Source organism: Hordeum vulgare, chromosome 7H (assembly GCF_904849725.1).
Source record: "Hordeum vulgare subsp. vulgare chromosome 7H, MorexV3_pseudomolecules_assembly, whole genome shotgun sequence".
Classification (NCBI taxonomy): domain Eukaryota; kingdom Viridiplantae; phylum Streptophyta; class Magnoliopsida; order Poales; family Poaceae; genus Hordeum; species Hordeum vulgare.
In genome coordinates, this window is record NC_058524.1 from 527,061,694 (window position 1) to 527,133,782 (window position 72,089).

Genomic DNA, 72,089 nt, shown 5'->3' on the forward strand with positions numbered 1-72,089 from the left:
TTGTCGCATCCAGGACAGGGGCAATAGTTTCTTTCCTGGCCATTTGCGAATGCGGCTTTCACAAATTCCTTTGTTTTTACAAACCATTCTTTCGTCGTCTCTTTCTGACTAGGGTGACCGGTATACATCCACGCATGACTAGGGTGACCGGTATACATCCACGCACGATCACTCATCTTGCGTAGCTACTAAAGATAGAAGAAATATATTTATATATAATTTAGCATTTATATTCATCGGTTAATCAGGTTCGCCATTTTTATTACGTCCAGGCAACGTACACGCTAATAGGTAAATATAGGTCCTAATCCCACCCGAATTTGTGTAGATTGGGTTCGTTTTCCCATGCTCTACTCCGGATCCAACGCAAAATTTCGGCAGCACCTCCCCGCTGTTCTCTTGATACACGTCTCCGCAATAAACAGAGAGGATGTGCATCCGGAGAACAACAAGAAGGAACTGATGAAATTCCGCATCGGATCCAGAGCACATCATACGGGAAACGAACCCAATCTACACATACTCAGGCTGTCCATGGATAATGTTGGACAATTCGAAAGGATGGCGGTTACAAATATGCAAAGACATGCATATTTATAGATGTTGCCCTTTCGAACGGGAAACGCATACTGGTCACGCATACTGATAAATTAATTTAATTACCTAAATGTAGAAAGTTTCATCCGGAAACCGAGCCACAGTAAATGAAGGGGCGGGGAGGAGATGAAATTTGTACTGACCCATGAATGCAGGGGCGGAGCTCGTACAACGCATGGGGAGGTCTTCGTACAACAGACCTCAAAGCGACGAGACAACTATCACATGTAAATCCACCCGATCAACACAAATATTCTAATTATGTCATTTTAGAGGAAAACAAGTTAAGAATACAATATTCATGAGCTAACCAAGGTTTTTATGCCATTTTTTAGCTAAATGGGCTAATTGTCTCATTGTTGGGGAAAATAAGGTAAGGAGAATAAGATAGAGGAGAAGAAAGAGGAGGAGGATAAGAAGGAGAAGAAATCAAGAAGAAGGAGAAGGAGGAGGAAGAGAATAAGGAGGAGGAGAAGGTATTCTTCTTCTCTTCTTATCTTCTTATCTTCTTCTTCTCTTCTTCTTTTCTTCTTCTTTTCTTCTCCTCCTTCTTATTTTTGTCTTCTCATCCTCTTCTTCTTATTATTATTATTATTATTATTATCCTCCTCCACTTCTCCTCTTCTCCTCCTCCTCTTCTTCTTCTTCTTCCTATTCTTTATATTAAGCTAACTAACTAACTAACCTAACTAACCAAGCTAACTAAACCTATCGCTAAACCTAGATAGCACTAAACAGCAAAAAAAACAGAATCTACCACTAAGTAACTAAAAAAGAATCTAGCTACCACTAAATACCAAACAATAAAAAATCAACTTCTTCTTCTTTTTTCTCTTCTTCTCCTTATTTGTTTTCTTATTCTCTTCTTATCTTCTTCTTTACTTCTTCTCCTTCTTATTTTTTCTTCTCTTCTTCTTCTTCTTCTTCTTCTTCTCCTTCTTAACTTTTTCTTCTCCTCTTCTTCTTCTTCTTCTTCTTCTTCTTCTTCTCCTCCTCCTCCTACTCCTACTCCTCTTCTTCTTCTCCTCTTCTCGTCCTCCTCCTCCTCCTCTTCTCCTCTTCTCCTCCTCCACCTAACTAACCAAGCTAACTAACTACCCTAACTGAAACTACTAACCTAACTAAATCTACCACTAAAACTACTAACAATAATCTAGCTACCACTAATTAACAAAACTAAACTAAATCTGTAAATTAGCAAAAAAAGAAAAAAAAAGGACTCACCGGAGGGGGCGGCCAGGGAGGTGGAGGGTGCGGCGGTGGAGGAGACGGCGGTGGAGGAGGCGGCGCAGGGTGGCCGGGGAGGAGGAGGGCGCAGGGCGGCGCAGGGAGGCCGGAGGAGGGCGCGGCGGCGGTGGTGGTGTCGGGGGTGAGAGAGAGGGGTTTTGGGGTGGAGGAGGGGGCGCGGGGCGACGGTGGAGGAGGGTGCAGGGCGGCTGGGGAGGAGGAGGGGGCGCAGGGCGGCGGTGGAGGAGGGTGCGGGGCGGTCGGGGTGGAGGAGGGGGCGCAGGGCGGCGGTGGAGGAGGGTGCAGGCCGGCCGGGGAGGAGGAGGGCGCAGGGCGGCCGGGGAGGAGGAGGGCGCAGGGAGGCCGGAGGAGGGCGCGGCGGCGACGGCGGTGTCGGGGGTGAGAGAGAGGGGTGTCGGGGTGGCCGTTAGGGGGAGAGAGGCGCGTGGGGGTGGGGCTAACGGCCATTAAGGGGCCACCCTCTTTGCCGTCCGCCTCCCAACGGCACAGAGTAGAAAAGCGGATGGCAAAGAATGTGGCCGTTAGGGGGGAGAGAGGGGCTGCGGGGTGGGCCGCCCCTGCTCTTTGCCGTCTGCCTGCATGCTCTTTGCCATGAGCTGGCAGACTGCAAAGAGCTGGCTGATGGCAAATAGTACCTTTGGCATCAGCCTGCTCTTTGTCATCTGGTTTCTGGTAGCTGATGGCAAAGAGGGTCTTTGCCATCAGCCAGCAGACGGCAAAGAAGCAGCAGATGGCAAATAACTGTTTTTGAGTAGTGGGTGGGCCGCCCATGCTCTTTGTCGTGAGCTGGCAGACGGCAAAGAGTTGGCTCATGGCAAATAGTACCTTTGGCATCAGCCTGCTCTTTGCCGTCTGGTTTCTGGTAGCTGATGGCAAAGAGGGTCTTTGCCATCAGCCAGCAGACGGCAAAGAATTAGCAGATGGCAAATAACTCTTTTCCAGTAGTGGGGCAGGCCTCGTGCGCTCTCCGGACTGCTTTTTATTTTTCTAATTTTCCATAAATTCCAAAACGGAGAAAATTTCCTATTGGAAAAGTTTCGGAGTCCAATTACTTACCGAAACACATACCTCTTCGTTTTCACGGTCTGAAACAGGCTGATAAACATCCCTTATGTACTCCTCTCGAGTTATGATATTGATGATATTGGTCTCAACATTTATGGGAGTATCAGAGATGTAATGCTTGATTATTTTCCCATTTACCACTCTAGGAAAATTACCTTCCGTGTTATTGATTTTGATGGCACCGGAACGATATACTTCCTCGACAACGCAGGGACCTTCCCATTTAGAGAGAAGCTTGCCTGCGAAGAATCTTAAACGAGAATTGTATAGCAGGACATAATCACCTACATTGAACTCTCGTTTTTGTATTATTTTATCGTGCCATCTCTTAACCTTTTCCTTGAACAACTTGGCATTCTCATATGCCTGGGCCCTCCATTCATCTAATGAGCCGATATCAAACAACCGCTTCTCACCGGCAAGTTTGAAATCGAAGTTGAGCTCTTTGATTGCCCAATAAGCTTTGTGTTCCAACTCAAGAGGTAAATGACAGGCCTTATCGTAAACCATCTTATACGGCGACATGCCCATGGGATTCTTATAAACAGTCCTATAAGCCCGTAGTGCATCGTCAAGTTTGCTAGACCAATTGTTTCGAGATCTATTGACGGTCTTTTGTAAGATCAATTTGATCTCCCTATTACTCAACTCCACTTGACCACTAGACTGAGGATGATAAGGAGATGCAACTTTTTGGTTGACATCATACTTAGCGAGCATCTTACGGAAAACACCATGAATGAAGTGTGAACCGCCATCGGTCATCAGATATCTAGGGACTCCAAATCTTGGGAAAATGACTTCTTTAAGCATCTTAATAGAGGTGTGTTGATCAACATTTCTAGTGGGGATAGCTTCTACCCACTTAGTGACATAATCCACAACAACTAAGATGTGAGTATACCCATTGGAACTCGGGAAAGGTCCCATATAATCGAAGCCCCAGACATCAAATGGTTTAATGACAAGTGAATAGTTCATAGGCATTTCCTGACGCTTACTGATATTCCCTATTCTTTGGCATTCGTCACAAGACAAGACAAACTTACGGGCATCCTTGAAGAGAGTGGGCCAATAGAAACCTGATTGCAATACCTTATGAGCAGTTTTGTCTCCAGCATGGTGTCCTCCGTAGGCTTCGGAGTGACACTTCTGCAGGATCTGTCCCTGTTAATGTTCAGGCACACAACGTCTAATAACACCATCTACTCCTTCCTTATAAAGGTGAGGATCATCCCAAAAGTAGTGTCTCAAATCAAAGAAGAATTTCTTCTTTTGCTGGTAGGTGAAACTGGGTGGTATATATTTGGCTACGATATAGTTTGCGTAATCAGCATACCAAGGTGCACTATGTGAAGTACGGATGACATTCAATTGCTCATCAGGAAAGCTGTCATCAATAGGTCGTGGGTCATCAAGGACATTCTCTAGCCTAGACAAGTTATCTGCTACAGGGTTATCAGCACCCTTTCGGTCAACAATGTGCAAATCAAATTCCTGTAGCAGGAGAACCCATCTGATTAGCCTAGGCTTAGCGTCCTTCTTCTCCATAAGGTACTTAATAGCAGCATGATCAAAGTGAATAGTGACTTTGGAGTCAACTATATAAGATCTGAACATTTCACATGCAAACACGACTGCTAAAAACTCCTTCTCCATAGTGGCGTAGTTTCTTTGGGCACTGTCTAGAGTTTTACTAGCGTAGTGAATGACATTCAACTTCTTGTCAACTCTTTGTCCTAGAACAGCATCAACAGCATAATCACTAGCATCGCACATGATTTCAAAGGGCAAGTTCCAATGAGGTGGTTGAACAATAGGTGCGGTTATCAAGGCCTTCTTAAGTATATTGAAAGCTTCCTCACAATCCTCATCAAAAACAAAAGGAACATCCTTCTGCAAGAGGTTGGTAAGATTCCTAGAAATCTTAGAGAAGTACTTAATGAACCTTATATAGAAACCAGCATGACCTAGGAAACTTCGTATACCTCTGATATCTGTGGGGCAAGGCATTTTCTCAATTGCATCAACCTTAGCCTTATCAACTTCAATGCCTTTCTCAGAGATTTTGTGTCCTAAGACGACGCCTTCATTAACCATGAAGTGGCACTTCTCCCAGTTCAAGACGAGGTTGGTATCTTTGCATCTCTGTAAGACTCGATCAAGGTTGCTGAGGCAATCGTCAAAGGAAGAACCGTAAATGGAGAAATCATCCATGAAAACCTCAACAATCTTTTCACAAAAGTCAAAGAATATAGCCATCATACATCTTTGAAAGGTGGCAGGTGCATTGCACAAGCCAAAAGGCATACATCTATAAGCAAAGGTACCGAAGGGGCAGGTGAAAGTGGTTTTCTCCTGATCAGATTGTGCAACAGGTATTTGCGAGAAACCTGAATAATCGTCTAGAAAGCAGAAGTGTGTATGTTTAGATAGCCTTTCTAGCATTTGGTCGATAAACGGCAAAGGATAATGGTCTTTCCTGGTTGCCTTGTTCAGTTTCCGGAAGTCTATCACCATCCTATAGCCAGTAATAATCCTCTGTGGGATTAGTTCATTCTTATCATTAGGAACAACGATGATACCTCCCTTCTTAGGTATGCAATGTACTGGACTTACCCAATCACTATGAGCAACAGGATAAATGATTCCTTCTTCCAGAAGCTTTAATATTTCTTTTCTAACGACCTCTTTGATCTTAGCCAGCAGTTTCTCAAGCATACCCGAAGGAATTTCATAAAAGATATTTTCAGTAGGTACCTCAGGTTGAGGAACAACTCCTCGTGCTTCCATTCGTGGTGAAGATACCCCGAACAAACTCCTCAAAGGAACAGTTTGCATAGTGACAAATGATAATAAATTTCAGCACAGTATATAATTGTTTCCTTACCAAATTCCACTTACCAAAGGCGCTTTCCTCCCCGACAACAGCGCCAGAAAAGAGTCTTGATGACCCACAAGTATAGGGGGTCAATCGTAGTCCTTTCGATAAGTAAGAGTGTCGAACCCAACGAGGAGGAGAAGGCTCTGATAAACAGTTTTCAGCAAGGTAATAACTGCAAGCACTAAAAGTAGCGGTAACAAGTGATGGTGTCGTGAGGTGAAACGTAGCAAGCAAAAAGTAACAAGTGACAAGTAGTAGCAACGGTGCAGCGAAGTGGCCCAATCCCTTTTGTCGCAAGGGACAAGCCTGATCAAAGTCTTATAAGAGGAAAAGCGCTCCCGAGGACACACGGGAATTTCTGTCATGCTAGTTTCATCATGTTCATATGATTCGCGTTTGTTACTTTGATAGTTTGATATGTGGGTGGACCGGCGCTTGGGTACTGCCCTTACTTGGACAAGCATCCCACTTATGATTAACCCCTCTCGCAAGCATCCGCAACTACGAAATAAGAATTAAGACAATGTCTAACCATAGCATTAAATTAGTGGATCCAAATCAGCCCCTTACGAAGCAACGCATAGACTCCGGTTTAAGCTTCTGTCACTCTAGCAACCCATCATCAACTTACTACTCCCCAATGCCTTCCTCTAGGCCCAAATACGGTGAAGTGTTATGTAGTCGACGTTCACATAACACCACTAGAGGAAAAACAACATACATCATATCAAAATACCGAACGAATACCAGATTCACATGACTTTTATTAGCATGACTTATCCCATGTCCTCGGGAACAAAAGTAACTACTCACAATGCAGAATCATAATCATGATCAGAGGTGTAATGAATAGCAGCAAGGATCTGAACATAAACTCTTCCACCAAGTAATCCAACTAGCATCAACTACAAAGAGTAATCAACACTACTAGCAACCTTACAAGTACCAATCGGAGTCGTGAGATGGAGATTGGTTATAAGAGATGAACTAGGGTTTGGAGAGGAGATGGTGCTGATGAAGATGTTGATGGAGATGACTCCCATCCGACGAGAGGAGTGTTGGTGATGACGAAGGCAACGATTTCCCCCTCCGGGAGGGAAGTTCCCCCAGCAGGATCGTCCTGCCAGAGCCCTAGATTGGTTCTGTTCAAGTTCTGCCTCGTGGCGGCGGCGAATGCAGGAAAAAGCTCCACCCTAATTTTTTTTCGGACGAAACCCTTCAGATAGAAAAAGAGGGGGGCAGTGGGCCACCAGGGTGCCCACAAGCCTTGTTGCCGCAACCAGGGGTAGGCCGCGACAACCAGGCTTGTGGGCCCCTGGCTGCTCCCCTCTGACACTTCTTTCGCCCAGTATTTTTTATATATTCCCAAAAAATCCACGTTGATTTTTAGGGCATTTGGAGTTGCGCAGAATAGAGGACTCATACTTTCTCCTTTTCCAGTCTAGAATTCCAGCTGCCAGTATTCTCCCTCTTCAAATAAACCTTGGAAAATAAGAGAGAAAAGGCATAAGTATGGTTCCACAAAGTATAATAACAGTCCATAAAGCAAAAAATATCAACATGAAAGCATGATGCAAAATGGACGTATCATTGAACATCATGCTAGTGTTGGAAACTTTTGTAGGCAATATCTTCGAGTTCCATACATGAAGTATATGTTAGGTGTAAGAAGTGACTTCCTCTAATTCATGTGCATTTGATGCAAGTTGCCGCCGTGAATTCGAGAAAAGTTATTTTGCTTCCTCTCGAATCATCCCAAGTCAGCCACACACGTGCGAAGTATTCTATCGTTTGATAGATTGATCTTCTTCACTCAATATGTAATTCCTAGCACACCAAGCCACTGATTGATTTGTTCAAGGAAAAGAAGTTAAGTATTATTCCTGAAGGTACCAGATGGACTTCCACCCGGCTTTGCTCTCCTCCAATGATGGTTTCAATCCAGAACTTAGTAATGTTTTGTTGTAGGACTTTCCATGCAGTCATCATTGCCTTGGACAATGTGTTCACATGTGTCTTGCAATCCAGCTCATGTTTTGTAGTTGGCTTCCGCAATTCACTTTCTGAGAATCATGTAACATCATCTCATCAATTGTGTTGCAAACCTTTCGTTTTCAGACATGCTGAGTCTAAAATATCCTGACACCAACCAGATCTGAATCTTAGGCAGATATGATGGTTGGATCATTTCTCAAGAATTATAATATTGGTCTATCTGTAATCCGGTAAAGTGATGTTGTGGCTAAAGCACCTAGGCAGAAGAGTTATTATTATAATATATTGTATCAACAACCTTAGCCATCTCCCCATGACGACTTTGTATGACTTACTTTAGAAGTTGTTCCTCACGGACCCTTGGAGCCCTGAAGTCCGACCTATACTTGACGTGCTAGATATCAAGCATTACCTATAATTGGGTTGTGCTAGTACATCAAGGAGAACATTAGAAGGAGTGTGCTAAATGTCTCTCGATCGATCATCCATACTTCGTTCCTTTGGCATATCTAAGGTGAAATCTGAGAAAGTGTTGTCTTCCTTTGCATATGCATCCTCCATCATTGTTCATCATGGTAGTATGATGTGTCAGCAGGATCTTTTCATGGATGTTGGTAAAAATTTGATGAATATGGAATTTCTCAAGTTCTTGAGAGCACACTCAGACACTAGGTTATATCCTTGGTATCTATTGGAATGTGCCTTCCATTTGCCGAGTTACTCTATAGCGTTAGTCTTCTTTCCAAACCGAGTATGCCATTCTTCCGAATTCCTTCAAACGATCATTTGTGAATTGCCTTAACCTGGTATGAAGAGTTTCGATGATCTCTGGATCAAAAGTAATTCTTTTTGCCCCTTAGGGGAATAACTCTATGAGTCACCATCCTAAGGTGCCCCATTAAGGTATGAAGGGCAATTTAACTCCTCACTACTTTGAAACCTCGCCATCATCTATTTTAAGCGTGCAATTGTTGCCTACCAGATTGAACCCCCGTTGTCTGCTTCTTTCCATCGTTCTAGATGTGTGTTTTGTGTCTCAACTCAAGAGACATTCCTACGTCTCATTCGATGAGTTGATCATGAGTTGTTCGATCTTCATGAAGATCGATTTCTGTAGAGCTTTCTGTTCCATTTTGTCGTGATGCTGAGGTCAAGACCTCAAAGGCAAAGATGTCAAGATCAAAGTGATGCAATGTATCAACATCTTCAAGAAGGGCAATTGGATCGTGAAGATTGTGATAGTTAGTTCCCCCTTTTTGTCTTACCCTACGCCTCAATCTCGGGACGAGATTCTTGTTTAGTGGGGGTGAGTTGTCACAGCCCAAGTTTACCTTCCTTGTCATTGCATTTCATGCATGCTTTTTTATTTTAATTTTAATTTTGAATTGAGGAATGATCAAGCTTGAGAAAGAATTTTTGTCAAACAAGCCAGATAAAAATTGCTTCAAAGAAGTCCAAGAAAATGTTCGTGTTATTCTATGAAAATATTGGCAAGAGTAAAAACCTAAACCAATATTTTTCGAGTCACAGAAACATTTATCTTGGGCATTCAAGTTAAACAAACAATTATTTGCAATGGATTTATATCTACTATATATATTATTTGTCCATTAATCATCAAATTTATTATGTGGCACTAGTTAAGTCTATATAATCCACATATAATTTTCCAGGAGTTTTGAAAATGATTTGGTTTTGAATCAAATCAAAACAAATTTAAAAAATAGAAACAGAAAAAAAAATGAGAAAAGAGAGAGTTACCTGACTTACCTAGCCTAGAACCAGGCCCAACCCACCAACGCGTGGAGCTTATTCTACCTTTTGCCAGAAGGAGAAGCAACTCGTTCTCGAGCGAGCAGCCGTCTCCGACCACCTCCTTCTTCCCTCCCGTCGCGCTGGCGACTTGGATGGACTCGCCAGAGCCGTCTGGATCGAAGCCACCCATCCATACCCCCCTGTGCCCTTCTGCTCCTCTCTATCACCCTCCCATCGCCCTGGCCGAAGCTCCATGAGCTCGCCGCCGCTAGAACCGTAGCCACGGTCGCCCCCTTGCCCCTGCTTCCCCTCCGAACGCTCTGCCCCGTCGTCAGCTCCATCCTCGACAATAAAGAGAAGACCGGATGCCCTATAGAGCCCTGATTCTGTCGTCTTCAAGCTCCGGCACAGGACCTCCCCGCCGACGATTCACCGGACTCAACGCGTACCCGACTGTGCTATTGGCGCCCTTGAAATCACGGTGAGACCCCAGTTCCTTTCCCCTAGTTCCGTTGTCGTTCCCCTCTTTTAACATCGTCTTCCACCAAGCCCGAGTTCCGGGCGCTGCCTCCGTCATCACAGACGGCGACTACGGATGTTTCTCGAGCCCCCAGATGGCCAGGTGGATGCGGAAGGACAAGGGCTACACTCTGGTGCCAGCTACATCGTCTTCGTGGCCTCCTACACGGACTCTGCCATGGCCAAAGGTCACCAGCGTCGAGCCTCGCCGGCCTCGGCCACTCACCGGCGGGTCCTTCATGTCAGGTAATTAGGTTAAGCCTAATTACCAATTAGCTAATCCCCTGAGCCACAGACGTGTGGACCTCGTGGTCTAATAAAGCCCTAGTTAAAAATTAAACATGTTAGTTATAGCCGAGCCAGTGACGTGTGGACCCCACATGTCAGGTTTGACCTGACCTGGCGTTGTTGACCACTGACGCCACTCTCACACAGAGGTGAGGCAATATTTAATTTCTGGATTTATTTAATTCCAGAAAATGCCTAAAACTTCTAAAAATCATAGAAAATAACCTATAACTCCAATGAAAATAAATATATATGAAAAATTATAAGAAAAATGCAAGGATCCTGTTTATAGCATTTTCATGCATATTAGAACAACTTATGTCCTCTGTTTTGGACAAATAAAATATATGCCATTTAAATAATCACATATGAAGTTTGAATTTGAACCTTTGTTCATACCAACTTCATTTAATGTTGTTGCTAGATGCATTAGCTCAATCAAGAGCATATTGCCATGACATGATCATGCATCATAGTGTTGTATTTCTATGAAGCAAATGTTATTCTTTTCTGTTTGTCGGTGTTGTTTCCCCCTCGGTAGATGATGGTCCTGACGTTGTGACCGTTGGCATTAATGAAAAGAACTTCTATATTCAGAATCGTCAGGCAAGAAACCCCCCTTGAGCATACTGATATATACCCTCTCTCTCGCTCCTGCTCTCTTTTACTGCATTAGGACAACAACGATTCAATTGCTACATGTTTTGGTAGTTGAACCCATTCCTCTGCATGACCTGTTTTTGCCACAGTAAATAGTTGAAAACACTTAGCATGAGTAGCAACTTGTTGAGCCTTGTTGTGCTTACTCATGCATCTTGCGTACGGTGCTTGCTATGCCTAGAGTCGTGTCGGGTCTGATCCATCTGGACGATAAATCGGAATGGTTTTGTTCATGTCCTACTCTGTGAGAGTAAAGTGTGTGAACCCGATTTGGTAAAGGTAGCGATGAGAGGCCATGTAGCAGTACATGGTGGGTTATCTCATTGGAATCGTCCTTAAGAACTGAGTTCTATCTATGTTATCCAAGACAACATACTACCACGCATTGGGACCGAAACCAATGGACCCTCTCAGCTTATTAACCGCCTAGATCTCTGTCCAGGAGTTGCAACTAGTTTCTGGTGTTTGTAGGAAAAGTGTTGGCGGTCGTGTTTAGCTCTTCCCGATGGGGGAGGCTTCAGTGCGGTAGATACATAGTGGCACGATGTACCAAGTGGCACCCGGATGGTGGGCTTTTGGAACCCTGTGCACATTGATACGTCCATTTTGCATCATGTTTTCATGTTGATATTTATTGCCTCTTGGGCTGTTATTTCACTTCACGGTACAATTCTTATGCCTTTTCTCTCTTATTTTACAAGGTATACATGAAGAGGGAGAATACCGGCAACTAGAATTCTGGCCTGAAAGTGGAGCAAGTTTGAGATACCTATTCTGCGCAACTCCAGACGCCGTAAAAATCAACGAGGATTTTTTTTCCCGATTTATCAAAAATACTGGGCCGAAGAAGTGCGAGAGGGGCGCCAGGGGGTGGCCACAAGCCTGCACGGTGCGGCCACCCCCCCCCCCCCCAGGCTGCGCCATGGGGGCTTGTGGGCACCCTGCTGGACCACTTGCCCCCCTCTTTTGCTATATGGAGGGTTTCGTCCAGAAAAAAAATCATGGAGGAGCTTTTTCATGGATTCGCCGCCGCCACGAGTAGGAACTTGAGCAGAACCAATCTAGAGCTCCCGCAGGACGATCCTGCTGGAGAAACATCCCTCCCGGAGGGGGAAATTGTCGCGATCGTCATCACCAACACTCCTCTCATCGGAGGGGGCTCGTCACCATCAACATCTTCATCAGCACCATCTCATCTCCAAACCCTAGTTCATCACTTATAACCAATCTCCGTCTCGCGACTCCGATTGGTACTTGTAAGGTTGCTAGTAGTGTTGATTACTCTTTGTAGTTGATGCTAGTTGGGTTATTTGGTGGAAGAGTTTATGTTCAGATCCTTGATGCTACTCATTACCTCTCTGGTCATGAATATGATTATGCTTTGTGAGTAGTTACTGTAGTTCCTGAGGACATGGGATAAGTCATGCTAATAGTAGTCATGTGAATTTGTTATTCGTTCGGTAATTTGATATGTTGTATGTTGTTTTCCCTCTAGTAGTGTTATGTGAACATCGACTACATAACACTTCACCATTATTTGGGGCTAGAGGAAGGCATTGTGAAGTAGTAAGTAGATGATGGGTTGCTAGAGTGACAGAAGCTTAAACCCTAGTTTATGCGTTGCTTCGTAAGGGGCTGATTTGGATCCACTAGTTTAATGCTATGGTTAGACTTTGTCTTAATTCTTCTTTCGTAGTTGCTGATGCTTGCAATAGGGGTTAATAATAAGTGGGATGCTTGTCCAAGTAAGGGCAGTACCCAAGCGCCAGTCCACCCACATATCAAACTATCAAAGTTACGAACGTGAATCATATGAACATGATGAAACTAGCATGACAGAAATTCCCGTGTGTCCTCGGGAGCGTTTTTCGTCCTATAAGACTTTGTCCAGGCTTGTCCCTTGCTACAAAAGGGATTGGGCCACGTTTCTTCACCGTTTCTACTTTTGTTACTTGTTGCTTGCTACGAGTCATCTCACCACACAATCACTTGTTACCGACAATTTCAGTGCGTGTAGATTTTACCTTGCTGAAAACCACTTGTCAGATCCTTCTGCTCCTCGTTGGGTTCGACAGTCTTACTTATCGAAAGGACTACGATTGATCCCCTATACTTGTGGGTCATCAAAACTCTTTTCTGGCGCTGTTGCCGGGGAGTGAAGCGCCTTTGGTAAGTGGAACTTGGTAAGGAAACATTCATATAGTCTGCTAAAATTTGTTGTCACTTGTCACTATGGATACTAATCCTTTGAGGGGCTTGTTCGGGGTATCTTCACCTCGAACGGAAGCACAAATAGTTGCTCCTCAACCCCCTGCACCTACTGAAAATATTTTCTTTGAATTTCCTTCGGGTATGCTTGAGAAACTGCTGGCTAATCCTTTTACAGGAGATGGAACATCACATCCAGACTTGCATCTAATATATGTAGATGAAGTTTGTGGTTTATTTAAGCTTGCAGGTGTGCCCGAGGATGAGTTAAATAAGAAGGTCTTTCCTTTATCTTTGAAGGATAAGGCGTTGACATGGTATAGGCTATGTGATGATATTGGATCATGGGACTACAACCGGTTGAAATTGGAATTTCATCAAAAGTTTTATCCTATGCATTTAGTACATCATGGTTGGAATTATATTTATAATTTTTGGCCTCGTGACAGAGGAAGCTTCGCTCAAGCTTGGGGGAGGCTTAAATCAATGTTATATTCATGCCCCAATCATGAGCTCTCAAGAGAAATTATCATTCAGAACTTCTATGCTCGGCTTTCTCATGATGATCGCACCATGCTTGATACTTCTTGTACCGGTTCTTTTATGAAGAGAAATATTGACTTCAAATGGAATTTATTGGAGAGAATTAAACGCATCTCTGAAGATTGGGAGCTTGAAGAAGGTAAGGAGTCAGGTATGAATTTCAAGTTCGATTGCATTAAATCCTTTGTTGAGACAAATACCTTTAGTGATTTTAGCGCTAAATATGGACTTGACTCTAAGATAGTAGATTCACTATGTGAATCCTTTGCTGCTCATATTGATCTCCCCAAAGAGAAGTGGTTTAAATATCATCCTCCTTTAGAAGTCAATGTAGTTAAACCCACTCCAGTTGAAGAGAAAGTCATTGCCTATAATGATCCTCTTGTTCCCAGTGCTTACATTGAGAAACCACCTTTCCCTGTTAGGATAAAGGACCATTCTAAAGCTTCAACTGTGATACGTAGAGGCTATATTAGAACACCTACACCCCCTGAGCAAATTAGAGTTGAACCTAGCATTGCTATCATCAAAGATATTTTGTCCGACGATGTTGAGGGACATAATATTCACTTCTGTGAAGATGCTGCTAGAATTGCTAAACCTCACGCTAGAGACAAACATAGGCGTGTAGTTGGCATGCCTCTGGTTTCTGTTAAGATAGGAGATCATTGTTATCATGGCTTATGTGACATGGGTGCTAGTGTTAGTGCAATACCTCAATCCTTATATGATGAAATCAAAGATGAGATTGCACCTGTTGAGATAGAGCCCATTGATGTCACTATTCAGCTTGCCAATAGAGATACTATCTGCCCTGTGGGAATTTTTAGGGATGTTGAAGTCTTGTGTGGTAAAACAAAGTATCCTGCTGATTTCCTCGTTCTTGCTACCGCTCAAGATAGCTTTTGTCCCATCATATTTGGCAGACCCTTCCTCAATACTGTCAATGCTCATATTGATTGTGAGAAGCAAATTGTCACTGTTGGCTTTGAAGGTGTGTCACATGAGTTCAATTTCTCCAAGTTTGGTAGACAACCTCATGAAAAAGAGTCGCCTAGTAAGGATGAAACTATTGCCTTAGCTTCTATTGACGTGCCTCCTACTGATCTCTTAGAGCAATACTTGCTTGAGCATGAAAATGATATGCGCATGGATGAAAGGGATGAAATAGATAGAATTGTCTTAGAACAATATCCTATCCTTAAGAATAACTTGCATGTTGAACTGCTTGGGGACCCACCCCCACCAAAGGGTGATCCTATGTTCAAGCTTAAACAGTTGCCTGATACTCTTAAGTATGCCTATCTTGATGAAAAAGAGATATATCATGTTATTATTAGTGCTAGCCTCTCGGGGCATGAAGAAAAGAAGTTACTAAAAACTCTGAGGAAGCACCGTGCTGCTATTGGATATACTCTTGATGATCTTAAGGGCATTAGTCCCACTCTATGCCGGCACAAGATTAAAACTGATCCTGATTTCAAACCAGTTGCTGATCATCAAAGGAGATTAAATCCTAAGATGAAAGAAGTAGTAAGAAAAGAAATACTAAAGCTCCTGGAAGTTGGTATTATCTATCGTGTTGCTCATAGCGATTGGGTGAGTCCGGTGCATTGCGTCCCTAAGAAGGGAGGCATTACCGTTGTCCCTAATGATAAGGATGAATTTATCCCACAGAGGATTATTACTGGCTATAGGATGGTGATCGATTTTAGGAAATTGAATAAAGCCACTAGGAAAGATCATTACCCTTTGCCTTTTATCGACCAAATGCTAGAAAGGTTGTCTAAACACACACACTTCTGCATTCTAGATGGCTATTTTGGTTTCTCCCAAATACCAGTTGCACAATCTGATAAGGAGAAAACCACTTTCACCTGCCCTTTCGGTACCTTTGCTTATAGACGTATGCCTTTTGGCTTATGTAATGCACCTGCCACCTTTCAAAGATGTATGATGGCTATATTCTTTGACTTTTGTGAAAAGATTGTCGAGGTTTTCATGGATGACTTTTCTGTTTACACGTCTTCCTTTGATGATTGCCTCAGCAACCTTGATCGAGTCTTACAGAGATGTAAAGACACCAATCATGTCTTGAATTGGGAGAAGTGCTACTTTATGGTTAATGAAGGCATCGTCTTAGGACATAAAATTTCTGAAAGAGGTATTGAAGTCGATAAGGCTAAGGTTGATGCAATCGAGAAAATGCCATACCCCACATATATCAAAGGTATAAGAAGTTTCATTGGTCATGCTGGTTTCCATAGAAGGTTCATTAAAGACTTCTCTAAGATTTCTAGGCCTCTTACCAATCTCTTACAAAAGGATATTCCTTTTGTCTTTGACGATGATTGTGAGGAAGCCTTCGAAATACTTAAGAGGGCTTTGATAACTGCACCTATTGTTCAACCACCTGATTGGAACTTACCTTTTGAGATCATGTGTGACGCTAGTGATTATGCTGTTGGTATTGTTCCAGGTAAAAGAGTCGATAAGAAGTTGAATGTTATTCACTACGCTAGTAAAACTCCAGACGGTGCCCAAAGAAACTATGCTACTATGGAGAAGGAATTTTTAGCAGTCGTGTTTGCATGTGAAAAGTTCAGGTCTTACATAGTTGATTCCAAAGTCACTATTCACACTGATCATGCTGCTATTAAGTACCCCATGGAGAAGAAGGACGCTAAACCTAGACTTATCAGATGGGTTCTCTTGCTACAAGAATTTGATTTGCACGTTGTCGACAGAAAGGGTGTTGATAACCCAGTAGCAGATAACTTGTCTTGGTTGGAGAACGTTCTTGATGACCCACAACCTATTGATGATAGCTTTCCCGATGAGCACTTGAATGTCATCAATGCTTCACGTAGTGCACCGTGGTATGCTGATTATGCAAACTATATTGTTGCCAAATACATACCACCTAGTTTCACGTACCACCAAAAGAAGAAATTCTTCTTTGACTTGAGACACTACTTTTGGGATGATCCTCACCTTTATAAGGAAGGAGTAGATGGTGTTATTAGACGTTTGACGTCAGTTGTGCTTCCCTCGCAATGGCTCCAGAAAAGGTGTTGATCCTGCAATCTCTAGTGTTAGCTAGACGAATGCTTATGACAACTAACCTTCTCCTGCAACGGCACCAGAAGAATGCTGATAGCACTCCCCGACAATGAAACTGGAAGAATGTTGTTGATGGCCCACCAGCGCGTGGGTTCGCAGCAGTTTTCGAGGGTAGAGTATTCGACCCAATTTGTAGATCGCCGAAAGGAGGTGAGAGAATACTCTCGAGCATTAGCAGCTGAATTTGTCGGATTCAACCACACCTGAAAGATTAGTATCTGCAAGCACAATAGTAACAACAAAGTGGCGAGTGACGGCAGTGTAACGAGCAATAGCAGAGGCAAGGAACAACAGTAGTGACAACAGTAGCAAGTAGCAACAGTAGCAAGCGACAGTAGTAGCAACAGTAGTAGCAGCAGCAACAGAGAAACACAAGTAACAGCAGTAGCAACAGTAGTAGCAGCAGCAACAGAGCAAGACAAGTAACAACAGTAGTAGGACAAACTCGTAGGCAATGGGTCGGTGATTTGTTTGGATGATATTCATCATGCAATAGCTATAACACGGAGAGATATGTGGCTAGCTCTCGTTCGTCAATGTGATGTAGGCATGCATTCCGTGTGTCGTCATACGTGCTTAGGGAAAAGAACTTGCATGACAACTATTGTCCATACCACCCGTGGCAGCGGGGTCCAAAAGGAAACTACGGGATATTAAGGTTCTCCTTTTAATAAAGAACCGGACCAACGCATTAGCACTTGGTGAACACATGAACTCCTCAAACTATGATCATCACCGGGAGTGGTTCCGGTTATTGCCACTCCGGGGTTGCCGGATCATAACACATAGTAGGTAACTACAACTTGCAAGATCGGATCTCAAACACACATATATTGGTGACAACATAATAATTTCAGATCTGAAATCATGGCACTCGGGCCCTAGTGACAAGCATTAAGCATGGCAAAGTAGTAGCAACATCAAATCTCATAACATAGTGGATACTAGGGATCAATCCCCATCAAAACTAACTCGATTACGTGATAGATCTAATCCTACTCATCACCGCCCAGCGAGCCTACGAATTGATTACTCACGAACGATGAAGAGCTTCATGGAATTGGAGAGGGAAGAAGGTTGATGATGACGATGGCGATGATTTCCCCTCTCCGGAGCCCAAGACGGACTCCAGATCTGCCCTCCAGATGAAGAACAGGAGGTGGCGGCGCCTCCGTATCGAAAACGCGACGAAAACATCTCTTTTTTTTCTAGGACGAAAGACAACTTATAGAGCTGGAGCTGGGGCGGCAGGTGCCTGTGGCCCCCACAAGCCTGCCCACCGCCACGAGGGGGGTGGTGGCGGAGCAGGGGCTTGTGGCCCGCTGGCCCACCCCCTGAGGTGGAACTTGGCGCATGTATTTTTGATATTTTCCAAAACTGCTCCCCGTAAATTTTCAGGACGTTTGGAGAACTTTGATTTCTACATAAAAATAACACCAAGGCAATTCTGCTGAAAACAGCACCAGTCCAGGTTACTTCCATTCAAATCATGCAATTTATAGTCCAAAACAAGGGCAAAAGAGTTTGGAAAAGTAGATACGTTGGAGACGTATCAACTCCCCCAAGCTTAAAACCTTGCTTGTGCTCAAGCAACTTAGTTGACAAACTGAGAGAGAAAGAAAAACTTTGACAAACTCTGTTTGATCTTGTTGTTGCAACTATGTCTAACTCATAACCATAATTTCAGCAAGATCACAAGTTAACCAAATAAGCAAATGACACAAAGGTCTAACGGTAAACTAATATCAATGGCATAATCAGCTAACGAGAAAATAATAATGAGTTTCAAATACCAACACTTCAATCAAAACAAGCATGAAGCAATATGAATAGGTGGTATCTCGCTAGCTCTTTCTAAGACTGCAAAACATAAATGCAGAGCACTTTCAAAGATCAAGGGCCGACTAAACATTGTAATTCATAGCAACGAAGATCCAATCATAGTCATACTCGATATCAATCAAAAGCTAAGCATAAAAATGACAGAGGTGCTCTCTAATTAGTACTTATATAAGAGGAGGATGACTCAACAGGAAAATAAATAGACAGGCCCTTCGCAGAGGGAAGCATTGATTTGCAGAGGTGCCAGAGCTCAAGCTTTGAAAACAGAGATAATAATTTTGGGTGGCATGCTTTCATTGTCAACGCAATGACCAAGAGTTCTCAATATCTTCCATGATACTCATTCTATAGGCGGTTCCCAAACAGAAAAGTAAAGTTTTAACTCCCCACCACCAATCAATCACACTCGACGGCTAGCCGAATCCTCGGGTACAGTCCATACTAACATCAATCCGGGCGGAGTCTTGTTTTACCGTTATGTTTTTGATTTAAGCATGGAACTGGGCATCCCAAATACCGGCCCCTTTCTCGTAAAGGACTGTGAATAAACACATGTCGAGGATAACACTCCTAGCATGAAAGATACCAACAGCCCTCTGTCACCACATGAGCGGTTAGGGCATGCAAAACAGATTTATTTCTTGAAGGTTTAGAGAATGGCACATGCAAATTTACTTGGAACGACAGGTAGATACCTCAAATAGGTAGGTATGGTGGACTCTCATTGAAAAACTTTTGGGTTCATGGAAGTGGATGCACAAGCAGCATTCTTGCTTAGTACAAGTGAAGGCTAGCAAAAGACTCAGAAGCGACCAACTAGAGAGCGACAACAGTCATCAAGATGCAATGAGTTTGACTAACATTGAATGCAAGCATGAACATGATATAAATCACCATGAACACGAACATCATAGAGGCTATGTTGATTTTGTTTCAACTACATGCATGAACATGCGCCAAGTCAAGCCACTTGAAACATTCAAAGGATAATACCATCCTATCATACTACATCATAGTCATCTCAAAATCTATGTTGGCAATCAAGACAAACCATTATAAGCTCTCAGCTAAATAAGCATGGCATCAGAAACTATGATCTCTAAGTTGTCATTGCAAACATGGTTCTCTCACAACAAAGCTAAATGTGGGTCAACAAGCTAGTCATATTTACAAAAACAAAATAGATAGAGTTCATACCAGCTTTTCAGTCTCAGTCACTTCATCATATACCGTCATTGTTGCCTTTCATTTGCACGATCGAACGATGAAAACGATAATAAGCGCATTGGACTAAGCTGAATCTGCAGGAAAACACAAAGGAGAAGACAAAGTAATATGGCTCTTTGAAAGCTAAACAGGTAAGCATGTAAGAACCACTAAGCATTGTAACCAATATCTTCTACCTTGACACAAAGAAAAAGAAAACTATTTTCACGGGAAAGCTCCCAACAAGCAGAAGAAGAAAGAAAAATCTTTTTGGGTTTTCTCAAAAGGACACAAAACAAGAAAACAAGAAATGGAAAAGAAACTAGCATGGATAATACAGTGGCAAAGTGTAAACACCGGCTAACAAAGTGAAAGCATAAGCATGAATGTAAAGTCGGTGAGAACACGTACTCCCCCAATCTTAGGCTTTTGGCCTACTCCCAAGGTGGGAAATAACCAGCTGCAGGATACTCCGGAGCAGACTGTGGATGCCACTGCTGTGTTAGCTCCTCCGGCTCCCACTGATAAACTGGCGTCTGGTACTCGACTGGCGGCTCGGGCACGGGCGCATGTGGTTGGGCCAAGCCCCAATATGCGTAGATGTCTGCGGGCATAATAGTGTACCTGCCTGCATGAAGATCAAACAAAGAAGGAGCAGGCAAAGTAATAGTCTCTCGAGTACCATGACTAAACACCAGGTTATAAGTCATCCGTCTACTAGCATCTCTATCCAGAAAATCATGGCGAACCATGTTGTCATAATCCGGATATCTCTCAGGGAGAAGCATCTCTCCTTCCTCTCCCAGTCTAATCGGTAGCTCAAAGTGTCTGGCAAGACGGGTAGCATAGATACCTCCATAGACAACACCCTTGGAACGGTTCAGGTTCAACCGTTTAGCTACTATAGCGCCCAAACTATAAGTCTTATCATTATAAAGGCCTTCGCGCAGAACCGCAAGGTCTGGAGAGCTAAGTGATCCAGCCTCCCCACGGCCAATCAAACATTTTCCCACAAATAGTGAGAAGTACCGAAGCACAGGAAAATGTATGCTGGCAATTCAAGCGCGAGACCCTCCTCTCTCCTCTCCAACAGCAATAGAACCAATGAAATCCTCCAAGTCCGTGGACGAGGGTCACGGATATCCCCAACATAAGGTAATTTGCATACATTGCAAAAGTCCTGCAGCGTCATGCACTGGGGGACATCGTATATCATGAGCTCAACCATGGGAGGATTCTTCCTCGGATAAAAGTTGAAGCTTTGAACGAAAATACTGGTGAGGAGGAGATATTGTGGGCACTTATCTTCAACGAATGCAGTAAGACCTGCGTTCTCCACCATGTAATAAAAGTCTTCATAAAGTCCGGCGTCGCGCAAAAATTCATCACTTGGCCACTCGCACGCTCGAACTTCTGTGACTCGAGGGGCTGCGTACTTGGGGTGATTCTTCTCGTCCTCCTTGGGGTTACGACTTGAAGAGCCTCTCAAAAACCTCCTCATATCTTCCTTTTTCTAGCTCTGGAAAATTCTGAAATTTTTAGAGACTTCGAAAGAAAAGTGAATAAGGATTAACCCAACCTGTAGCAACTACTCCTACTAGTGCCTAGAGACCGTATCACGCCCTAAAACTACTCGAGACCAGCTAAAATCAACTTTTATAGCTGAAGAACAGGATCACCAAGGTAGCAAGAATTCGCAAAGGATAAAGCACTAGAGCAAAAACTAATTGGACCAATGGAGGAGTCACTTACCAAGGAGTAATTTCCCCAAAACAGTTCGGAGAATGGTGCTTTGAGCAAGGAGATCGAAAATCACAGCCAAATGAGCAAGAACACAGGTTTGAGCTGCGAAACAATTTTTTCTGGAGGTGGAAGAAGAGGCTGAGAGCTGGAATGAGTGGAGGGGATGCCTGTGGGCCCCACAAGCTTGCACCCCGCCACTAGGGGGTAGGTGGCGGTGGGGGGGCTTGTGGCCCACTGGTCAGGCCCCCTGACCAGCTCTCAGGCCCAGAAATTTTCAAAAATTCCAGAAAAAATCATACTAAATTTTCAAGACCATCGGAGAACTTTTATTTTCGAGGTATTTTTCTCCGGGAAGCTAAAACAGAAAACAGGAAAAGCTAAACTAATTCTATCATTTTTCTTCTAAGCAAAAGAAAAGGAAAACTCAAAACAGAGGTATGTGACTCTTTGATTCATCTGTTTCATGGTCATCGGAAGAAATTCGTCAATGGGGTTGATCAAGTCCTTATGAAAAAACCTTCTCGAATCGCAAGAGAGAACGGAGAATTTTCGAATAGCCACTAAGTCACCTCAATGGGGATATGTATCTCCCCGACAAGCAAATCATACTTCATCTTGACAAGAGGAATAGGGCATTCAAAGCTCCCAATGAGAATCGATGAAGTCTTTTCGATAGCATTGATGCAATGTACTTGATATCGTTTCTTCGGAAAGTGCACTGTGTGCTCATTACCGTTGACATGGAAAATGACATTGCCTTTGTTGCAATCTATAGCAGCCCCTGCAGTGTTTAAAAAGGGTCTTCCGAGGATGATAGCCATGGCATCGTCCTCGGGAATATCCAAGATAACAAAGTCTGTTAAGATAGTGGTATTAGCAACCACAACAGGCACATCCTCGCAAATGCCGATAGGGAAAGCAGTTGATTTGTCGGCCATGTGCAGAGAAATTTCAGTGGGTGTCAACTTATCCAACTCAAGTCTACAATAAAGAGAGAGTGGCATAACACTAACACTGGCTCCAAGGTCACATAAGGCAGTTCTTACGTAGTTTCCTTTAATGGAGCAAGGTATAGTGGGCACTCCGGGATCACCAAGTTTCTTAGGAGTTCCACCTTTGAAAGTGTAATTGGCAAGCTTGGTAGAGATCTCAAGATCTGGTATCTTCCGTTTATTAGTCATGATATCTTTCATGTACTTGGCATACAGAGACATCTTGAGCATATCAGTTAACCGCATCTGCAGAAAGACGGGTCTTATCATCTCAACGAAGCGCTCAAAATCCTCATCATCCTTTTTCTTGGATGGCTTAGGAGGAAAGGGCATAGGTCTCTGAACCCATGGCTCTCTTTCTTTACCATGCTTCCTAGCAGTAAAGTCATTCTTGTCGTATCTCTTAGGTTGTGGATTATCAGGATTAACCGTAGGTTCAATCTCCACATCCTCATCATGGCTAGGTTGAGCATTATTATGAACATCACTGTCCACATTGTCACCAGGTTCATGTTCATCACCTGATTGTGTTTCTGCATCAGACGCAGAAATATCATTAGGTTCTTCAGGTGTGATAGTATTTGGTGAATTGGCGTGCAGGTTTCTATCATCCTTCTTCTTCTCCTTAGGATGACTAGGTGTATCAGCATTGATTCCTTGAGAATATTGATCAATTCTCTTAGAATGACCTTCAGGATACAAAGGTTCCTGAGTCATTTTGCCTCCCCTAGTAATGACTCTGACAAAGTTGTCATTTAATTCATTGAGCAAGTCATTCTGAGCTTTAAGTACTTGTTCTACCTGAGTAGTAATCATGGAGGCATGTTTACTCAGAAGCTTCAGAGCATTGACATTTCTTTCTACACAAGCACTTAAATGGCTAAGCATACGAGCACTTTGTTCCAAATGTCTGCTAACATAATCATTGAAACTCTGTTGTTTGGCAACAAAGTTGTCAAATTCATCAAAGCATAGGCTAGCAGGTTTATCAAAAGGAATATCACTCTCGTCAAACCTACGCAGAGAATTCTCTTCTACTACCTGTACCGGGTTATCGAGACCATGGATCTCTTCGATAGGTGGTGGATTTTTGACATCTTCAAATCTAATGCCTTTCTCTTGAATAGATTTCTTGGCTTCTTTCATATCTTGGGGACTGAGGAATAGAATACCTCTTTTCTTAGGAGTTGGCTTAGGAGGTGGTTCGGGAATAGTCCAAGCATTATCGTTGATCAAGAGGTTATTCAGTAGAGTCTCGGCTTGTTCTACAGTTCGTTCCCTAAAAACACAACCGGCACAACTATCTAGGTAGTCTTTAGAGGCATCGGTAAGTCCGTCATAGAGGATATCAAGTATCTCGTTCTTCTTAAGAGGGTGATCAGGCAAAGCATTCTGTAGTTGGAAGAGCCTCCCCCAAGCTTGTGGAAGACTCTTTTCTTGGAGTTGAGCAAAATTGTATATTTCCTGCAAGGCAGCTTGCTTCTTATGGGAAGGGAAATATTTCTCACAGAAGTAATATACCATCTCCTGGGGACTACGCACACATCCAGGAGCAAGAGAGGTGAACCAGGCTTTAGCATCATCCGTTAGAGAGAAAGGAAACAGCTTAAGGATATAGTAGTGGCGGATCTTCTCCTCATTAGTGAAAAGGTTGGCTATTTCGGATAGTTTGGCAAGATGGGCTATGACCGTCTCAGACTCATAACCGTGAAAAGGATCAGATTCGACTAGAGAGATTATCTCAGGGTCAACAGAGAATTCATAATCCTTTTCGGTGACAAAGATAGGCGAAGTGGCAAACTTCGGATCATTTTTCATCCTAACTTCCCGAGATTTTTCCTTCCACTTGAGAATTAATTTCTCAGCATCATAGGCATCCTTACATGCAAGAAAATCCTCAGCTATCTCTCCCTCCATAACTTAACCCTTGGGTATATCAGGCAATTCATATCTAGGAGAGCTAGATCTAGCAGGAGAAAAAGCAGGTTCTATCTCAATAGCATCGGCAATTTCAAAAGCATCACGAGCATTGGCAGTAACTCTAGCAATATGAGCATCAAGGAACACTCCTAGTGGAACATCAGGCAAAGGAGCATCTCTAGCAGTATCAAGCATAGCATCATCAGGGAAAATAGCATCTCTAGCATCATCAAGCAAAGCAGTATCAAGCATAGCATCTCTAGCATCATCAAGCATAGCATGTCTAGCAGTAGTATCAAGCATAGCATCTCTAGCAGTAGTATCACGCATAGCATCTCTAGCAGTATCAGGCATAGTATCATCAGGCATAGTATCAAGCATAGCATCTCTAGCAGTAGTATCACAAGCATCATCAAGCACATGCGACATATCAAGATTTCTAGCAGGAGGTGATGTCGCAAACTTACTCATAACTGAAGGTGAATCAAGTGCAGAGCTAGATGGCAATTCCTTACCTCCCCTCGTAGTTGAGGGCAAGACTTTGGTCTTCGGATCCTTGAGATTCTTCATAGTGATCAGCGGATATAAAACCGAAGTAACTCAGAGAATATAGCAATACCTCAACGGCAACGTCGCCAGAAAAATGCTGACGTCAGCTGTGCTTCCCTGGCAATGGCTCCAAAAAAGGTGTTGATCCAGCAATCTCTAGTGTTAGCTAGACGAATGCTTATGACAACTAACCTTCTCCTGCAACGGCACCAGAAGAATGCTGATAGCACACCCCGGCAATGAAACTGGAAGAATGTTGTTGATGGCCCACCAGCGCGTGGGTTCGCAGCAGTTTTCGAGGGTACAGTATTTGACCCAATTTGTAGATCGCCGGAAGGGAGGTGAGAGAATACTCTCGAGTATTAGCAGCTGAATTTGTCAGATTCAACCACACCTGAAAGATTAGTATCTGCAAGCACAATAGTAATAGCAAGGTGGCCAGTAACGGCAGTGTAACGAGCAATAGCAGTGGCAAGGAACAGCCGTAGTGACAGCAGTAGCAAGTAGCAACAGTAGCAAGCAACAGTAGTAGCAACAGCAGCAGAGCAAGACAAGTAACAGCAGTAGCAACAGCAGTAGCAACAGCAGCAGAGCAAGACAAGTAACAGCAGTAGTAGGACAAACTCGTAGGCAATGGGTCGATGATTTGTTTGGATGATATTCATCATGCAACAGCTATAACACGGAGAGATATGTGGCTAGCTCCCGTTCGTCAATGTGATGTAGGCATGCATTCCATGTGTCGTCATACGTGCTTAGGGAAAAGAACTTGCATGACATCTATTGTCCATCCCTCCCGTGGCAGCGGGGTCCAAAAGGAAACTACGGGATATTAAGGTTCTCCTTTTAATAAAGAACCGGACCAACGCATTAGCACTTGGTGAACACATGAACTCCTCAAACTATGATCATCACCGGGAGTGGTTCCGGTTATTGTCACTCCGGGGTTGTCGGATCATAACACATAGTAGGTAACTACAACTTGCAAGATCGGATCTAAAACACACATATATTGGTGACAACATAATAATTTCAGATCTGAAATCATGGCACTCGGCCCTAGTGACAAGCATTAAGCATGGAAAAGTAGTAGCAACATCAAATCTCAGAACATAGTGGATACTAGGGATCAATCCCCATCAAAACTAACTCGATAACATGATAGATCTCATCCTACTCATCACCCCCAGCGAGCCTACGAATAGATTACTCACGAACGACGAAGAGCTTCATGGAATTGGAGAGGGAAGAAGGTTGATGATGACGATGGGGACGATTTCCCCTCTCCGGAGCCCAAGACGGACTCCAGATCTGCCCTCCAGATGAAGAACAGGAGGTGGCGGCGCATCCGTATCGAAGACGCGATGAAAACTTCTTTTTTTTTTCTGGGACGAAAGACAACTTATAGAGCTGGAGTTGGGGGCGGCAGGTGCCTGTGGGACCCACAAGCCTGCCCACCACCACCAAGGGGGTGGCGGCGGAGCAGGGGCTTGTGGCCCACTGGCCCACCCCCTGAGGTGGAACTTGGCGCAGATATTTTTGATATTTTCCAAAACTGCTCCCCGTAAATTTTAAGGATGTTTGGAGAACTTTGATTTCTGCACAAAAATAACACCAAGGCAATTCTGCTGAAAACAGCATCAGTCCAGGTTAGTTCCATTCAAATCATGTAAATTATAGTCCAAAACAAGGGCAAAAGAGTTTGGAAAAGTAGATACGTTGGAGACGTATCAACGTTGTGTACCTGAACATGAACAGGGACAGATCCTACAGAAGTGTCACTCCGAGGCCTATAGAGGACACCATGCGGGAGATAGAACTGCACACAAGGTATTGCGATGAGGTTTCTATTGGCCCACTCTCTTCAAGGATGCCCGTAAGTTTGTCTTGTCTTGTGACGAATGGCAAAGAATAGGTAATATTAACAAACGTCAGGAAATGCCTATGAACTATTCACTTGTCATTGAACCATTTGATGTTTGGGGCTTTGATTATATGGGACCTTTTCCAAAATCCAATGGGTATACTCACATCTTAGTTGCTGTTGATTACGTCACTAAGTGGGTAGAAGCTATCCCCACTAGTAGTGTTGATCACAACAGCTCTATCAAGATGCTGAAAGAAGTTATCTTCCCTAGATTTGGAGTCCCATGACCAACGGTGGTTCACACTTCATTCATGGTGCTTTTTGTAAAACGCTTGCTAAGTATGATGTCAACCATAGAATTGCGTCTCCCTATCACCCTCAGTCCAGTGGTCAAGTAGAGCTAAGTAATAGAGAGATTAAACTGATTCTGCAAAAGACTGTCAACAGGTCTATAAAGAATTGGTCTAAGAAGCTCGATGATGCACTGTGGGCTTATAGAACTTCCTATAAGAATCCCATGGGCTTGTCTCCGTACAAAATGGTGTACGGTAAAGCATGTCATTTACCTCTTGAGCTAGAGCATAAAGCTTATTGGGCAATCAACGAGCTCAACTTTGATTTCAAACTTGCCGGTGAGAAGAGGTTATTTGATGTTAGCTCGCTTGATGAATGGAGAACTCAGGCATATGAGAATGCCAAGCTGTTCAAAGAGAAGGTTAAGAGGTGGCATGATAAGAGGATACAAAAGCGTGAGTTCAATGTAGGTGATTATGTCTTGCTATATAACTCTCGTTTAAGATTCTTTGCAGGCAAGCTTCTCTCTAAATGGGAAGGTCCCTATGTTGTTGAGGAAGTATATCGTTCCGGTGCTATCAAGATCAACAACACAGAAGGTAATTGTCCGAGAGTGGTAAATGGGCAGAGAATCAAGCATTATATCTCAGGTACTCCCATAAATGTTGAAAGCAATATCATCAATACCATAACTCCGGAGGAATACCTAAGGGATATTTATCCGCCTGTTTCACACTCCGAAAACGAAGAGGTATGTGATTCGGTAAGAAAACAGAGTCCAAAACTTTTCCAGTAGGAAATTTTCTCCGTTTTGGAATATTTGAAAAAATAAAAAAATTGGAAGTAGTCCGGAAAGTGCGCGAGGAGGCGACAAGCCTGCACGGCGCGGGCCCACCGCCTGGCCGCGCCGTGAGGGCTTGTGGCCACCTCGTGCGCCTCCCAAATTCCGTTTTCGTGCAGGGTACTCCTTCTGGTCTGGAAAAAATCATTATATATACTTCCGTTTGGTCTGACCCCTACATCATGCAGATTTCCTCTGTTTTTTGTTTCGAGCCTGTTTTCTGCCGCAGATCTAGGTCAAGATGTCTTCTCAGGATTCAGAGAGGGAGAGCTATGTAGCTGATTACCTTTCTGACCCCAAGGGCTATGGGGACTTGGATCCTTATGGCTGGACCACTGATGAGGAAGAAGATTATGATCCGAAGGGGAAGGAACAAACAAGTTCCGATGAAGAAGAGGCTCCTCTACCTCAAACTGGACACACTCATGTGGAGTTCAAGAAGTCGAGCCTCCCTGACTCAAGGAAGAAGCCTGGGGCTTTGTTTATCCCTTCTCGTTTCTTGCAGGAGAGTAAGCAGGAATTATGCAAAAGGGTGTTGAAGCTTGAAGAGGAAAACGATGATCTAAGGGAGCAGAATTTTATGCTCAAGTGGAAATTAAACAAGCTCAAGACCTCTTCAAGAACTCCACCACCATCACCACCAAAGGAAGACAACTGAGCATTGGTATGGGCAATCCCTTTGGCTTGTGCCAAGCTTGGGGGAGTTGCCCCGGTATCGTATCACCATCACATATTTTGCCTTTACCTTTGTTTTAGTTTATTCCTTTTCAGTTTTCTTTTTCTCTAGTAGTTTAAAATTCATAGTGTTTTAGTCTTGAGTTTTGCTTTGTGTCACCCCTGATGTATTCGAGCTCATGAACCATATAATAAAGAGTGTCTTAGCTGAAGGGCTTTGCCTCTTGCCATGATCAAAAGAGTGAGAATAGAACAAAAGCATGAAAGATCATGTAATGATCTTATGGGAAGTGATGGCTTCACATATAATAAGAATGAGGATTGAAAATTGTTGAGGGTAGGCAAACGTAGACCTTGGTCATTGTCGCAATTAATAGGAAGTGATAAAGAAGGAGAGGTTCACATATAAATATATCATCTCTAACACCATCTATGATTGTGAACACTCACTAAACTATTGCATGCCTAGAAGTAGATGTTGGACAAGGAAGACAACATAATGAATTGTGATTGCTTGATTCCGAACAATGTTATATGATTAGAGATCCCTTAGCATGTGGCGATTGCTTCTACCTCACATTAGCCAAAACTCCCGCACCAAGTAGAGACACTACTTGTGCATCCATAAACCTTCAAACCAGTTTTGCCATGAGTGTCCACCATACCTACCTATGGATTGAATAAGATCCCTCAAGTAAGTTGTCATCGGTGCAAGCAATAAAAATAGCTCTCTAATATTTATGATCAATTTGTGTGTGGAAAATAAGCTTTGTACAATCCTGTGATGAGGAAGACATAAAAGCGACAGACTGCATAATAAAGTTCTTCATCATAGGACGCAATATAAAGTGACGTTCCTCCGCACTAAGAGGACACACATCCAAACCTCAAAAGCGCATGACAACCTCTGCTTCCCTCTGCGAAGGGCCTATCTTGTACCTTTACTTTTTGCCCTTGAAAGAGTCATGGTGATCTTCACCAATTCCTTATTTCGCCTTTATCTTGGCTAACGGCATATGCTTGGGAAAGATCTATATTCATATGTCAACTTGGAGGTAGGCATTCAAGAATTATTATTGTTGACATTACCCTTGAGGTAAGAAGTTGGGAGGCAAAACTATAAGCCCCTATCTTTCTCTGTGTCCAGCTGAAACTTTGATCTCCTGAGTACCATGTGAGCTGTAGCAATTGTAGAGAACGAAAGAATGATTGAGTATGTGGATTTGCTTTACAAGCTCTTATTTGACTCTTTCTTATGTTGTGATAAATTGCAATTGCTTCAATGACTAAAGGCTATCGGTTGTTACTTCTCGGTAAGGTTCTTGATCCATGCTTTACTTTGTGAAGGAATTATCACTTTAGCATGAGAGATTATATGTTGGTATTGTTGTTCTGATCATGATCATGATGCATGCATGTTTGTATCTTGTTTTGTCAACACCTCTCTCCCTAAACATGTGGACATATATATTGAACTAGGCTTTCGCTTGAGGACAAGCGAGGTTAAAGATTGGGGGAGTTGATACGTCCATTTTGCATCATGTTTTCATGTTGATATTTATCGCTTCTTGGGCTGTTAATTCACTTCACAGTACAATTCTTATGCCTTTTATCTCTTATTTTGCAAGGTTTACATGAAGAGGGAGAATACCGGCAACTGGAATTCTGGCCTGAAAGTGGAGTAAGTTTGAGATACTTATTCTGCGCAACTGCAAACACCGTAAAAATCAACGAGGATTTTTTTCCCGATTTATCAAAAATACTGGGCTGAAGAAGTGCCAGAGGGGCGCCAGGGGGTGGCCACAAGCCTGCACGGCGGGGCCACCACCCCCCCCCCCCCGCCCAGGCCGCGCCATGGGGGCTTGTGGGCACCCTACTGGCCCACTTGCCCCCTCTTTTTCTATATGGAGGGTTTCGTCCAGAAAAAAAATCAGGGAGGAGCTTTTTCGTGGATTTGCCGCCGCCACGAGGAGGAACTTGAGCAGAACCAATCTAGAGCTCCGGCAGGACGATCCTGCCGGGGAAACTGCCCTCCCGGAGGGGGAAATCGTCGCCATCATCATCACCAACACTCCTCTCATCGGAGGGGACTCGTCACCATCAACATCTTCATTAGCACCATCTCATCTCCAAACCCTAGTTCATCACTTGTAACCAATCTCCATCTCGCGACTCTGATTGGTACTTGTAAGGTTGCTAGTAGTGTTGATTACTCTTTGTAGTTGATGCTAGTTCGATTATTTGGTGGAAGAGTTTATGTTCAGATCCTTGATGCTACTCATTACCTCTGTAGTCATCAATATGATTATGCTTTGTGAGTAGTTACTTTTGTTCCTGAGGACATGGGATAAGTCATGCTAATAGTAGTCATGTGAATTTGTTATTTGTTCGGTAATTTGATATGTTGTATGTTGTTTTTCCTCTAGTGGTGTTATGTGAACGTCGACTACATAACACTTCCCCATTATTTGGGCCTAGAGGAAGGCATTGGGAAGTAGTAAGTAGATGATGGGTTGCTAGAGTGACAGAAGCTTAAACCCTAGTTTATGCGTTGCTTCGTAAGGGGCTGATTTGGATCCACTAGTTTAATGCTATGGTTAGACTTTGTCTTAATTCTTGTTTCGTAGTTTTGGATGCTTGCGAGAGGGGTTAATCATAAGTGGGATGCTTGTCCAAGTAAGGGTTGTACCCAAGCGCTGGTCCACCCACCTATCAAACTATCAAAGTAACGAACGCGAATCATATGAACATGATGAAACTAGCATGACAGAAATTCCCGTGTGTCCTCGGGAGTGTTTTTCCTCCTATAAGACTTTGTCCAGGCTTGTCCCTTTCTACAAAAGGGATTGGGCCACGTTTCTGCACCGTTGCTACTTTTGTTACTTGTTGCTTGCTACGAATCATCTCACCACACAGTCACTTGTTACCGACAATTTCAGTGCCTGCAGATTTTACCTTGCTGAAAACCACTTGTCAGATCCTTCTGCTCCTCGTTGGGTTCGACACTCTTACTTATCGAAAGGACTACGATTGACCCCCTATACTTGTGGGTCATCACACATCATTTGAGGCTGTTGAGGAAACTTCGGCCGGACTTCCTTGCGGGTTCAGTCTCGAATAGGCGATAAACCTGGACTAGGGTATTGTGTGGCTAACGGTTGTGGCCGACACCAACACTAGTTCTTCCACTTGAAGGTTGCTGGGATGCATGACTTGCATATGGTGATAAGTGGTGAGAGCATGTGTGAAGAAGTATACCCCTATATGGTGAATTAATTTGTTCGCGTAGCCACGTCCTCGGATATGGACTACTTGTAAACATTATGTGGTACACAGATAACTTGGAATGGATACTCTAAAATCTGCAAGATAAGTGTGAGTGCTATGGATGGCCTTCTCGTAGGGAGACGAGAGTGGATCTATAGTGGTGTATTGATTGGTGAATATGTGGACTCGTGTGCGCTATCCTGATACGTCCATTTTGCATCATGCTTTCATGTTGATATTTATTGCTTTATGGGTTGTTATATTACTTTGTGGTACCATATTTATGCATTTTCTCTCTTATTTTGCAAGGTTTATTTGAAGAGGGAGAATTCAGGCAGTTGGAATTCTGGACTGGAAAAGGAGCAAATCTTAGTCCACTATTCTGCACATCTCCAAATGCCCTGAAAAGTTACGTGGAATTTTTTGGGATTATATAAAAAATACTGGGCGAAAGAAGTACCGGAGGGGGGCCACCAGGGCGCCACAAGCCCTGCCACCGCCACCCCCCTGGTGGCGGAGGACAAGCTTGTGGGCTCCCTGACGGCCCACTAGCCCCCCTCTTTTGCTATATGAAGGGTTTCGTTCCAGAAAAAATCATTCGGGAGCTTTTTCGTGGTTTTGCCGCCGCCTCGAGGCAGAACTTGAGAAGATCCAATCTAGAGCTCCGGCAGGACGATCCTGTCGGGGAAACTCCCCTCCTGGAGGGGGAAATCGTCGCCATCGTCATCACCAACACTCCTCTCGTCGGAGGGGAGGCATCTTCATCAACATCTTCATCAGCACCATCTCCTCTCCAATCCCTAGTTCATCTCTTGTAATCAATCTCCGTCTCACGACTCCGATTGGTCCTTGTAAGGTTGCTAGTAGTGTTGATTACTCTTTGTAGTTGATGCTAGTTGGATTACTTGGTGGGAGTGTTTATGTTCAGATCCTTGATGCTATTCATTACACCTATGATCATGATTACGATTATTCTTTGTGAGTAGTTACTTTTGTTCCTGAGGACATGGGATAAGTCATGCTGATAATAGTCATGTGAATTTGATATTCGTTCGGTATTTTGATATGATGTATGTTGTCTTTTCCTCTAGTGATGTTATGTGAACGTCGACTACATAACACTTCACCATATTTGGTCCTAGTGGAAGGCATTGGGGAGTAGTAAGTAGATGATGGGTTGCTGGAGTGACACAAGCTTAAACCGCAGTCTATGCGTTGCTTCGTGAGGGGCTGATTTGGATCCACTAGTTTAATGCTATGGTTAGACGTTGTCTTAATTATTCTTTTGTAGTTGCGGATGCTTGCGAGAGAGGTTAATCATAAGTGGGATGATTGTCCAGGTAAGGGCAGTACCCAAGCGCCGGTCCACCCACATATGAAACTATCAAAGTAACGAACGCGAATCATATGAACATGATGAAACAAGCATGATAGAAATTCCCGTGTGTCCTCGGGAGCGTTTTTCCTCCTATAAGACTTTGTCAGGCTTGTCCCTTGCTACAAAAGGGATTGGGCCACTTGTTGCACCGTTGCTACTACTTGTTACTTGTTACTTTTCGCTTGCTATGTTTCACCTCACTACACCATCACTTGTTACCGCTACTTTTAGTGCTTGCAGTTATTACCTTGCTGAAAACCGTTTATCACAGCCTTCTGCTCCTCGTTGGGTTCGACACTCTTACTTATCGAAAGGACTACGATTGATCCCCTATACTTGTGGGTCATCATATCCCACCTCTAAGAAAGTACTTGTAGTCGTAGTACAGGTTAGCCAAGAGTTAAAGATGGCTTGCTGCAATTAAACTCCACAACCCCCTTTGTTGACAATGATGCATATGTAGCTAGTTCTGATGTAAGTCTTGCTGACTACCTTTGTACTCATGGTTGCTTAATCTATGGTTTTGCAGAGAAGACATTAGTAGCACTATTGGTTCTATGCAATGTGTTCAATGTTGACCAGAATAGCTTGGGAATCCCAGACAGAGGTCTGGCTCTTATTGTAGGGTCGTTGTAGCTTTTCAGGCTCTTCCAGCCATTTTTAGTAGATGTCTGTACACAAGCATGTTGTGCTTCCGCTTGATGCTTGTATGACTTGAGTGTTGTGTCATGCGACCCCTGTTTGTAATATCACACTAGTTGACTCTTATGAGTCTTTAATAAATGCTTGAGTCGTAGAGTTGTGTTGTGATGCCATGTTGTATCTACACATATCGTGCATATTGTGTGTATGTTTTGAAATGCATTGTATGTGTGGGATTCGATACCTAGTTGTATGCCTTTAGTAGCTGTCTTTACGGGGAAATGACTCTTTGTGCTTCCATTGATCCTTGGTAGCTTGATACTGCTCCGAGACATTGATTGACTGGCATGTATCCTTCTTTGCTACTGTGGCTGTCCCCACGAGGAAATGTCACGCGGTGTAATGGAGTCCATGTAGCTTGCTATGACACATCTTCACTCGTTGTTGACCCAAACCTACTTTGTTGGGTTATGTATGCCTGTCCCTATACAGATGTGCCACTTGGGTTTATAACTAGTCATATCAACCCGGGTTCTCTGTCATTCGAATGCTCACGACATATACACATACGTGAGCCAAAAGACGCAAATGGTCCCGACCCAGATAAGGTGGCAGTCGTGGGGTTAACCGTGCGTGAGGCCGCAAAGTGATGTGTTGTGTTACAGGACGGGTTCTTATGATTTAGGATTGGGGTCCCGACATTTCTACAATTTTGCAAATCATGCAATAAAAGACAAATTTACCGCGACATAAAAAACCCTCAATGGGCCGAATATGCTAAGCGCTGGATATATAATACGCACTATGCGCTAGATAGAGGGGGCTGTGCTTGCCAAGCGGCTGGGCTATTCTGGGTTGGGCCAAACTGGTGAGCTAGGCCAGGGCGAGGAGCGTGCTGGGCCGGCCTTGGCGCTGGCCCACGAAGGCGGTCAACAGCACGCTTGGGTGTTGTCTCCCTCCCGATCAGAACAAGGCAGGGATGCCACAGCGGCCGGGACGGTGGCGTCCTCTGGCGAGGCTCGGCAGGGGCTGCCCATGGGAGGACTTGGCGGCACAGCGACGGGAACCAAGTGGGAGCACTGGAGGAATTCAAGCGTGGTAAGTCCTGGCCGCGGGGAGGCGGTCGCGGGCTTCCTTGGGCCCTGGTTGGGATCGGGCAGGCTCCAGATGGGCTTCGACGGCCCTGATGGCTGGCTGTTGGTTCAGCATGGAAATCGAGGCTAGGTTCAGGGGGGGTCCAAATTAGGTAGGGGGAGTTGCTTAAAAGGGAAGGGGGCTAGGTTTAGGGATTTTTGCACCGATTTCGACCATACGATCGCTATCGGACGGTCTAAAACACACAGATAGACTAGGTGGGTTTAGTGGGCTGTGTAGAGGGTGTTGGGCTGAGAAGAGAGGAAACTTTGTGGTCCGTGACATGAATTTAAAACACCGACACGTCCCACATTTGATCGGCTATAGTGTCGCTATAGGTTTAACTCTTTGGGTATCAAGCGACCTCAGGATGCAACAAAAGTTGGCACCCGGTCTATCTACATAAAAATAAGACCGCACGCCAACTTTCAACCCATTCCGAGAATGTTTTATACACAGTTTTGAAAACAATAATTTAACGATGTCGCGGGCATGTGCTTGTGGTTGGTCCCGAAACGATCAATGACAAGAACAGAGAGAACCACAACTAATAACGGATGCAAGTATTGAATAATGAGGACAACAAGTGTGGATGCAATGCGATGATGAATGCGACAACCAAATAAATCACACGATGACAACAAAATAAAAATGGAATCTTGTGAAGCGTCGGTTCCGTGCTGTTACTAGGCGTTAAAAATATATTCCCTACGTCTCTTCATAAGTTCAGACTTTTAGAGCAACTTACTAATGCATGAATCTGGTATACCTAAGAGATTCATCCTCACTAACTTATTCATTTCAACATGCAAAGCATGTCATCTCACCATCCAACTGTGAATTGATAAGGAGATAAATACACTCACGGTCCTTGTAGTTGAGTCGGGAGCACGGTACGGTCACCCAACTTTGGACTATGGATATTACGGTCACTATATACGATGTGACGTGAAAATACGGCCACTGTTGATCGTATGCGGTGCGTATAGGATCGTTTGACCATGTGTTTACCAAATGTTCGGGACAGGTGGCGAACCGCGGACTTACAATGTGCAAAATAAGCAAAAAAAACCTCGGGCATTGTCGATTCCCCCTAATCATCCCTCCTCCACTCACAACGCCTAGTCTTCGATTGGAGAAAGGGGAGGTGCTGCATCGACATATCCACCCTGGCGATCATCGGCCTACAGACGAGGGTAGGTGTTGATTTCTTCCACCGGCAGAGAGGCGCCGCCACCGCGTTTGTTCCATCGGCGGTAAGTGTGGGCGATGGCCCCTGTTTGTCGCATAGAAGGGGCACCACCACCCGTGTAGAGTAAGTGTTCATGTTGCGTAAATCTGATTTGTTGCGTTTTGATGTTCAAAAACCATCCTTTTTGGCCCACATTGTCATTATAGATGCTTTATAGTTGGTATTTTTGATGGATTGTACTAGGGTTTAGGGTTTGGATTTGATGGTGTGAGAATTAGAGCTTAGAGTTTTTGGTGCTCAAATGAAATGATGTTGCAGTCAATTCTGATGCATGATGTTTTTCTGTTGGTGTATAAGGCCCTCGAAGCACCAATTTCTCTTTGGAAATCAACCATGGTGGATTTTTTGTGGGGCATGGAAGCAAACGTTATTATGTTAATGGTCATGCCATTTGGTATGATAATCTGGAGAAGGTCACTTGGTCACCAATTATGATTGAAACCATGTAGAGGAGATTGGCTATGAGATGGCAGGGAGGTTCAAGGTATACTATTGTGCCCCCATCCTTACACTGAGTGATAATGGTCTTAGGGAGCTTAGTCATGATGAGCAGACAGATAGAATGTTGTTGTTTGTTGATATTGGGCACCACTCCTTCAGTATCTATCTGGATCATGACGAAAGCTTAAAAGCAAACCTAAATGAGGATGATGTTGTCAACTATCCTAGAGCCACTTTGCCTCCAGTAATCAGTCCTGCAAGGAGAGTGGCGAGCAGAAGTACTATAGAAACAGAGCAATCAGAGGTAGAAACAAAGGCACAACCATAGGCATAGCAAGCAGAGGTAGAACGAGAGGCACCCACTCCTATCCAGGTTATATACCCTGAAGTTTATGCAGAGGAAGATGCAGAAGCAGATGGAAATGTGGATGTACACCAGTTTGAATTTGTTAGAAGGCTATCAACACAACAACATGTAGGTAATTAGATTGAGGAGGAAGAAGAGCCAGTGGTAGTGCAACCCAGTCACATGCAAGCAGAGAATGTTGGAGGAAGCACATCAAGTAGGAGGAGTGGTAGGCACACAAAAGCACTTATGCTATGGAACTAGAGGATGATGCAAGTGATACACATGATGAGGATTATGACCCAGGTGTACTTGTGGACAGTGATAATGAGATAGGCAATGATGATGATGACTTGTTTGCAGATACTATTGATGGGGATGAACCAAAACAGAAGCAGAACAACAATTCAAATGAGAGTGAAGACAAAGGCAAGCAGAAGTAAAATTCAGGCGAAGACTTGTCTGAAGGTGAAGATTTGTGGGCACCTGATTCTGATGATGAGGACCTGCATTTAAAGTTCAAAACTTTCAGACGAGAGGATCTACATAGGCCAAAATTCCATGTAGAATTATGCTAATGAGGTTAGGAGAAGCAACCGTGGCTCATCCTTCTATGTTTCACTTGATGAAAATGTAGGGTTCAACAAGTTGTACATGTTCCTAGATGCTTGCAAGAGAGGATTTCTACAGGGTTGTAGACCTATCATCTTCCTGGATGGCTGCCACATTAAAACTAGATACAGAGGTCAACTGCTTGCAGCTGTTGCGGGTAGATCCAAATAACTGCATATTTCCAATTGCCATTGCTGTGGTCGAAGTTGAGGACACCCCTAACCGGTCATGGTTTCTTGACACACTTAAAAGGGACATAGGCATCATAAACACTGAACCTTGGACTATCATGTCAGACAAACAAAAGGTAAGTACCAACTTTCTTTCTTCCAAGTTTATGTTGCATTACTATTTGAATGGTTGTGAATAGCTTCTGATTGGTTATGTTCTTCTTGCATTGCAATTGTAGGGACTCATTAATGCAGTTGAAGCACTATTCCCCGAGTCAGAACATAGATTTTGTGTTAGGCACATGTGGCAAAACTTTCAACAACGTTTCAAAGGTGACATCTTGAAGAATCAACTCTGGAAGATAGCTAGGAGAAATACAGTCTAGCTATATGAACAGGGCATGGAGGAGATGAAGGTTCCTAATGTTGAGGCATATAAATGGCAGCCTGTGCTAGAGCCAAACACTTGGGGTTAATGCTTTTCAAAGCGACTTGCCAAAATGGATATTTTGCTTAACAACATTTGTGAAGTGTTCAACAGGTACATTTGTGAAGTACTGTATATTTGTTTCCTACATCAACAAACATGGGATACTAATACTTACCATGGTTCCTTCAAGCTGAGACGAGAAAAATTATTGAAGACACAAACAAAACAATAGTTGCTGAGAGGAAAGCAAAGCAAGAAGCAGAGAGAAGAGTTGCTGTTGAGAAGAAGGAGGCAGAAAAGAGGGCAGAGAGGGAAGCAATTGTTGCAAGAAAAGAAGAGCAAAAGAAACTTGTTGCTACAGAGAAGGCAGAAGAGAAAAGACTTGCTGTTGCACAAAAAGAAGAGAAGAAGAGACTTGTTGCTGCATAAAAAGAAGATGAGAAGAGACTTGTTGCTGCTAAAAGAGAAGCACATAAGAAGACTGATCCTGCACAGGAGAGAATGATGGCAATTGCACAAAGAGCAAAGGAGAAAAGGTTGGCTAGAAAAAGAAAATCCAGCCAAAATGAAGCTGAATGTCCAAGAAAGGCTGCCAAATCATCAATGTTTGATATCTTTAAGTAGGTTGTAGGACATGAAGTGTTTGGTACCTTCATGATCGTACTTTCTCTATTAATGATATGATCATGCATGGTGCCAATTTGCTTGTGATTATAAGAAAGTACTGCAAGAATCCATTTTGGTTATGTATGGATGATGGGGATTACTTATTCTCAGTTTTAAATCTCTTTTACTGGACTTATTCTCAGTACTGCAAGAATCTATTGCACATATATTTTACTGAACATATGATAGGATAAAGAGATAGATAGATTGATTGCTTGATTGATAGGTTCAACATAGGCATACACACCATTATATGACATATCCAGCATTACATGACATTGAACACACATTTACCTAGCACTACTACATCATATCATCTACTAACTAACACCATTGCAATAGACCAAAAGTAGCATCTTGAACACAACAGCAAGGCAAAATTTCTAATATCTTGAGCATCATCCCCAAAATAAACCTCTTCACCACTTCATTTCCTTCACTTCTTTAGCATCAACACAACAACAGCAAGACCTGGCACCACCACAGCAGCAAACAACATCTTCATGAGCTTCACCACCTCCCTCCCTAACATCATTAGTGCAAATGCTTACTGCCTGCTCATCCCACAACTTGCTTCCTTTGCTGCAAACTTGTTGGACCCGCTGGTGGGTGCATTGATCTGCACCAGTTCCCGTGCAGCAATCAGTTGCTCCCTCCGTTCCTCCGCCTCACCAATAGCATCCACAACGACATCACCTACGAGGTAGTGTCTGTCAACAAGGTACTCGACATACTCGAACTCCCAATGCGAGAAATTGCAAGAAACCTATCCAAAATTTGGGGAAGCAGAGGTCAAAACTTGCATCTTTCCATCGAAATCGAAGACAAAGCATACAAAAATCAAAGACAAAACATCCCAAAGGATCGAAAACTAACCCCATGGGTGCGACATGTGTAGAAGATCCACCCACCTTCTGCTTGCAGCTTGGGCAGCAGATCAGGGGCAGCGCCATTGCCCTGCGACGGACAGCGGCGGTGGAGGTGCTTGCGGCAGACATAAGCTAATAACAGCGAGAGAGAGGAGCGGTGGTGGGCGAGAGAGAGGAGAGGCAGCGGGCGAGACAGAGGAACGACAGGATTGAAGAAGAGCGGCGGGATTGAGGATTGGGGATTTGTGCAACTTTGCACATGACCCCTCCATAAAAGATTGGCCTAATAGAAGCCGAGAACATGGCGGTCAACAAATGGTCAAACGAGCAAGTACACACCGCATACGAGCAACAGTGATCGTATTTTCATGTCACGTCGTATATAGTGACCGTAACAGTCGTATTTCAAAGTTGGGTGATCGTACCGTGCTTCCATCTTAACTACAAGGACAATGAGTGTATTTATCTCTTGAATAAGACCCACCTCAACATGCACTATGCATCTGAAAGGATCCACCACAATTAGACAACGCATGGGAAAATGTTTTCCATTCAGTTATTTCTATTTATATTCAATAAAATTGTTACAACTATACAGTTATCAACACAATTTTTGAATTTGGTCTCATGTTATCAACACAATCTTTTATCAACCAATTTCTGCAGCAACATGCAGAGGGTGATTTGCAGTGACTAAATAGGCCGAATACTAACGGATACACATATTTTTTCTCTCTCTGTGTGTGCGGTGGGGGGTGGGGTGGGGGCAAGATGTCCACTTCCCGTTGTAAAAGTATTTTCCTAGCGGCTAGCGGCCTAGCGCAGCGTTGAAATGCACATTTTCGTTTATACTCCCATGATAATCAGCCTGCAATGATGCCGAAATAAGACGAGCGCGGCAAAGGGGCTGCAAGTCAGCCGAAACCCGGCGCGACGTGCAGCAAGGAAGCGAAGCGACGCCCCCATGTGCACTAGTAAAAGCTTGCCACCACACCGGCCAGCGGCCACTGCTGCAGCTACTGCGTCCATTGTCAGCCTACCGGCTACCGCTGCATGCTACAGCAAGCTACTGCGCCTCTGCGAAGGTCCTTCCATTGCTGATGCGGCCTCTGCTGCGTGTCTCTGCGCCCCATCGCCGGTCGGGATCATTAGTTTTGCAATCCATTGCTCCCCCCATTCCCATTCTCGCTATAAATACGAGCGTCCAGCCATTGGAGGCCCCATTCCATTCTGTTTAGCTCATACTCCTCCTCCTCCTCACCCCATCTGCCCCAGCTCTGCTTCTCTTCTTCTCCACCTCATTCTGTCCGCCCGCCTGTGCTGCGCAAGCCAAATGGAGGTAATCTGTTGTGTGAACCAGGAACCATCCAACAAGGATCGAGCGGAGCAGGGAGTAGTTTGAAGTTTCTAACTCATCTTGTGGTTGTGGTTTCGCAGAAGGCGAGGAGGAGGCAGGTGCCGGCGTTCGGGGAGTGGAACTACTGCTACGGCTACGACGAGCCGCCGGCTGCCTACGCCCCGGAGCCGGAGGCCTGCAGCGACGTGTGGTTCAAGTACTCGCCGCCTCCGCGCAAGCCGGCGCCCAAGAAGACGAGGAGCGACGTGGCTCGGGAGAAGCAGGGGATGCGCGCGAGGGCGTTGGAAGGCGGCGGCCTGGCGCGCGCCTCGGCCTCCAGGGTGGTGCGGCCGGTCGACGAGGACCTGTACCAGGTGCCTCCGCCGGAGCTCGCCTCTTCCCGCCGGCACCGGCCAAGACGGGTACGTACAAGCTCGAATTGGTTTGGTTTTAAGATTTGTTCTGCTCTAGTTTGGCTCGAAGTGGAGCTGACTTCTCTCTGGTTGGACGATGCCTTTTCTGCAGAAGAGGAGCCTGTGGATGCAGTGCCTCGGCCTCAACTCGTGCGTCGCCTGAACATCCGTGGATGGGATGCTGCATGCTCGTTCTTGAGTAGGAGTAGTAACTAGGAGTAGATTCATCGGCCGCTCGAATGCTCTGTGTTTTGTTTTATTTTGTGATCTCTTGGGATGATTATAACTTGTAATGCTTTCTAGCTATTTATATTTCCACCGCAAGTTGTGTTCCAAGATCAGCAGCAGGTCTGGCATCGTGCCCAGGCTGGGCTGGGTCAATGTGTTGGGACTATAGATTAATTAAGACTGACGTTCTTTGAGGTTGTTCATGGCAAGATTCTGGGGCTTTATGTTAACAGAAGAGATGAAACAGTCGATTATGGTGGAAATAATCGGTCCATACGGACGTGATAGCTAGAGAGCTTAAGTACAAACAACACCTTACCATCAAAGTACTATACTCCTGGCTCTCCGTAACAGTAGCCATGAATCGAGAAAACAACAAGAAGATTCGACATATTGTTGCCCTGCTTGGACTTCTTTGGAACTTAAATGCACGGCTGGCAGTTGTCTTCATACCTCGCTTTTCACGTCAAGAGGGCGTGAGGTAAAGTAAAATGCATCGCTAGCTGTATACATTGATTGATGCAGGGGTTTGACCTTCTTCTCTAAAAGAAAAATACACTGAAATGAAACAGGTCCCACAAATCATGAATTGGAGGCACTAAATGTTTATGTAAAAACTACTCACTCCGTTCCTAAATATAAGTCTTTTTAGAGGTTTCACTAACGAACTGCATATGGATGTATATAGACATGCTTTAGAGTGTAGATTCACTCATTTTGCTCCGTATTTAGTCTCTTAATAAAATCTTTTTAAAGACTTATATTTAGGAACGGAGGGAGTACATCGGTGAGAAGAACTACATGTAAAAAAGAAGACTCCATATGATCACACATCTAGTATCAAAGATTAGTAACTCTGGCATATTTTGTTGGAGCCTGAAGTAAGAGGTATAATATTGAGGAAAATTTGGCTTACCACACCCTGATGACAGTTTGGCTTGCACATCCTCATTTGAAAAAGAGGTTGAAACCTCCAGAAAATTTATCGGCACATGTACAACAGAAATTGTGCAAGCAGGCAGGAGAATCCATGCTTAACAGATAAATTTATGCTCAGAAAGTGGATACATTGCTTACTTATATCACCAATTAAAGAACATAATTAAAGGGAAAAAGCGATCAAACACACATTAAAGCAAACTGGACACAGATCCATGTTGTTCATATTCAGAAATGGTAGCGACGACATCAAAGTTGACCAAAGATAAAGACAACAGTTCATCATAAACATAAATGACTGCCACACAGACAGTCAACTAGGGAAAGGATCGATTACAAAGGAGACTCAGGATGCGACTTTTTTGCATCTAAACTTGGACATAAGCACATGCCGGCCGAAGGTGACAATAGGATGTTTCCCAATCTTCCATAGTCTTTTTCCTGAAACATGGATCCAAAATTTCAGAGTAACGAAAAGATTATCAGCGTCAGACTGAACATCAAAATTCGAAGGCTTACCCTTTTTGTCCCGGTATACATGGGTTTGAATCCATCAGAAAAATTAGCCACAGATGGGCATGTCATCAAAGTTCCAAAGATCCATGTCGCCGAGGACATCCTGAAGCACATCAAAATTCACAAGGCTATCAATCGGCTCATCCACGTCATCATCCAAAAAGAACCTCATCCAAGCGTCAAAATCGACACCATCACTCTTCATAACGGGAGGCGCCACTGAGTTGTAGGTGTTACTCTGGACAAACGCAGATTCAGCTCCTTCAGCAATCACCACTGGATTGTAGGTGTTACTTTGCACAAGTGCAGATTCTGCTCCTTCAGCAATGGTGGAAACGGGAGTCTTGATGGTATACTGCCTGCCCAAGTCAAAGCAGCCAAAAGTGTTGCTTCCCTGGTCAGAGTACATATTCATAACAGGAGCTTGAACAGGGGCAACAAAGTTCATTTCAGGAACAAATGGCATGTTAGCAGTCTGAACAAGTGGCTGGTTTGATGCAAAGTCAACAGATGGGTAGATGAAATCATTTGGGTTGGCAAGGTTGTTGAGTGCTGGTATGACGGTAGGTTCCTGAACTGCTGGTTCCTCTGGAAAGTTAACCTTGGCCTTCTTGCCATGGATCCTGCGTGCTGCAACATCATAAGCTCTTGCGGCTTCTTCAGCACTCCTGAAAGTACCAAGCCAGAGACGAACACCCTTGCTAGGATCTCTGATTTCAGCAGCCCACTTACCCCAGGGGCGCTGACGGGTACCCCTGAATTGGTTCTTTCTCTTCCTTTTTGCTGGCCTTTCTGAAGGACCATCAAAACCAAAAGTACTCATGGTGCTTAAGTCATCTGCAGTGGAATATCAATATCAATGCTAATAGGGACCAACACAAACAACAAGAAGTAAATAATTTCATCATGGACATGAATTTATATGTAAAATATATTGATCGTTATGAACACCGAATCTGATGGGTCATGTTCGGGTGAATGCATCATCAGTCACCAACAAAACGAATAACAGAAAAATCAAAACTTAATAAAATATCCAAGGTACTGATAAACATAACTCATGTTAAAGACCTTTGACATCATTCTGCAAATATTAATCTATACAAATTGCATTATAGAGGATGCATAATCAAGGATATATTTTTCATTCAGATTCATTGATTAGTAGAATAATTTTTTAAACTACATGAACCAAGCCTAGGACAATCCTCATACACACCTACAACCATCTAACAAGGTAACAATTCAATAGACTAAGACCACCAAGCAAAACGGAGATATTCGGTCCTTCCTGCGGATTTTCTACCCCTTTTTACTAAACGGTAAACTTATGGATCGTCATGAAAGGTCACGAGCATAAATCACAAGATCGAAAACCTAACAACAAAAATCGCTTCTCCGAAAGAAACAACACTTTTGCTTCGGTAGACACCCTCCCTTCACAAAACGTAGAAAAAAAACGTACACCCACCTCGTATTGTATATTTTTATACACTACAGGCCGCCGTACGTATACCACCTCGTATTGCATATGTATGACGGCCTGTAGTGTACAATACAAGGTGCGTATATGTTTCCCTTTTATGTTTTATGGATGAGGGGTGGGTGTCTACCAAAGCACACCTCAACAAACAAATGGTGTCGGAAACAACTGACCAACCGAACACAAAAGGGAAATGGAAAAAGCCTAACCCTTCACTCAAATCACTCCATGATGGCACATCCAATGCAATATCTGTAAACAAACACGAGTAACACCATCGCCCAAACATAGCCTTCTAATAACACTCCTTACTTTTACTACCTTTGTCCTGGTAACTAACCCCCTCGTATTTTGGGCCATATATTGACCATGATTTTAACTAATAAAATATAAAATACATTCAAATAACAATCCAAAAATATAATTGTTCGTGATATGCATTGACATTTTACTAGTTAATTATGTGGTCAAAGTTTGACCCAAAATTTAAGGAGACTAATAAACATAAACGAGGGTAGACAACAACTAAAGGTAATGATACACAGATTAAAAACTAGTCCAAGTGACCCGGGTCGATACCTTGGGAGAGGGACCTCTTGACGATGGAAAATGGCTTGATCTCGACGACCTCGTCGTCATCATCCTTCTCACCCACCCCATCGCGCTCGAGCTCCTGGTCGGAGTCCCAGGAGTTGGCCTGAAACTCCTTGAAGTCGGCCTCGAAGTCCTCCTCGTCATCATCTAGCCCGAGTCCCCTAAGCCCACGAAGACGCGTGAAATGTCGGCCCTTACCATCGCTCTGTCGGGGCTTCTTCTTCTCGATCCACGGTGTTGCCTCCGTCAACTTCCTCGTCACCACGGGAACCTCGACGTCCTCGAGGTTTGTTCCACCGCACATGATGGCTAGTGGTACCTCGTCGCAGTCGCGTTGGGGGGAGGGGCCTGGCTAGAAGTGGTAAATGGACTTTTAGTAAAGACGGGTAGGAAGGGTGGGTTTGTAGGGGGAGAGGTCAGTCCCTTATATAGGTGGTGGTCGTGTAACGGCGTGAGGGGGCGCGCGGTGGGGCCTTGCATCAACGAGGGGTTGCAAGTCAACTGAAAGGCACGAAGCAGGTTCCGAAAGCGGACATTTCTACTTGCGTCCCTTAGGAGAAGTGGGATGGGTGTATGTTTGACTTCCTTTTTGTACTACACACATGTAGTACGACTATATTAATATTGTTGTATGCTCTTCGTCCCGATTTATTGGACGGGTTCATCCAACGGAACAATTAACCAAAAATATTCTCATAAATTACTATGTGTAATGCTAAGATTTTACAAATCATTCATAGCTAGTTACACCATTTATTATCTCAACATTATACTACTCCCTCCGTCTCAGTTTACAGGACATATGCGTAATTTTAGGTTAATAATTTAACTAGCTAAATATGCATCATATGTGATGAAAATTATTTTTTTATAAACTACATCAGCTTAAAAATCTAATGATATACTTTTTTGACATATAATGTATATTTAGTTAGTCAAATCAATAACCTAGAATCACGCGCATGTCTTGTAAACTGAGACGGAGAGAGTATCAAATGTTTAACCAATATCTTCTCATAAATGATTGTATGTTATTTTAAGATACCTGCAAATATGTCACAGCTAGTTACTTCATTTTTAGCTCAAGATTGATGTACTACACACTGTAGTACGACTGTACTGCTACTGTCGTACACTTGCCATCTGAGTTTATTGGACGGGTTCAACCAACCAAACATTTAACCAAAAAAGTTATCAATAAATGATTACGTGTAATGCTAAGATCTTTGCAAATCACTCATAGCTAGTTACACCATTTACTAGCTCAAGATTATACTACACACCTGTAGGGTGATTGTACTAGTACGTACTGTCATACTACCCCATTCCAGTTTATTGGACGGACTCATCCAACCAAACATTTATACAATATCTTTTTATAAATGATTGTATGTAATTTTTAGATCCTCGCAAATAACTCATAGTTAGTTACTTCATTTATAGCTCAAGATCGTAGTACACACTTGTAGTATGACTATTATTAATGACGTATACTCTCCATACGTGTTTATTCAACGTGTTCCTTGAACTGAACGTTTAACCAAATAACTCGTAGTTAGTTACTTCATTTATAGCTCAAGATTGTAGTACACACTTCTAGTATGAATGTATTATTAATGTCGTATACTCTCCATACGTGTTTATTGAACGTGTTCCTCGAACTGAACGTTTAACCAAAAAACTTCTCATAAATGATTGTGTGTAATGCTAAGATCTTTGCAAATCACTCATAGCTAGCTACACCATTTATTAGCCCAAGATCATACTACACACATGTAGCATGACTGTATTACTACTGTTGTACTCTCGCAGTCCGAGTTTATTGGACAAGTTCATTAGACCAAACGTTTAACCAATATCTTCTCATAAATGAATTACATAATTTTAAGGTCCTTCAAATAACTTATATAGCTAGTTACTTATTTTTATTAGCGCGAGATTGTACTACACACGTGTAGTACAACTTTATGTGTGTAGTACAACTTTATTACTATTGTCATACTCCCTTCGTCTTTGTTTATTGGGCGAGTTCATCCAATCAAATGAATCAAATGTTTAACCAATATCTTGTCATAAATGATTGTGAGTAACTATAATATTATTGCTACTCACTCATAGCTACTTAGTCCATTGTTCTCAAATAAAAAGAAAGTTTCTCCATTGAGTTACTAGCAAGTACTTTGTGTGAAATCATTAGCATTATTACATGGTAGTTATATGAATTATAAGTTAGCATTGCAACTTATTCACCACTTTATTGATCTAATCTTGTATATGGAAATCTAGTATTTCTTTTAGACTAACATGACGTCGACCTACTTAACACCCAACCAATATATCCTTCTAAATGACTCTGCAAGTCTATGATCCTTATAAATCACTCATATCTACCTACCCCTGTTCAGTTACTATCATGTATGTGTAATCGTTAGCATTATTGTACACTTAGTTTATGAATTCAGATGGACACCTGCAACTTTTTCTAATGTGTTCATGATCTAACCTTGTATATAGAGTTAAAAATGAAAGGAAACGTTGCTTTTAGTTTTACTTGTATATATCAACTTCGCGACTTTGTGTGTCTTACTTGACAACGAGAAGAAACAATTTGACAGTAGTTTTATTTCTTTTGAGAGGATGTGACTGGATGATGCATGAACGAAGCAACAACTCTCGGCCAAAATATAGAATTTGCGTACAAAATCTACACCCGAGTTTTTAATACTCAAATAGCATAAAACATGTGTAAGTCATACATATAAATTTTTAATAATATCGAAGATCTTTCAGCATATTACATGGTTACAACAATGTATATTAACTAATAATGGAAAAAATAACTTCGGGGCGGTCTTTTCTAGGTTGGTTGATGCATAAATTAGGAAATATTTAACCCATGAAATTTAACCATAGGTGGTTTCAACCTTTTGTGTCCTACCTAAAAATGAGAAAATGTGATTCTACAAGATCTTCTATAATAGACAAGGACGGAATGTAATCCTAATACATGGATTAAAACCACTTCCAACGATGTGGGGCCAATACCTTTGGAAAGGGACCTCGACGATGGTGAACAGATTAATCTCGACGACCTCCCATCATCATCGTCCTCAGCCACCCCCCATGCCCGAGATTCAAGACAGAGTCCCTGGATTTGACCTCAAACTCCTCAGAGTCCACGACATCGCTCTCCACCCCGAGCTCAACCCCAGATCAATCAAGCCCTGTGAACCGCAGGCCTCCGCCGCTGGCCTGTTGACCCTTATTCTTCTTGGGCCGCAACGTTGCCTGGGTCACCCTCTGTGTTCCCACACGCGTCTTGAGGTACGCAAAAATCGCGCCACCGCACATGGAAACTAGTACCTTGTTGTAGTTACAAGGGGAAGGGGTCTCACCTGAATTGGTAAATGGGCAAAGTTTTTAGTGAAGCGGTGGAGGCGAGGTTGGCAGGTGGAGACGAGGACAATCCCCTATATACACGGTGGTTGCACGGATGGAGCCCCCCTAGGTAAGGGGGAGTGGTAGGGACCATGTGTAGTGAGGGGATGAGCAGCAGGTCGAAGACACGAGGTAGGTTCCAGAAGCGAGTGCTTACATTCAGGGGAATCTTGCACGTTCGCCCCTTGAAAGAAGTGGTATTTCTAGAATTGCCCCTCGGAAACAACTGGATGGACGGTTGACCTTCTTTCTTTGGTACCAATCCTTTTTCGATCAAGATTGTATGGCATCCCTCACCTGAGAAAAAGGTTGTAAGGAACTATTGTGCTACTCTATTATACTCTTATTGTACTCATTAGCACCGTCCAACAAAGACATTGAACGAAGATCATAACTCATCCTTGAAAATAAGTCATGGTCACTACTCCATTGAGTTAGTAACATGTATGCACAATCATTAGCATTAGCATTATAGACGGTATTTATATGAACTAGACCATGATAACACACGTTGTTGTGCCCGCCAATGTTTTTCGTCGAAGGGCAGAGATTTTCAATAAACATATGAAACGTGGGAGATAACATAATATAGGGGATGTCAAATATTGGTTCCAACTTCATACCGAAGTATTGGAAGAAATCTATAAAACTTCTAGCAGTACATTGACATTGCTATAACTTAAGTTGGCTAGTAATGAAAAGCTAAGTAATATTTGCAATAAAATTGTATCAAATATGTCGTTGAAGGAGGGGAACTTTAATGGGTAATATAAGACTGAGCTTAATATATCGTAATCTGTTGATAGTGTGTAATAAGATGTGCATTAAGCTATACACCGCCGTGATATGGGTGTTCCTACAAGATGATATATTTGTGTTAGTTGAAAATTATATGTTTAATAAAGTTAGATGCATAATGAAAATACAAACATATGTTATTTAATAAAGGAGGAAGTGTGATAGTAACGACAAAAAGGATGCGATATGACGACCCTCATTATCGAAGGCACGTATTACAGAACTTAGCTAAGAATATGAAAGACAAATCAATTATGTGTCAAAACCTCAAAAATGCAAGACTCACTTTTGTATCAAGTGCAAAACATACGATGAATCTGACCTTCTTATTCCTCTCTCACCAAGTTTAGGATCTTCCATTATCAAACGATAAGAACAAAACTAAAACCATGGAGAGGTTGTCAAAATCTCAGCCCATGGATGGTTCACACGTATATAAACAATATAATTTTATGTAAACTGGAAATATACATGGAGCCTTTTCTAGTCATCCTCACCTTCATTTGGCAAAAGTGATTAACTATTCATAAAAAAATCTTATTACATGGAGCCTCGATAGCCAGTACCTAGATGTCAATCTCTCTCTCTCTCTTTGATCTTGAATACAATGATCATCACATCTTCTCTTTGGTCCACATGATGTAATTCCTTTTGTGCGGTGTGTTTCTTGGGATCCGAAAATTGAGGGTTTATGTTAAGATTATTCAGGATAAATATTTGAGTCTCCTCTGAATACTTATATGATTCTTATGTGCATGATTATGATAGCTTCATAATTCTCTCCGATCTATTGAAATAGTTTGGCCAACTAGATCGATATTTCTTCGGTGAGAGAGGTGTGTTGTAGTAGGTTCAACCTTGCAAATTTCTATATCCCAATGATAGAAGGGGACAAGATGCGTCTTTGTGTTGCTGCTACTAAGGATAAAACGATGGGTTTATTCATATTGCTTGAGTTTACTTTGTCTACATTATGTCATTGTTCTACATGCATTACTCTGTTTTACTTAATACTCTAGATGCATTCTGGATAGCGGTCGATGAGTGGAGTAATAGTAATAGGTGCAGGCAGGAGTCGGTCTATTTGTTTATGGATGTGATGCCTATATAGACATGATCATTGTCGTGAATGCGCATAACTATCTGCTTTCCTGTAATTTGGCCAACAGTAATTTGTTTACCAACCGTATGTTATTTTTCATGAGAGATGCCATTAGGGAAAACTATGGCCCCCGGGTCTATACACAACATATTGATAAAACCTTAAATACCTTGCGGCCATTTACTTGTTTTTATTTTATCTTGCTATCTACAATTATCTACACACCTCACTCAGTTGCAAATAACAAGACAAGAGGATTGACAACCCTCTTGCCCGCGTTGGGTTCAAGTTGTTTGTTCTTTTGTGTGCAGCCGCTGAAGACGGTTGTGGTTGATATTCCTATTGGTTCTATAAACCCTGGTTTCATAACTGAGGGAAATACTTAACCACATTATGCTGCGGGAAACCGTTCCTGTTCACGGAAAACCCAACGCAGATCACAACTATGAGGAAGGATTTCTGGTGCCGTTGCTGGGGAATATCATCACCAACTACCAAGTAACTCCACACAAAATTTCATTCACTTGTTCCTCTTTTTATTTGATGGTATACTTAGTTTGTCTCACAAAAACTAAAATTGAACAATATTTAACTTTGCTTGTTTAGCTTGTCACTAGATTGCATCTTCTCTTTGTAGTTTACTTGCCTAGGTATGCTATCTTTATCTTTGTCACACCAAAATAGAAAGTAAAATGCAAAAACAAAGATAAATGGATCCTCATAGACTAGCAAATTTTTTCAAAAGACCCGTTTATGTTGGAAAAATTGCTAGTGAGTGTTCACTAGATTTTTTAATGAGGTCTTTCTTAAAAATCATGAATCTAAAAATTGTGAAATTTATAAAGTGATTCATGATAGTTCCTTGAATTAAAAGCATGATTGCTATATTGTTGAATTTGAATATTACCCTACATGTAATCATTATGAGAGAGGCAAATATGGTTGTAGAAATTTTCATGTTACTCACTTACCTCTCTTGATATTCAAATTGTTAATGCTTCATTCTTCCTACTTGCTTATGCTAGACACTTCTTGTCTTGATAATTTTTTTGCTTATAAAATTCCTATGCATAGGAAGTATGTTAGACTTGAATATTCTTGTCACATGCTTTAAGTTTCTCTCTTTGTGATTCAATTCTTGTCTTTTATGTGAGCATCATTGAAATTTCAAGCCTATCTTAATGGCTATAAAGAAAGAGCTTGTTGGGATACAACCCAATAGTTATCTTTTAATTTTTGTTTGTTTGTGATAACATGATTATTACCCCTGTAATGATTGTGTTTTTATGTTTTAATTAGTGTTTGTGCCAAGTAAAGGCTTTGGGATGATTTGCACAATGAGTAGAATTGATACTGTGCAAAAAACATGAACTTTGACGTCCAGTGCATAATTTATGTGATTTTACTAGAAAGTATTTTTAAGATGAATTTTTTACATAGTATTTCTATAAAAATTCCTCAGGTCTTCCAAAATTTTCAGATTTTTGTAGTTGCAGAAGTAGAAGTTCATTACAAATTACTATAGACTATTCTGTTTGAGTCACATTCTGTTTTTGCTTGCGTAGTTTGCTTGTTTTGATGATGCAATGGATTGTATCAAGGGGTATAAGCCATGGAGAAGTTGTAATACAGTAACCTATTCCAAAATAAAATAAGAATCATCTTATAACAGCACCTCAAAGTATTTGATATGTCGCTTATACTAACGGATCTCACGAAGTTTTGTTGAGTTTTATGTGATTGATGTTTTCAAGTTTTGGGTATTATCCCGATGGACAAAGGTTTGAGGAGCAGCAAAAGCCTAATATTGGGGATTCCCAAGGCACCCAGGGTAATATTCTAGGAATACTCAAGTGTCTAAGCTTGGGGTTGCCCTGGAAGGCATCCCCTCTTTTCGTCTCAATCCATCGGTATGTCACTTGGAGCTATATTTTTATTCATCACATGATATGAGTTTTGCTTGGAGCATCATTTGATTTTGTTTGCTTTTACTTTCAATTTTCCACAATCATTGTTTGCTGGACATACCTATTTGAGAGAGACACCACATCATCACAATTTGTTAGAATACTCTAAGTGCTTCACTTATATCTTTTGAGCTTAGCAGTTGCTCCATTACTTCACATATATATTTTTGAGCACGGTGGTGTGTAGATTTTATAGAAACATTATGCTCTTGTTCTTCACTTATATTTGTTTGAGAGCTGGATTAATATTCTCGGTAATTTTCATGGGTCATAAGACTAGATAAAAAATAATGGGTATTCAATGAGTGATAATTAAAACCATCATGTAGCACATACAGAGAAGTTGTGGGTTAATAATATTGATGTGGTGATATGAAAAAGGTGTGAGTGCATAATTATTAATTGATAGAGGTGTTGATACTAAGATATGTTAACCTTCTTGTTCATCTAAAAAATAAAAAGGGCATGGTGATGATGTATGAGCATTTATATTCCTCATTGAAATCCTAGTGTTGTTTTGAGTCGAAGTCGTGCAATGGTTAATTCCTACCAAGCCTTTCCCTTGGGGCATGCGAGTAGTACTTTGATTTGTGATAAAATGTGGCACCCTAGCTCACAGAGACCGGAATGCCCCATAGTCCAGCCCAGAGATAAGTCTTTTGGAATATGACATTGCTTGGCATAGAAAAAATAAGCTCTTTATTACAAATACTCGGGGATACAATGATTCCGATATCACACTGACTTACATCGGCACAGCGACACTACACCTGCTCAGGTAGGTCCATGCTAGAAACAGAACAAATCAAAGTAACAGAATGACTTCTAGCAACGGAACAATGCCGATCGTGGTGAACTCCACTCCATAGGGACTCTAGCTGGAACGCTTATCCTAGCTCGCAAACTCTTCAAGCAATCAACCATGACATGACCTGCAAACTGGCATGACATGCGTGGTGAGTACTTCGAATGTACTCGCAAGCTCACAACAACCAAAGCAATCAAGACAAGCAATATCATGACAATTACAGGTTATCGATCAATGATGAACATGATATTGCTAGAACAATACGAGATGAGCATGGCATGAACATATGAACCTGATGATACTAGCATGCATCATGTTTAAAATATCATATTTCAAATTACTCTGATCGAGGTTATCTCGTAACTACCACATGTATCAACTTACCATCATGAACATCACAGGATAAACTCAGGATCAAGTCAAGCTTGGTATTAACAATACCGTAGTAATTATAACCACAAGGAGCTTGATCTTTACCCGGAATCATCACATGACGTCATAAAATTGAACCAATTTCGGTATCCACTATACCACGGTGATCCTCCCATGATCACATAAAGATAAATCAACTTCTTTGCTCAATGAACCAGGGTTGTTTATTAAGCAGGTTACTATTGAAAATATGCCCTAGAGACAATGATAAAATAGTTATTATTATATTTCATGTTTCAAGATAATCGTTTATTATCCATGCGATAATTGTATTGAATGAAAGCATAGATACATGTGTGTATAAATAGACAAAACAATGTCCCTAGCAAGCCTCTAGTAGGCTAGCCGTTGATCAAGGATGGTTAAGGTTTTCCGACCATATGCAAGTGTTGTTTCTTGATAACTGGATCACATCATTAGGAGAATCATGTGATGGACTAGACCCAAACTATGAACGTAGCATGTGATCGTGTCATTTTGTTGCTATTGTTTTCTGCGTGTCAAGTGTTCATTCCTATGACCATGAGATCATGTAACTCACTGACACCGGAGGAATACCTTGTGTGTATCAAACGTCACAACATTACTGGGTGACTATAAAGATGCTCTACACGTATCTTCGAAGGTGTCCGTTTAGTTAGCATGGATCAAGACTGAGATTTGTCACTCCGTGTGACGGAGAGGTATCTCAGGGCCCACTCGATAGTACAACATCACATACAAGCCTTGCAAGCAATGTGACTCAAGTGTAAGTCACAGGATCTTGTATTACGGAACGAGTAAAGATACTTGCCGGTAACGAGATTGAAATAGGTATAGGGATACCGATGATCAAATCTCGAGCAAGTAACATACCGAAGGACAAAGGGAATGATATACGGGATTATATGAATCCTTGGCACAGAGGTTCAACCGATAAGATCTTCATAGAATATGTAGGATCTAATATGGACATCCAGGTCCCGCTATTGGATATTGACCGAGGAGTGTCTTGGGTCATGTCTGCATAGTTCTCGAACCCGCAGGGTCTGCACACTTAAGGTTCGATGATGTTTTAGTAAAGTTGAGTTATATGTGTTGGTGACTGAAGGTTGTTCGGAGTCCCGGATGAGATCATGAACGTACTGAGGGTTTACGAAATGGTCCAGAAACGAATATTGATATATAGGATGGTTTCATTTGGTCACCGGAAAGATTTTGGGCATTACCGACAGTGTACCGGGAGTGACCAATGGGTTCCGGATATTCACTGGGAGGGCCCACCCACCCGGGAGTGAGCCCAATAGCACTAGGGTGGCGCAACAACCCTTAGTGGGCTTGTGAGGCCAGACCAAGTGGGCTATGGCGCCACAAGGAGAAAAAACCAAAGGAAAAGAAAAAACAAGGAAAGAGGGAGGTGGGAAGGAAGGAGTGGACTCCTTCTCCCAAACCAAATTGGGGTGGGAGTCCACCTCCTCCCCTTCGGCCGGCAGCCTTGGGGCTCCCTTGATCCCCAAGGCTAGCCCCTCCCCTCCTCCTATATATATTGGTGGTTTTAGGGCTTTCGAGACACAACTTTGCCACGTGCAACTCAAACCTATACCACATAGTTCTTCCTGTAGATCGGATTTCTGTGGAGCTCGGGCGGGGCCGTGCAGGAGTAGATCATCACCACCACCGACGCGCTGTCATGCTGCCGGAGAACTCATCTACTTCCCTGTCTCTGTTGCTGGATCAAGAAGGCAGAGATCGTCATCGAGGTGTACGTGTGCTGAACGCGGAGGTGCCGTCCGTTCGGCGCTAGATCGGAACGGATCGTGGGACGACAATGATTTGAATCACGAAGCTGTACCACTACATCAACCGCGTTTATTAATGCTTCCCGCTTAGCGATCTACAAGGGTATGTGGATCCAATATCCCTCACGTAGACGAACATCGCCATGATATGTCTTCGTGTGCGTAGGAATTTTTTTGTTTCCCATGCAACGTTCCCCAACGGTTATTATTAGTGTTGACCCATAGTGTGAGATACTACGAACTAGGCCCATATCCGCGGGCGCTGCTATCGATAGTTATACACTCTGCAAAGGTTAGTACAATGTACCCACACTACGGAACCCAAGGCCTTGTGCTTCCATTCGGGTGGACCAACGGTGATGTGACAAAACCGATCTATTGCATTACACTCTCCCGGCCACTCCGACAAACTCCCCTTTGGGATAAGACATGGGTGGCCCTGATGCAACTCTGTACATCACCTGGCTACCTCGTGCCAAAAAATGGTCCCAATCGGGAAAAAAGGTGCCTACAACAACTACGGGCACACAAGGTTATCGCCGCCTACCAAGCCACGATAGTGCATGCGCATAACCTTCCCTTGACAACTCTCTTGCCCGCATTGGGTGTAAGTTGTTTGTTCTTTTTTGTGCAGTCGCTCAAGACGGTTGTGGTTGATATATTCCGGATTGGTTCGATAAACCTTGGTTTCATAACTAAGCAGAATACTTACCCACATTGTGCTGCGATAACCCGTTCCTTTTTCATGGAAAACCCAATGCAGATCACAAGTATCATAAGTACAAGTTTGAAGCTTCACTTCATAAAACATGATAACTTTATTGAAACTTTAATAGATACTAAATCCTTATATTAGATTATTTACGTAGATAAGAATCAACTCCAACCCTATCCATTTTGGGTGAAGGTGTAGATTACCCTTATTTGACATTAGTTTCAAATATCTAGGCATGGACAACACCAACTTTGATCAGAAGGGTTTTCATATGGTGATCCTAGTGTAGACTCTAAACATGTATTTTCTCCCAGGGATGAACCACCCTGCAAAACTCTTGTCTACCTTTGATGGAATGGTAAGCTCACATGCTAGTACTACCTAAACTCAGTCTCTCAAACCTCAATTAAATATATTTTCAAGGGATTTCTATCCCAGTGTGCTCGGCTGCTTAGTTGTGACGCCCTCGGTTTAATTGTACGCTAATCATACACACAAATGCGTACGATAAAACTCAAGGACTCACGGGAAGATATCACAACACAACTAAAGACACAAAAAAAACATACAAGCTTCATATTACAAGCCACGGGCCTCGAGGGCTAGAATATGGAAGCTCGATAAACACACGAGTCAGCGGAAGCAACAATATCTTAGTACATACATTAAACATGAGGTGCCTTAGAGAAGGCTAGCACAAAAGATACAACGATCGAACAAGGCGAGGCCTCCTGTCTGGGAACCTCCTAACTACTCCTGGTCTTCAGCGGCCTCCACATAGTAGTAGGCACCGTCGGGGTAGCAGTCGTCGTCGGCGGGATACTCCATCTCCTGGGCTCCATCTTCTGGTCGGAGCAACGTATCAAGGGGACAAAGGGGGAGCAAAGCAACGGTGAGTACTCATCTAAAGTACTCGCAAGACTTATATCAGAACTATGCTAAGTATGCAACAATATCAAAGGAAGTGGTTTATATGTGGAATGACTGCAACAATGCGAGAAAGAGGGAAAATGCCTAGTCCTATCGAAGACTAGCATCTTCAGGGGTCTTGCAGCAAAAGACGAGAGTAGAACAGGAAACACAAATAATAGTCATATTGTTGCAGCAATATTAATATGAGGTCACGCCCAAGGATCCTTCCTCGACTCCCTGCGAGGAAGCAATCCCGGGGCAACTAATTCCAGTTAAGAAAAGTTGTAGTTGTATAAGATCAGGGCACAACTCGAAGTCGTCCTGTAACCGTGGACACGGCTATCCGAATAGTTAATTTCTTCCCTACAGGGTCATGCCGGCCTCGGAATATCGACACGTCACAGCCCCACCTAAGCTCAACAGAGAGGCCAACCCGTCGGTCTAACTCCTAAGCACAAAGGGTTCATGGGCCCACTTGTCCTTTGCGCTCTCGCACGATGCAAGGGCGGCCGATGTCAGTCCTAGCACACCTTAATACAAGCGCGCTGCATCTCGGGACCAGTCGGGTGCGCGCCGCTCCATTGCTGACGTCTAAAGAGCTTCGGCTGATACCACGATGTCGAGTACCCATAATACTTCCCACGCAGATGGTTAGTGTGTAATAAGGCCTTCCGACCAACCCAAATCAAATACCCAAATCCATTATCATTTTAAATAAGGCAATGACACAACCGCGCGGGAATCCACCCGCCTAACATCTATTCTTCAAAGATCCGAGTAACATGGTCAAGTAACTTTGTGGTTGTAACATCGGGGGGGGGGATCCGAGGTATCACCCTCGTTGGATTCCGAACGATGTATCCGACAAGGTGGACTTAGAGGAATCACCCTCGAGGGTCTCATACTTGAGGGGTTGCACGACAGAGTCATCGTCGGGAGTGGTGAAGGAGGAATCACCCTCAATAACCACGACCAACTAGCTGCACTACAGAGATATTATCCTGAGTACTTCGCGAGGTGTCACCCTCGGTACCCGATAGTAGCTCTATAGCGTCGTACAACTAAGGGGGTGTAAGTGCTATGTCGGTTCCGGCTCATCGACCAGGGATCGAGACTCGACAATAAAGTGGGGCAACTGGACTAAGGGGTCAGAGGGGATGACTGCTCCACCTATACTAAATAGTTTTAAGGTACAATACTGAAAGTAGTAGTTCATGAAAATTAGGCCATGCATCAGATATAGGAGCTAACTACAACAATAGCAAAATTCTAATGCAAGCATGAGCGAAAAGAAATGGGCGATATAGGAATGATCAAGGGGGGTTTGCTTGCCTTGTTGCTCTGTGATTAAGGGCTCGTCGTCGGGAGGGTAGATTTAGTCGGCAGCACCGTCAGTCTCGGGGTCTACCGGTAAGAAGAGGGGGAAGAAACAGTAAATAACAGCAACATGTGCAACACTAAGCATGACATGTCAAAGCAGGGTTAGGCACGAGCTAACGTCGTGCTATCCATCATAGACGAATCGGGAAAATATCACATGATATTTCCCGGGTCTCTAGCTTCTACTGGTGAGATGAAAACGGTGGAAAAGTTCCACGTTTGCTATGCTAGGGACGCATGACACACGAATGGACTGCGTATCCGAGTTTGTCTCGTTCTGGTGATCAACTTTCATGTTGAAAATATTTTCATCTGAGCTACGGTTTATTTTACAATAATTTTTAACGTTTTATTAATTATTTAGGAATTAACGGATTTAATTATATTAGATAAGTAAATATGACATCGCGGTGGTGTTAGCATGACATCATCACTCAACACGGGTTGACTGGTCAAACTGCCGAGCGGGTCCTAGATGTCATTGACACATTTTTTATTAGGGTTAAAGAAATATAATCCGGTTAATTAAAGGGAATGGGTCCCACTTGTCATACGCAGATACGATAATTTAATTATCTAATTAACAGATTTACTTAATTATTCTAATTACCCATAATCGTATATTAACTAATAAATTCATTAATTAATTAATTTACTAATTAATTATTTAATTAGTTAAACTAGTTATTAAATATTATTTTTATATTATTATTACTTATTATTATTTCAACAAAGAGTGTGGGGCCTCCGTGTCAGTGGGAGTGGGGGGATTGGCCCCACATGGAAGTGGCCCATCGGTCTAACACACACATACACAACACACATACACACACATCGTGTAATCACTATTATACATACATACACAGTCATATTCACATGCATACATACATATTCATACACATACACTCCTATTTATACATAAGCACAACTACATACATATTCATCCCATTGTTTTATTTTCTTTTCTTTCACTTCTCTCTCGCTCAACTTATAGGAAGAAACTACTACTACTCCACCTCCTACCCTCTCAACTTACAGGAGAGGAAAATCATCAGGGCAAGATGGAGTTCACCGGAGGCCATGGTGCAAGGCGTCGGAACAAAAACGGAACGGGGGAAGAAGGAAGGGGGTGTTCTCACCGAGCCTTGTAGGTGCGCAAGGTGGGCAAGAGGGGGGCTCGGTGGAGGTCAACATCGGCGTCGAGGAAGGCCGATGGAGCAGTCTGGTGAGGTAGTAGGAGGCCGGCAAGGACGTCGGAGGGCGCCGGCGCGGCGGATCCGATGCAGGCCGACACGGGGCTGGCCCAGGGCGAGGCGGATCCGTCCGGGAGCGGGACGGGGCGGTGCAGGCCGGTGGCGGCTCGAGAGGTGGCGGTGGAGCTTCAGCCTCCCGGAGAAAGTCGCCGGAGGGGGTGATACGTCCATTTTGCATCATGTTTTCATGTTGATATTTATTGCTTCTTTGGCTGTTATTTCACTTCACGGTACTATTCTTATGCCTTTTCTCTCTTATTTTGCAAGGTTTACATGAAGAGGGAGAATACCGGCAACTGGAATTCTGGCATGAAAGTGGAGCAAAGTTGAGATGCCTATTCTGCGCAACTCCAAACGCCGTGAAAATCAACGGGGATTTCTTTCCCGATTTATCAAAAATACTGGGCCGAAGAAGTGCCACAGGGGCACCAGGGGGTGCCCACAAGCCTGCACGGCGCGATCACCCGCGAGGCCGCGCCATGGGGGCTTGTGGGCAGCCCACTGGCCCACTGGCCCCCTCTTTTGAAATATGGAGGGTTTCGTCCAGGAAAAATTCAGAGAGGAGCTTTTTCGTGGTTTCGCCGCCGCCACGAGGCGGAACTTGAGCAGAACCAATCTAGAGGTCTGCAGGACGACCCTGCCGGTGAAACTTCCCTCCCGGAGTGGGAAATCGTCGCCATCGTCATCAGCAACACTCCTCTCATCGGAGGGGACTCATCTCCATCAACATCTTCATCAGCACCATCTCATCTCCAAACCCTAGTTCATCTCTTGTGACCAATCTCCGTCTCGCGACTCCGATTGGTACTTGTAAAGTTGCTAGTAGTGTTGATTACTCTTTGTAGTTGATGCTAGTTGGATTATTTGGTGGAAGAGTTTATGTTCAGATCCGTGATGCTACTCATTACCTCTCTGGTCATGAATATGATTATGCTTTGTGAGTAGTTACTTTTGTTCCTGAGGACATGGGATAAGTCATGCTAATAGTAGTCATGTGAATTTGGTATTCGTTCGGTAATTTGATATGTTGTATGTTGTTTTTCCTCTAGTGGTGTTATGTTAAAGTAGACTACATAACACTTCACCATTATTTGGGCCTAGAGGAAGGCATTGGTAAGTAGTAAGTAGATGATGGGTTGCTAGAGTGATAGAAGCTTAAACCCTAGTTTATGCATTGCTTCGTAAGGGGTTGATTTGGATCCACTAGTTTAATGCTATGGTTAGACTTTGTCTTAATTCTTCTTTCGTAGTTGCAGATGCTTGCGAGAGGGGTTAATCATAAGTGGGATGCTTGTCCAAGTAAGGGCATTACCCAAGCGCCGGTCCACCCTCATATCAAACTATCAAAGTAACGAACGTGAATCATATGAACATGATGAAACTAGCATGACAGAAATTCCCGTGTGTCCTCGGGAGCGTTTTTCCTCCTATAAGACTTTTTCCATGCTTGTCCCTTGCTGCAAAAGGGATTGGGCCACTTTTCTGCATTGTTGCTACTTTTGTTACTTGTTTCTTGCTACGAATCATCTCACCACACAATCACTTGTTACCCACAATTTCAGTGCCTGCAGATTTTACCTTGCTGAAAACCACTTGTCAGATCCTTCTCCTCCTCGTTGGGTTCGACACTCTTACTTATCAAAAGGACTACGATTGATCCCCTATACTTGTGTGTCATCAAGACTCTTTTCTGGCGCCGTTGCCGGGGAGTGAAGCGCCTTTGGTAAGTGGAACTTGGTAAGGAAACATTCATATAGTGTGCTGAAATTTGTTGTCACTTGTCACTATGGATACTAATCCTTTGAGGGGCTTGTTCGGGGTATCTTCACCTCGAAAGGAAGCACAAAGAGTTTCTCCTCAACCTTCTTCACCTACTGAAAATATTTGCTTTGAATTTCCTTCGGGTATGCTTGAGAAACTGCTAGCTAATCCTTTTATAGGAGATGGAACATCACATCCAGACTTGCATCTAATCTATGTAGATGAGGTTTGTGGTTTATTTAAGCTTGCACGTGTGCCCGAGGATGAGGTCAAGAAGAAGGTCTTTCCTTTATCTTTGAAGGATAAGGCGTTGACATGGTATAGGCTATGTGATGATACTGGATCATGGGACTATAATCGGTTGAAATTGGAATTTCATCAAAAGTTTTATCCTATGCATTTAGTACATCGTGATCGGAATTATATTTATAACTTTTGGCCTCGTGACAGAGAAAGCATCGCTAAAGCTTGGGCGAGGCTTAAATCAATGCTATATTCATGCCCCAATCATGAGCTCTCGAGAGAAATTATCATTCAGAACTTCTATGCTCGGCTTTCTCATGATGATCGCACCATGCTTGACACTTCTTGTACCGGTTCTTTTATGAAGAAAGATATTGACTTCAAATGGAATTTATTGGAGAGAATTAAACGCAACTCTGAAGATTGGGAGATTGAAGAAGGTAAGGAGTCACGTATGAATTTCACATTTGATTGCGTTAAATCCTTTGTTGAGACAAATACTTTTTGTGACTTTAGCGCTAAGTATGGCTTGACTCTGAGATAGTAGCTTCACTGTGTGAATCCTTTGCTGCTCATATTGATCTCCCCAAAGAGAAGTGGTTTAAATATCATCCTCCTTTAGAAGTCAATGTAGTTAAACCCACTCTAGTTGAAGAGAAAGTCATTGCCTATAATGATCCTGTGGTTCCCAGTGCTTACATTGAGAAACCACCTTTCCATGTTAGGATAAAGGATGATTCTAAAGCTTCAACTGTGATACGTAAAGGCTATATTAGAACACCTACACCCCCTGAGCAAATTGGAGTTGAACCTAGCATTTCTGTCTGAAGAAGTTGAGGGACATAATATTCACTTCTGTGAAGATGGTGCTAGAATTGCTAAACCTCACATTAGAGAAAAACATAGGCCTGTTGTTGGCATGCATGTGGTTTCTGTTAAGATAGGAGGTCATTGTTATCATGGCTTATGTGACGTGGGTGCTTGTGTTAGTGCAATACCTCAATCCTTATACGATGAAATCAAAGATGAGATTGCACTTGTAGAGATAAAGCCTATTGATGTCACTATTCACCTTGCCAATAGAGATACTATCTACCCTGTGGGAATTGTTAGGGATGTTGAAGTCTTGTGTGGTAAAACAAAGTATCCTGTTGATTTCCTCGTTCTTGCTACTGCACAAGATAGCTTTTGTCCCATCATATTTGGTAGACCTTTTCTCAATACCGTCAATGCTCATATTGACTGTGAGAAGAAAACTGTCACTGTTGGCTTTGAAGGTGTGTCACACGAGTTCAATTTCTCTAAGGTTGGTAGACTACCTCATGAAAAGGAGTTTCCTAGTAGGGAGAAACTATTTCCTTTGCTTCTATTGCCGTGCCTCCTACTGATCCCTTAGAGCAATACTTGCTTGAGCATGAAAATGATATGAATATGGATGAAAGGGATGCGATAGATAGAGTTGTCTTAGAACAATATCCTATCCTTAAGAATAACTTGCGTGTTGAACTGCTTGGGGATCCGCCCCCACCAAAGGGTGATCCTGTGTTCGAGCTTAAATAGTTGCCTGATACTCTTAAGTATGCCTATCTTGATGAAAAAGAGATATATCCTGTTATAATTAGTGCTAGCCTCTCAGAGCCTGAAGAAAAGAAGTTACTAAAAACTCTGAGAAAGCACCGTGCTGCTATTGGATATACTCTTGATGATCTTAAGGGCATTAGTCCTACCCTATGCCAGCACAAGATTAAAACTGATCCTAATTTCAAACCAGTTGTTGATCATCAAAGGAGATTAAATCCTAAGATGAAAGAGGTAGTAAGAAAAGAAATACTAAAGCTCCTGGAAGCAGGTATTATCTATCTTGTTGCTCACAGTGATTGGGTGAGTCCCGTGCATTGCGTTCCTAAGAAGGGAGGCATTACCGTTGTCCCTAATGATAAGGATGAATTGATCCCACAGAGGATTATTATTGGCTATAGGATGGTGATCGATATTAGGAAATTGAATAAAGCCACTAGGAAAGATCATTACTCTTTGCCTTTTATCGACCAAATGCTAGAAAGTCTGTCCAAACACACACACTTCTGTTTTCTAGACGGTTATTCTGGTTTCTCCCAAATACCAGTTGCACAATCTGATCAGGAGAAAACCACTTTCACCTGCCCTTTTGGTACATTTGCTTATAGACGTATGCCTTTTGGCTTATGTAATGCACCTGCCACCTTTCAAAGATGTATGATGGCTATATTCTCTGACTTTTGTGAAAATATTGTTGAGGTTTTCATGGATGACTTTTCCGTTTACGGGTCTTCTTTTGATGGTTGCCTCAGCATCCTTGATCGAGTCTTACAGAGATGTAAAGACACCAATCCTGTCTTGAATTGGGAGAAGTGCCACTTATGGTTAATGAAGGCATCGTCTTAGGACATAAAATTTCTGACAGAGGTATTGAAGTCGATAAGGCTAAGGTTGATGCAATCGAGAAAATGCCATACCCCACAGATATCAAAGGTATAAGAAGTTTCCTTGGTCATGTTGGTTTCTATAGAAGGTTCATCAAAGACTTCTCTAAGATTTCTAGGCCTCTTACCAATCTCTTGCAAAAGGATATTCCTTTTGTTTTTGACGATGATTGTGAGGAAGCCTTCGAAATACTTAAGAGGGCTTTGATAACTGCACCTATTCACTACAACAAGAACCCCCATATAGCAATGCATAGTTTGCAACGCTTTGAGAATGCGCTGCAATATATCGTCGTTACAACGCATATATACATTGGCGAGGACTTCCGTTGTCATTGTATGGACAACAACGAATATCATATGTTGTGGTTTTGTGTTGCTATGTGGTAATGAACGGGAGGAATAGATCATCCTCCCATCTAGAATTCTCACTCCTGGGCCCCAAAATAATAAAAACGCTTTTTTGTTTACCTTATTTATTAGTTATTTTTTCCCAATAAGTCGTATAGTAATGTAAGAATTGAATACCTATAATTTTCTTAATCTATACGTGAAATTACCCACTTTCCCATTGACTACGTCTTTTTTATTTCACCAGCACATCGAGACGAGACTGCCCAAACCGCTCGCCACTTTCGTCCTCTCCCTTCTCTGGCGATTCTAGGGCTCGCCGTCCCCGCCGCTGCCATCTTGCCATCATCAGCACGCTCCTGTGCGGATCATGGTGCGATACCACCGGCGCCGGCCCCCTCAGCCCGGCCTCCTCTTCCAAGGTCACCGCCGGCCACCGATTCACCAGGGGTAGCCAGCATGGATCGGCCCTATCTTCCTCTTCTCGCTCATAGGGTTCGCCGTCCCCGCCATCGTCGTCTTGCTGTTCACCACCACCACGGTCCTGTGTGGCTGATGGTGCGCCGCCGCCGGCTATCGGCCGCCTCAGCTCATCATCCTCTTCCAAGGTCCCCGGCCTCCTCTTCCAAGGTCACCGCCGGCCACCAATTCACCATGGGTAGCCAGCGCGGATCGGCCATGCTTCCTCTTCTCCGTCCTACTTTCTTGTGCATCCGCATCACCCCACTCTCCCAAGGTACATCTCATCTTCTCCAGATTCATCAACGTTCCATATGAATGTTTGTTTTCATTTGGTTGACCATGGACCGAGTAATTTTGATGGATCTAGTGAAACTAGTTTGTGATATGCCAATGCGTGAGAGTCGAGATCAACCGAATCAACATTGACCAAATTTAGAAGCTGAGGAATTTTACAGATTGATCAATGATTCTAAGAAGCCTTTATGGTCGGGATGTGGATTATCACATCTATCACTCCCACATCCGGCTGATTCCCCAGCATGGAAGGTTTTAGATGAAAGGTACTCAAAAATAGCATATAATTGCCGTAATACACAGTTTGGCTTGAGTACTGATGGATTTAATTCCAGAAGTGAGATAAAATTGATTCTTGAAATTCTTGAGTCTATAATGGTTCCCGATTGCTATTGTGGAAATATATCTAAATGTGTGAAGCCTGCTGAAGGAAAAAATTCTGGGCTAAAAACACATGACTGCCATGATGAAAATGGGCTGCAAAAGTGGGAAAACACTAATGCAGATAAGGTTAGTAACTCCTTCCCTTTATGAACTTATTACCAATGTAGAGAATCTTGAGAAGATTACCGTACAAACTTTTATGATGATACATCAATAGAATGAGATCTAAAACACTAGATACTCATTGCGTAGCTGTTGTTGCTTCTTTTCATTATATGATTATCTTATGTATGCTGATTTATTCTCAACTCTAAATCCGTTTCAAAACAAGAAAATGTTTATCTTTAGAATGCTCTTCATTATTCAATACATGTACTAATTGTTAGGTTCTCGTTACAGGATTCTTTTGGTCAGAAGTCTACATCTCAAGATGATCTTTGTGTTGGCAATACAAATTTGAAACAAAAAGTATTTCTCTATAGAATATTATAATAATAATGCCCAAGTCATTTAGATAAATATTACAATTTTCTTATTTTGTTTCAATCTACAAAGAGTATGTAGCGACGTTCATAGTCAATTGTTAGTTACTCATTTCATGGTAGGAATGTTTATTATAAATCTTCCAAATCTTATGATATATCTTTTGTTACAGAACAAAGATACTTCTATCCATGATGCAAATGTGCAACAATAGAAGGAAAACTCTAGTGCAAATGAGGTTAGTGCACTCCATATCTTCTAAACTTCTAAAGCTTATTTTCACAATGCATCTATGCTCTCATGCGTCCAGTTTTTTTTGCACATTTCCAGTGCATACGCATGCTAGAAATGATGTCTGACATATATAAAAATTTCAATATTGAGTAAAACTATCTGAGATAACAACCTAAGAGATAAAGTGCATCTACTCTCACCAAGATGAAAATCCCTTTCACTTTGCTATTTCAGTCTTTCATTTGCATAATGTTGCAGACTTCAAACATGAAAAATTAATTACTAAACTGTTGTTGCAGACTTCAGACAAGAATTTTGGGATGGAGGGAGTATTTCTTAGCAAATCTACACAACAGTTTAGTTTTGCCGTTCTTAACCTTCAACCTTTGTATGTTTCTACTCCTTTAATTTTGCCATTCTTAACCTTGTTTTCTCTACAGTAACTTGTGATATCATTTCTTTATTGTTGTAGGTTGCTGAGATAAATTGATGATGCATGGCCCAGATGTGGATTGCAAGGTGGAGAATGGGGCTGCTATTCTATAGTCTTATGTACAGTTTTATGATGTCATTTCCAGTATGGATAATTCAAATATTATGTTTTAGAATGGTCGAGGCATTGATTGAAATGTCCAGACTTAGCTACTATGTTAGTATCACTTATTGTAACCTTTGGATCATGTTCTTTGTAATGCAACAAAGTCAAATTAATATATCAGACCTTTATGTTTGTTATATTGTGTCTCCATGTATTGTCAGCACTGACCATATCATTCTGATAACAATATATGAAATCGTAGTTCATAAACTTTAGCAACACCTTTACATGTTGCATTGATTTGTTGTGTCCATTTGTAAATCATGTTCTACAATGCTGCGAGCAACACATATGAAGTGTTGTTAGAAACTAGTTATATACGTTGCTAGCATGCAACGTTTTTTCATGTCGTCTACCAACACACTTATATATGTTATAGGCCCTTCCAACGCCACCTACGGCAACACATATTAATCCCTTGGTGTAGACCTTAGCAACACTTACATGGACATACAACAACACATCAATGCGTTGCTAAAAGGGGGTTCTTGTTGTAGTGATTGTTCAACCACCTGATTGGAACTTACCTTTTGAGATCATGTGTGATGCTAGTGATTATGCTGTTGGTGCTGTTCTAGGGCAAAGAGTTGATAAGAAGTTGAATGTTATTCACTACGCTAGTAAAACTCTAGACAGTGCCCAGAGAAACTATGCTACTACGGAAAAGGATTTTTTAGCAGTCGTGTTTGCATGTGAAAAGTTTAGGTCTTACATAGTTGATTCCAAAGTCACTATTCACACTGATCATGCTGCTATTAATTACCTCATGGAGAAGAAGGACACTAAACCTAGACTTATCAGATGGGTCCTCTTGCTACAAGAATTTGATTTGCACGTTGTCGACAGAAAGGGTGCTGATAACCCCGTAGAAGATAATTTATCTAGGTTGGAGAACGTTCTTGATGACCCACAACCTATTGATGATAGTTTTCCTGATGAGCAATCGAATGTCATCAATGCTTCACATAGTGCACCATGGTATGGTGATTATGCGAACTATATCGTTGCCAAATACATACCACCTAGTTTCACGTACCAGCAAAATAAGAAATTCTTCTTTGACTTGAGACACTACTTTTGGGATGATCCTCACCTTTATAAGGAAGGACTAGATGGTGTTATTAGACGTTGTGTACCTGAACATGGATAGGGACAGATCCTACAGAAGTGTCACTCCGAGGCCTACGGAGGACACCATGCGGGAGATAGAACTGCACATAAGGTATTGCAATCAGGTTTCTATTGGCCAACTCTCTTCAAGGATGCCCGTAAGTTTGTCTTGTCTTGTGACGAATGTCAAAGAATAGGTAATATTAGCAAACGTCAGGAAATGCCTATGAACTATTCACTTGTCATTGAACCATATGACGTCTAGGGCTTTGATTATATGGGACCTTTTCCCAAATCCAACGGATATACTCACATCTTAGTTGCTGTTGATTACGTCACTAAGTGGGTAGAAGCTATCCCCACTAGTAGTGCTGATCACAACACTTCTATCAAGAAGCTGAAAGAAGTTATCTTCCCTAGAGTTGGAGTCCCTAGATATCTAATGACCGACGGTGGTTCACACTTCATTCATGGTGTTTCCGTAAAACGCTTGCTAAGTACGATGTCAACCATAGAATTGCGTCTCCCTATCACCTTCAGTCCAGTGGTCAAGTAGAGATAAGCAATAGAGAGATTAAACTGATTCTGCAAAAGACTGTCAACAGGTCTAGAAAGAATTGGTCTAAGAAGCTCGATGATGCATTGTGGGCTTATAGAACTGCCTATAAGAATCCCATGGGCATGTCTCCGTACAAAATGGTGTATGGTAAAGCATGCCATTTACCTCTTGAGCTAGAGCATAAAGCTTATTGGGCAATCAAAGAGCTCAACTTTGATTTCAAACTTTCAAGTGAGAAGAGGTTATTTGACATTACTCGCTTGATGAATGGAGAACTCAGGCATATGAGAATGCCAAGCTGTTCAAAGAGAAGGTTAAAAGGTGGCATGATAAGAGGATACAAAAGCGTGAGTTCAATGTAGGTGATTATGTCTTGCTATATAACTCTCGTTTAAGATTCTTTGCAGGCAAGCTTCTCTCTAAATGGGAAGGTCCCTTTGTTGTTGAGGAAGTATATCGTTCCGGTGCTATTAAGATCAACAACACGGAAGGTAATTGTCCGAGAGTTGTAAATGGGCAGAGAATCAAGCATTATATCTTAGGTACTCCCATAAATGTTGAAAGCAATATTATCAATACCATAACTCCGGAAGAATACCTAAGGGATATTTATCAGCCCGTTTCAGACTCCGAAAACGAAGAGGTATGTGATTCGGTAAGAAAACAGAGTCCAAAACTTTTCCAGTAGGAAATTTTCTCCGTTTTGGAAAATTTGAAAAATACAAAAATTGGAAGTAGTCCGGAAAGTGCGTGAGGAGGCGACAAGGCTGCACGGCGCAGGCCCACCCCCTGGCCGCACTGTGAGGGCTTGTGGCCACCTCGTGCACCTCCCGGACTCCGTTTTCGTGCCGGGTACTCCTTCTAGTCTGGAAAAAATCATTACATATACTCCCGTTTGGTCTGACCTCTGCATCATGCAGTTTTCCTTTGTTTTGCGTTTCAAGCCTGTTTGTGTTGCAGATCTAGATCGCTATGACTTCCCCAAAAGCTCCGAAGGACAAGATCTTCGAGAAGGTCATCAATCCCTACCTCACAGGAGTGCTGCAACACCCTCAATCTATCGAGATGCGTGAGGGGATGTTGCACATCCGTTATGTTGAGGGGCCTAAGAAGATCGGAAGCATGGAGACGAGGCTCGAAGCAATGGAGAAACAAGTCTTCAAGTGCCAAGGGATGGTGGAGCGTGGACTCAACGCCAACCACATGATGATCACGGAGTTCACCAACAAGCACAGGATTGATGCAAATGACATTGGGAAGCATCTCTCTAGGCTCTATGACAGGATTGATCAACTCCAGGGCCAGATCTATGACCTGCAGAACCAAAATTGTGAGTACGAGTATAGATTTAAATCAATACGGTTGGCTGCAGATTTGAGGATTCCGGAGACTCGTTCATCTTTCCATGATGGAGCACCTATGCCTTGGTAGATGGAGGATTAAACTCATGTTGTAGCAACACCACCATCACCACCAAAGGAAGACAATTGAGCATTGGTATGGGCAATCCCCTTGGCTTGTGCGGAACTTGGGGGAGTTGCCCCGGTATCGTATCACCATCACATCTTTGCCTTTACCTTTGTTTTAGTTTTCCTTTTCAGTTTTCTCTTTCTCTTGTAGTTTAAAAGTCTTAGTGTTTTAGTCTTGAGTTTTGCTTTGTGTCACCCCCTATATATTCTTGCTCGTGAGCCTTATAATAAAGAGTGTATTAGTTGAAGGGCTTTGCCTCTTGCCATGATCAAAAGAGTGAGAATAGAACAAGAGCATGAAAGATCATGTAATGATCTTATGGGAAGTGATGGCTTCACATATAAAAAGAATGAGGATTCAAACTTGTTGAGGGTAGGAAAACGTAGACCTTGGTCATTTCTGCAATTAATAGGAAGTGATAAGGAAGGAGAGGTTCACATATAAATATATCATCTCTGACACCATCTATGATTGTGAACACTCACTAAACTATTACATGCCTAGAAGTAGATGTGGGACAAGGAAGACAACGTAATGAATTGTGTTTGCTTGGCTCTGAACAATCTTATATGATTAGAGATCCCTTAGCATGTGACGATTGCTTCCACCTCATATTAGCCAAACCTCCCGCACTAAGTAGAGATACTACTTGTGCATCCATAAACCATCAAACCAGTTTTGCCATGAGTGTCCACCATACCTACCTATGGATTGAATAAGATCCCTCAAGTAAGTTGTCATCGGTGCAAGCAATAAAAATTGCTCCCTAATATGTATGATCTATTAGTGTGTGGAAAATAAGCTTTATACGAACCTGTGATGAGGAAGACATAAAAGCGACAGACTGCATAATAAAGTTCTTTATCACAGGGAGCAATATAAAATGACGTTCCTCCGCACTAAAAGCACATGCATCCAAACCTCAAAAGTGCATGACAACCTCTGCTTCCCTCTGCGAAGGGCCTATCTTGTACCTTTACTTTTTGCCCCTGAATGAGTCATGGTGATCTTCACCAATTCCATATTTTGCCTTTGTCTTGGCTACCGTCACATGCTTGGGAAAGATCTATATTCATATGTAAACTAGGAGGTAAGTATTCATGAATTATTATTGTTGACATTACCCTTGAGGTAAGCAGTTGGGAGGCAAAACTGTAAGCCCCTATCTTTCTCTGTGTCCAGCTGAAACTTTGATCTCATGAGTACCACGTGAGTAGTAGCAATTGTAGAGAACAAAAGAATGATTGAGTATGTGGATTTCCTTTACAAGCTCTTATTTGACACTTTCTGATGTTGTGATAAATTGCAATTGCTTCAATGACTAAAGGCTATCGGTTGTTACTTCTCGGTAAGGTTATTGATCCATGCTTTACTTTGTGAAGGAATTATCACTTTAGCATGAGAGATTATATGTTGGTATTGCTGTTCTGATCTTCATCTTGATGCATGCATGTTCGTATCTTGTTTTGTCGACACCTCTCTCCCTAGACATGTGGACATATTTATTGAGCTCGACTTTCGCTTGAGGAAAAGCGAGGTCTAAGCTTGGGGGAGTTGATACGTCC

The 72,089-nt window shown here is 42.7% G+C and overlaps 2 protein-coding genes across 2 annotated transcripts; one reads left to right on the forward strand and one right to left on the reverse strand.

The window, feature by feature from the left end:
• The first annotated feature begins 40,970 nt into the window (after positions 1-40,970).
• LOC123407926 lies at positions 40,971-42,192 on the forward strand. Its single transcript, XM_045101174.1, has 3 exons — positions 40,971-41,360; positions 41,459-41,779; positions 41,883-42,192. The coding sequence occupies exons 1-3, from the start codon at positions 40,986-40,988 to the stop codon at positions 41,931-41,933; spliced, it is 747 nt and encodes a 248-aa protein (XP_044957109.1). The 5' UTR covers positions 40,971-40,985; the 3' UTR covers positions 41,934-42,192.
• Positions 42,193-43,128: 936 nt separating this feature from the next.
• LOC123410954 (ethylene-responsive transcription factor 1-like) lies at positions 43,129-46,098 on the reverse strand. The gene is made up of 3 exons (XM_045103877.1): positions 45,516-46,098; positions 43,457-44,290; positions 43,129-43,378 (listed from the first exon to the last, which is right to left on the reverse strand). Exons 1-2 carry the CDS (start codon positions 45,832-45,834, stop codon positions 43,500-43,502), a joined length of 1,110 nt encoding a protein of 369 aa, XP_044959812.1. The 5' UTR covers positions 45,835-46,098; the 3' UTR covers positions 43,129-43,378; positions 43,457-43,499.
• Between the last annotated feature and the right edge of the window lie 25,991 nt (positions 46,099-72,089).

Coding starts and splice junctions, on each gene's coding strand:
- LOC123407926 (XM_045101174.1), top strand. CDS start 40,986: ATGTGCACTAGTAAAAGCTTGCCACCACACCGGCCAGCGGCCACTGCT. Junction 41,361..41,458: donor GCTGCGCAAGCCAAATGGAG/GTAATCTGTTGT, acceptor GTGGTTTCGCAG/AAGGCGAGGAGGAGGCAGGT. Junction 41,780..41,882: donor GCCGGCACCGGCCAAGACGG/GTACGTACAAGC, acceptor CCTTTTCTGCAG/AAGAGGAGCCTGTGGATGCA.
- LOC123410954 (XM_045103877.1), bottom strand. CDS start 45,834: ATGTGCGGTGGAACAAACCTCGAGGACGTCGAGGTTCCCGTGGTGACG. Junction 44,291..45,515: donor CAAGAGGTCCCTCTCCCAAG/GTATCGACCCGG, acceptor ATTCCACTGCAG/ATGACTTAAGCACCATGAGT.